Source organism: Ornithorhynchus anatinus, chromosome 5 (assembly GCF_004115215.2).
Source record: "Ornithorhynchus anatinus isolate Pmale09 chromosome 5, mOrnAna1.pri.v4, whole genome shotgun sequence".
Classification (NCBI taxonomy): domain Eukaryota; kingdom Metazoa; phylum Chordata; class Mammalia; order Monotremata; family Ornithorhynchidae; genus Ornithorhynchus; species Ornithorhynchus anatinus.
The window spans coordinates 56,915,339-56,983,662 of record NC_041732.1 but is presented as its reverse complement, the minus strand read 5'-3'; the positions used below and the strand labels follow the sequence as shown (position 1 = coordinate 56,983,662).

Genomic DNA, 68,324 nt, shown 5'->3' with positions numbered 1-68,324 from the left:
AAGCAGCGTGGCTCAGTGGAGAGAGCTCGGGCTTGGGAGTTGGAGGTCTTGGGTTCTAATTCTGCCTCCACCACTTATCAGCTGTGTGACTTTGGGCAGGTCACTTAACTTCTCTGTGCCTCAGTTACCTCATCTGTAAAATGGGGATTAAGACTGTGAGCCCCACGAGGAACAACCTAATTACCTTGTATCTACTCAGTCCTTAGAACAGTGCTTGGCACATAGTAAGCGCTTAACAAATACCAAATTGTTATTATTAATGCCCATTTTACAGATGAGGGAACTGAGGCACAGAGAAGTTAAGTGACTTGCCCAAAGTCACACAGCTGACAAGCGGCTGAGCCGGCATTTGAACCCATGATCTCTGACTCCCCAGCCCATTTTCTTTCCACTGAGCCATGCTGCTTATCTGCTTACTGGGTGCAAAGCACTGTCCTAAGCACTTGGAAAGTACAATTCATCAACAGATAGAGACAATCCCTATCCAACCACGGGCTCACAATCTAGAAGGGGGGAAAAAAGGCAACAAAACCAAACAAACAGGCCAACATAATAATTGTGATTAATAAATCATATTTATTAAGAAGCATGGCTTAGTGGAAAGAGTACGGGCTTGGGAGTCAGAGGTCATGGGTTCTAATCCCGGCCTTGTCACTTATCAGCTGTGTGACAGGGCAAGTCACTTCACTTCTCTGTGCCTCACTGACCTCATCTGTAAAATGGGGATTAAGACCGTGAGCCCCACGTAGGACAACCTGATTACCTTGTATCTATCCCTGCACTTACAGCAGTGTTGGGCACATAATAAGCATTTAACAAAAACCAATATTATTATCAAACCCTTAGTACAGTGTTCTGCACGCAGTAACGTCTCATTAAATATGATTGAATGAATGAATTAAGCACTTAATGAATGAGTTAAGAATGAATGTTGTATTAAGCGCTTGGGAAAATACAGTATAACAATGAAGAGTGACAATCCCTGCCCACAGAAAACTCCGTCTAGAAAGGGGAGACAGACATCAATACAAATAAATAAAATGATAGGTACATAAGTGCTGTGGGGCCAGGTGAAGAGGAAAGAGTAAAGGGAGTGAGTCAGGGTGGCACGGAAAGGAGTGGGAGTTAAGGAAAAGTAGGGTTTAGTCTGGGAAGGCCTCTTGGAGGAGACGTGCCTTCAATAAGGCTTTGAAAGTGGGGAGAGTCATTGTCTGTCATAGGCCCGGGGTCGGCAGTGAGATAGGGAAGATGGAGGCACTGTGAGAAGGTTAGCACCAGAGGAGCCAAGTTGTGTGGACTGGGATGGAGAAGGAGAGAAGGGAGGTGAGGTAGATGGAGAGATTTAAAGCCAATGATGAGGAGCTCTGTTTGATATGGAGGTGGATAGGCAACCACTGGAGATTTTTGAGGAGGATGACATGCCCTGAATGTTTCTGTAGAAAGATAATCTGGGCAGCGGAGTGAAGTATGGACTGGAGGGGGAAGAGGCAGGAGGTTGGGAGCTCGGAAAGGATAAAATAATCCAGACAGGATAGAATGAGCAATTGTACTAACATGGTAGCAGTTTGGATGGAGAGGAAAGGTTGGATTTTAGCTATGTTACAAAGGTGGGACCGAGAGGATTTGGTGATAGATTGGATATGTCGGTTGAATGTGGGTTATTATTACAGCAAAGACTCGTGAAAGCTGACAGGTGCATCCCAACAGTCACCGGCTAAGACACTTATCCACCCCCTCTCTCCAACCGGCTTATTTGCCTATAAGAACCCTTTAAAGCCTATAAGAGACCCTATTCGCCTTAAGAACTTTGATACTCACCCCAGCCTCACAGTGCTTGTTTCCGTATCTTTATGCTCTGCCATTTTACTTAATAGTATTTTATCTTAATTCTCTTCTCCCCCTCTAAACCATAAACTCCTTGTGGGCAGGGATTGTATCTACCACTTCCAAACACTTAGTACAGTGGTCTACACACACAGTAAGCACGCAATAAGTACCACTGATTATTACATGCCAAGCTGTATTTCGTGCTTGGGAAACAACATGACCAATTGGAAAGCGACCATGGGAGAGGGAGATCCAGATTCAACATTCATTCATTGAACTGTATTTATTGAGCGCTTACTGTGTGCAGAACACCGTACTAAGCAAGTGGGAGAGTACAATATTCATTCATTCATTCAATAGCATTTATTGAGCGCTTACTATGTGCAGAGCACTGTACTAAGCGCTTGGAATGAACAAGTCGGCAACAGATAAAGACAGTCCCTGCCGTTTGACGGGCTTACAGTCTAATCGGGACACAACACAACAATACAACAATAAACAGTGACAATCCCTGGCCACATTCTATTCTCTGACTTTGGACAGGTCAATGTACCGCTCTGGGTCACAGTTTGCTCATCTGAAAATGGGGAAAAGGTACCTGCTCTCCCTACATTTTAGATTGGGTCTGATCTGATTATCTTGTGTGGGGAAAGCACAGGATTTAGCAATTAATCAGTCAGTGGCATTTATTAAGCACTTATCGTATACTCTCTCCCTCTAGACTGTAAACTTGTTGTGGGTAGAAAATGTGTTTACCAATTGTTATATTGTATTCTCCCAAACTCTTAGTCCAGTGTTCTGCACATAGATAAATAAGAAGCAGCATGGCTTAGTGGCTAGAGCATGGGCCTGGGAGTCAGAAGGAACTGGGTTCTAATTCTGCCTCTGCCAAATGTCTGCTGGGTGACCTTGGGCAATTCATTTGATTTCTCTGTGCCTCAGTTGCCTCATCTGTAAAAAAAGATTAAGAGTGTGAGCCCCATTTGGAACAGGGACCGTATCCAACCTGATTACTTGTATCTATCCCACTGCTTAGAACTGTGCTCGGCACATAATAAGTGCTTAATAAGTATCATTACAGAGTACAGTATAACAAGAGTTGGTAGCGATAGTTGCTGCCCACAGGAAACTTACAGTCTAAAGGGGAAGACAGACATTAATATGATTAAGTAAATTACGGACATTAGCGCGTATGAGATGTTGTGGGCAGGGAGCGTGTCTGTTCATTGTTGTTCTCTCCCAAGCGCTTAGTAGAGTGCCCTGCACCTAGTAAGCATTCAGTAAGTATGATTGAATGACCATGAGAAGCACTATGGCTTAGTGGAAAGAGCACAGGCATGGGAGACAGAAGACTGGGTTCTATTCTGGCCTCCACCACTTCTCAGCTATGTGACCTTGGGCAAGCTACTTAATTTCTCTGGGCCTCAATTACTTCATCTGTAAAATGGGGATTAAGACTGTGAACCCCACGTGGGACAACCTGATTATCTTGTACCTCCGCCAGCGCTTAGAACAGTCCTTGGCACAGAGCAAGTGCTTAACAAATACCATAATCATTATTATTATATGAGTTCCATAATTATAATTAGTATTGCAGCAGAGGCAAAAGGCTGGGTCCTTGCCCTGAGGGAGCTTGCAATCTAATTAGGCTCTGTATTTGTCTTCTTTTGTTACTCCCAACGGCACCTGGCAGGAAGAAGTTGACCTTATACAAAAGGTCTCCTGTGCATTGTCTTCCCCACCGCCTTCAGGTGCCTGAAGAAAAACCCAACGGCCTTGTTTTTCACAGGCAAAAGGAGAGCCTAAAACTCAATAAAATTCCCCCCTAAACCCCAACTTCTATGCTGCCCATTTCAATCAGTCAATTAATGGTATTTATTGAGCGCTTACTGTATGCTGAGTACTGTACTAAAGAGCTTGGGAGAGAACAATAGTTAATAGACACATCCCCGCCCATACGTAGCTCACGGTCTAGTGGGGGAGACAAGCATTAAAACAAATTATTGTTAGGTGTTAGGTCATCTGTAAAATGGGGATTAAGACTGTGAGCCTCACTAGGCACAACCTGATTACACTGTATCGTCCCCAGCGCTTAGAAGAGTGCTTGGCACATAGTAAGCGCTTAACAAATACCAACATTATTATTATTAGGGGAAATGGGAGATTGTAAGGACATGTGAGCTCGTCGCAGGCAGGGAACGTGTCTGCTAACTCTATTACATGGTGCTCTCCCGATGCTTACTACAGTGCTGTGCACATGGAAGCAGCGTGGCTCAGTAATGTTGGTATTTGTTAAGTGCTTACTATGTGCAGAGCACTGTTCTAAGCGCTGGGGGAGATACAGGGTAATCAGGTTGTCCCACATGAGGCTCCCAGTTAATCCCCATTTTACAGATGAGGTAACTGAGGCACGGAGAAGTTAAGTGACATGCCCACAGTCACACAGCTGACAAGTGGCAGAGCCGGGAGTCGAACCCATGACCTCTGACTCCGAAGCCCAGGCTCTTTCCACTGAGCCACGCTGCTTCCCATGCTGCTCAGTGGAAAGAGCACGGGCTATGGAGTCAGAGGTCATGAGTTCGACTCCTGGCTATGCCACTTGTCAGCTGTGTGACTGTGGGCAAGTCACTTAACTTCTCTGTGCCTCAGTTACCTCATCTGTAAAATGGGGATTAAGACTGTGAGCCTCACATGGGTCAACCTGATTACCCTGTATCTACCCCAGCGTTTAGAATAGTGCTATGCACATAGTAAGTGCTTAACAAATACCAACATTATTATTATTATTATTATGGAAGCACTCAATAAGTGTGCTAGTGGTGGGGTGAATATCAAGTGCTTAAGGGACTGAAAAAAAGGCCTCCAAAGCCCTTCTCACTTGAAATGCTATTTATTCACTGAACCTCTTTCTCCTCTCTCCCTGCTCACCTCTTGCTTGCTCATGCCCTCCCTTTTGCACACCCACTCCAGGAGGCCTTCCCCATTTAATCTCTCATCTCCCCTTCTCCTTTCCACACCTACAGCCACTTCAGCATCACCTCATGGCCCCGCCCAATTTATGGACATCTCTTTAAACTCTGCTGCCTCCCTCTACCAATAATTTATTTTACTTTTTGCCCCCTCAGGTAGATTATAAGAACCTCGAGGGCAAAAATTATGTCTACTAACTATCACTGGCCAACTGTACTACCAAGAGCTTAGTACACTAGATAATTATTGATCGATATCCTCCGACTGCCTCCTCAGTCCTTCCTCACCATTAAACACGTTTCCACAACTCCCATAACATTTATGAACATACCTTATATTGCTATCTGTCATTTAGTTAACTGTCCGCCTCCCTCTCTAGACTGGAGCTCTTTGACGGTAGGGATGGTGCTTTCTTTTCGCAGTAATAAAGTAGTATTAGTGATATTAGCAACATATATTGAGGGTCCATTATATGAGGCATTAAAGAAGTGACATGTTCCCTACTCACAAGACTATTACACACTAGAGAGGGAGACAAACATAAAAAAATTACAATTAGCATAATCAAAATCAATGAATTGAGCAGACATATATACGTGAGTGCTAAGGAGGGTGCAAATACGTTCACTAAGTGCTAAATAGAGTTGGCCAAAAGGATGAGAAGCAGCATGGCACAATGGATAGCGCACGGGCCTGGGAGTCAGAAGGCCATGGGTTCTAATCCTGGCTCTGCCACTTATCTGCTGTGTGACCTGGGGTAAGTCACTTCACTTCTCTGTGCCCAGTTACCTCATCTGTAAAATGGGATTGAGACTCTGAGTCCCAAGTGAGACAGGGGCTCACCCAAATTTTTTGTATCCACCCCAGCGTTTAGAACAGTGCCTGGTACACAGTAAGCGCTCAACAAATACCATAATTATTATTATGATGATATAGTTCAAGGTGATGAGAAATTAATTCTGGAAAGCTTTTTGGAGGAGGGACTTCAGGAAGGATTAGAAGGCAGTGAAAGAGGATAGTGTTCTGCAAACAATAGGTGTCCAAAAATGCTCTTTTGACCACAGAGCCCTTCTTCGCCCTTTGGCCTTGCTTGTTTTTGTTTTCTGAAACCTATCTAGCACATGAACGGCATCTTGCCTGTTGACTTTCCATTTTAGTTTCCCTTCCGACTTTCTTCCCTAACCATAATAATGTAATTGCTGGTGCTTGGGACCCCCGAAGAGGGTTGTCTTGATTCCAAACAAAGGGATCTACATGTTTATATAGGCAAACAAAAATGTTTTTATTTATCCTAAGTTGCACAGACCATTTGGAGCCTGACATTGACATAAAGGAAGGGCAGAAGAGACCCCAGAAAACTGGCCAAATGTGAATGTAAGGTGATGAATGTGGGCCACCCCACCAAAGCGGAGGAGAAGAGCAATGGGAGTCCAGAAACCAAGGTTCTGATTGTAGCTCTGCCATTCATCTGCTGGGGGACTTTGAGCAAATCACTTAACCACTCTCTGCCTTACTGTTATCATCTCTTAAATGGGGTTTAGACACTTACTCTCCCTTCCTCTGAGAATTCGTGAATTTGTGAGAATTCTGAAAACCCTTCATGAAGGAGTAACAGTCTTCAACTTGACTATTTTGTTATCTACCCCAAGCTCAGCACTGAATGTGTCACAGAACAAGTGTTTAATAAACTCCATTATTCATTCATTCATTCATTGTGTCACAGAACAAGCGTGGCTCAGTGGAAAGAGCCCGGGCTTTGGAGTCAGAGGTCATGAGTTCAAATTCCGGCTCTGCCACTTGCCAGCTGTGTGACTGTGGGCTAGTCGCTTCACTTCTCTGTGCCTCAGTTACCTCATCTGTAAAATGGGGATGAAGACTGTGAGCCCCACATGGGACAACCTGATTCCCCTGTGTCTACCCCAGCGCTTAGAACGGTGCTCTGCACATAGTAAGCGCTTAACAAATACCATCATTATTATTATTATTAAGTGCTTAATAAACTCCATTATTCATTCATTCATTCGATCGTATTTATTGAGCGCATACTATGTGCAGAGCACTGTCCTAAGCACTTGGACTGTACAATTTGGCAACATATAGAAACAATCCCTGCCCAACAACGGGCTCAAGGTCTAAATGGGGGAGACTAAAACAAAACAACAAAACGAAACAAAACAAGTAGTCTGGCGTCAATATCATCAAGATAAATAGAATCATAGATATATACACATCATTAACAAAATAAATACAGTAATGAATAATATTTACACATATGCACAAGTGCTGTGGGGAAAGGAAGAGGAGAGGGAGGGAGTAGGGGGAATGAGGAGGGGAGGAGGAGCAGAGGGAAAGGGAGGGCTCGGTTTGGGAAGGTCTCCTGGAGGAGGTGAGCTCTCAATAGGGCTTTGAAGAGGGGAAGAGAGTTGGTTTGGCAGAGGTGAGGAGGGAGGGCATTCCAGGATCGTGGGAGGACGTGGGCCAGGGGTCGACGGCGGGACAGGCGAGAACGGGGGACGGTGAGGAGGTGGGCGGCAGAGGAGCGGAGCGTGTGGGGTGGGCTGGAGAAAGAGAGAAGGGAGGAGAGGTAGGAGGGGGCAAGGTGATGGAGAGCCTTGAAGCCTAGAGTGAGGAGTTTTTGTTTCGTGCGAAGGTTGATGGGCAACCACTGAAGGTTTTGAGGAGGGGAGTGACATGCCCAGAGCCTTTCTGTAGAAAGATGATGCGGGCAGCTGAATGAAGAATAAACTGGAGTGGGGAGAGACAGGAAGAAGAGAGATCCGAGAGGAGGCTGATGCAATAATCAGACATTATGACAATGTCTCTATAAAATTGCTTTTTCCCCCGGATGCAGGTTGGTTTTGGTTTCTCTAGACTGAAAGCTTCTTATAGGCAGGGAACGTGTCTGCTAATTCTGTTGCATTGTACTCTCCCTAGCACTTAGTATAGTCCTCTGCACGTAGTAAGTGCTCAATAAATACCATTAATAATAGTGATATTTGTTAATATTGTACTAAGCTCCGGGGTGGATTCAAGCAATGAGTCTGTTTATTGTATTCATTCATATTTACTGACCACTAACTGTGCGTAGAGAACTGTACTAAACGCTTGGGAGAGTAGGATATAACAACGGACACATTCCTGCCCAAATTGAGTTTACAGTCTAGAAGGGGAAACAGGCATTAATATAAATAAATAGATAAATAACAGATATACCCAGATAGGTACATATGTGCTGTGGGGATGGGAGAGAGGATGAATGAAGGAGCAAGTAAGAGTGGCGCAGAAGGGAGTGGGAGAAGAAGAGAGGAGGGCTTAGTCAGAGATGGCTTCTTGGAGGAATTAATTAATGAATTAATGAATTAATTAATGAAAGCAATACCAGTGATTGAATGATTGATTCTCTTTCAACTCACCCCTCGCTGGAAGCGAGGCAGATCACAGAGCACAAGCCTGAACACCTGGACTTACAAGTAAAGGGGAAGGGGCAGGGCATAGTGGATAGAGAGTGGAGTCAGAAGGTCATGAGTTCTAATCCCCACTCCACCACTTGTCTGTTGTGTGACCTTGTGCAAATTAGAGAAGCAGCATGGCTCAGTGGAAAGAACCCGGGCTTGGGAGTCAGATCGTGGGTTCTAATCCCGGCTCTGCCACTTATCAGCTGTGTGACTTTGGGCAAGTCACTTAGCTTTGCTGTGCCTCAGTCACCTCATCTCTAAAATGGGGATTAAGACTGTGAGCTGTATGTGGGACAGCCTGATTACCTTGTATCTCCCTCAGTGCTTAGAACAGTGCTTGGCACATAATGCTTAACAAATACCATCATTATTATTATTCTTACTTCACCTCTCTGGGCCTCAGTTACCCCATCTGTAAAATGGTGATTAAGACTATGAGCTTCAAGAGGGACCGGGACTGTGTCCAACCCAATTTGCTTGTGTCTACTTGCTTGGCACATAATAAGCACTTAACAAAATACCACAATTATAGAGAAGCAGTGTGGCTCAGTAGAAAGAGCCCAGATTTGGTAGTCAGAGGTCATGGGTTCTAATCCCAGCTCCGCCACTTGTCAGCTATGTGACTTTGGGCAAGTCACTTAACTTCTCTGAGCCTCAGTTACCTCATCTGTAAAATGGGGATGAAAACTGTGAGCCCCACGTGGGACAACCTGATTACCCTATATCTACCCCAGCGCTTAGAACAGTGCTCAGCACTTAGTAAGCGCTTAACAAATGCCATCATTATTACTGAGAAGCAGCGTGGCTCAGGGGAAAGAGCACAGGCTCGGGAGTCAGGGGTCATGGGTTCTAATCCTGACTCCACTGCTCGTCTGCTGTGTGACTTTGAGCAAGTCACTTAACTTCTCTGTGCCTCAGTTCCCTCATCTGGAAAGTGGGGATGAAGACTGTGAGCCCCACGTGGTACAGGCTGATGACTTTGTACCTCCTCCTGTGCTTAGAACAGTGCTTGGCACATAGTAAGTGCTCAACAAATACCATCATTGTTATTATTACTTCACTTCTCTGGGCCTCAGTTACCCCATCTGTAAAATGGGGATGAAGACTGTGAGCTTCAAGAGGGACGGGGACTGTGTCCAACCTGATTTAATAATAATATTATAAAAATGTTGGTATTTGTTAAGCACTTACTATGTGCCAAGCACTGTTCTAAGCGCTGGGGGATACAAGGTGATCAGGTTGTCCCTCATGGGGCTCACAGTCTTCATTCCCATTTTACAGATGAGGGAACTGAGGCCCAGGGAAGGGAAGTGACCCAGCTGACAAGTGGCAGAGTGGGGATTCGAACCCAGGACCTCTGACTCCCAAGCCCGGGCTCTTTCCACTGAGCCACGCTGCTCCAGCGCTTAGTACAGTGTTCGGCACTTAGTAAGCGCGTCCCAAAACACCACAATTATGATGAGTAAGTCCCCCGTTCCACCGTTTCCCCGCCCCCTCACGGCCCCGTGACGTCATCCGGAAGAGCGTGAGGCGGCGGCCGCCATTTTTTCTCCTGGCGGCCGAGACCGCGCCAGCCCCCGCCACTGACGTCATCCTTCATCCGCCCCGCCCCCCGACGAGCCGCCCCCTCTATGGCCGCGGGGCAACCCATGATAAGGGGCGGGGCTGACGTCAGAGCGGGGCGGGCCAATGGGGAGGGAGCTCAATGCCGAGTGGGCGGGGCCAGGAGAGGCTGGAGGCCGAGTGGGCGGGGCCAAGCGTTGACCACGCGGCTGAGCACGCGCCAAGCTCGGGGTGGCGCGGGCTCCGAGGCCCACGGCGCATGCGGCAGCCCCTTCCCTGCGAGGGAGAGCTCGTTGCCATGGAGATAAAGGTCCCGGGTACCAAGGCCCCGGCCGGGCCACGGGATGGGCGCCCCATCCCGGATCTCGTCTAACCCCTGCTGGGGCTCCACGCGGTAAAAAATAAAAGTAATAAAAGTGCACGGATAAAGACAGCGAGTGAATAACAAGTCTCTTCCCGCTGGCTCCTCGTTTGACCCTCACCCCTAAACTATGGTTATCCCCTAAGGCTCTTGGCCGAGACCATCTTCTCACTTCCATGACCATGCTGATCCGAGCATATATCCTGCCTCGAACGTGTCAGCTAATTCTATTGTACTGTGTTCTCGCAAGCACTTAGCACAGTGCTCTGCATATGGTAAGCACTCAATAAATAGCATTGATTGATTAATTGACTGTGTCAGCCTCCTTGCTGCCCTCCCTGCCTCCTGTATCTCTCGTCTCCAATCCATACTTCACTCTGTAGCCTGGATAATTTTTCTAAAAAAAAAGCTCAGGTTATGTCTCCCCATTCAAAAACTTCCAATAATTATCCATATAATAATAATGATGATAATTGTGGAATTTGTGAACTGTTTACCATGTGCCAAGGACTGTACTAAGCGTTGGGGTAGATACAAGATCATCCTCATCATTTGGGATTAACAGTCTAAAGAGGTGGGAGAACAAATATTAAATCCACATTTTGCAGATGAGGGAACTGAGGCACATAGAAGATGTGATTTGCCCAAGGTCACACAGCAGTTAAGTGCAGAGCCAGAATTAGAACTCAGGTCCTCTGACTCCCAGGCCCATGCTTTTCCCTTAGGCCATATTTCTGGGAACCCAACAGCTATTCTGTCTGTTGAGTGGATAGTTCCCCTTCCCCACCTCCCTTCCCCAGTATATTATATTGTTAATACAAATTAAATCTATACATTCAACTCTGCTCTCTCAACTGAACTCAATTCCCTTGCTCCTCTGTCCCTTCACCGATCTTGTACCAACAACCCACATTCCTGGATCACCTCAACAGTAAGCATCCTTCATTTCTGAGCATGAGCCGCAGACTGCTGCTGGCAGAAATCTAGATACCAGGCTGACCTCATCCATCCTAAAATCATCCTCACCTGCTTTGATTCTGCCCTCTCATTTGCCAGCAACAATACTTCCCTACCCCACTACCCCTCCATCTCTTGCCCCTAAATACTTGGCACATACTTCATCAATAAAATTGAAACTATTATGTGTGGTCTCCCTAAAATGTTCCCTGCTTTTTTACAGTCACCTTCCTCCTCTAGCCCCTCTTCGACTCTCCCATTCTTCCCAGCAGTAACTCAAGAGGAGATCTCCTACGTTCTCTCAAATTCTATCTCTTCCACCTGTGCTTCTGACCCCATCCTTTCTCACCTCATCAAAGCAATTGCCCCCTCCCTTCTTCCCTCCCTGACCATCATCTTCAACCTCTCACTTTCCAATGGCTCCTTCCCCCCTGCTTTCAACCATGCTCATTTAGCCCCTATCCTAACAAGAAAAAAACCTCCCTTGTCCCCATGGTACTCCATTTTTCACCACATCTCCCTCCACCATTCCTCTCCAAACTCCTTGAGCAAGTTGTCTACACTCACTGTCTCCACTTCTTCTCCAGCTCTCTCATCTACCCCCTGCAATCTGCCTTATGCTCCCTCTGCTCCGTGGAAATGGCCTTCTTCAAAGTCATTAATGACCTTCTTTTTACCAAACCTAATTCTACTCCATCCTCCTCCCTCTCGGCTTTTCTGCTGCCTTTGTCACCGTGGACCACTCTCTTCTCCTGGAAATATTGTCTAACCTTGGCATCACTGACTATGTCCTCTCCTGCTTCTCCTCCTATCGCTCTGGCCACTTCCCCTCAGTCTCTTGCTCAGACTCCTGCCTCTCACCTGCTAACTGTGGGGGTCCCTCAAGGTTCGATTCTGGGTCCTCTTCTGTTTTCTATCTACACCCACTCCCTTAGAGAACTCATTCGCTCCCAGTGCTGCAATTACCACCCCTAAATGGATGATTTCCAAATCTACATCTCCAGCCCTGACCAATCTCCTTCTCTGCAGCTTTGAATTTCCCCTTGCTTCCAAGGCATCTCTACTTGAATGTCACGCCGACACCTCAGACTTAACATGTCCAAAACAGAATTCCTCATCTTCCTACCCAAACCCTGTCCTCCCCCTCACTTTCCTATCACTGTAGACAGTACCACCATCCTCCCTGTCTCACAAGTCCGTAACCTTGGTGTTATCCTCAACTCATCGCCTTCATTCATCCCACACATTCAATCTGTCACAAAATCCTGTCAGTTCTTCCTTTACAACATTGCAAAATTCCCCTCTTTCCTCTCCATCCAAACTGCTACTACACTGATCCAAGCACTTACCCTTTCTTGCCTTGGATACTGCATCAACCTCCTCATTGACCTCCCTGCCTCCTGTCTTTCCCCTCTTCAGCCCATACTATATGTGAGCAGGAAATGTGTTTGTTCACTATTTACTTTTACTGTATATGTTTTACTTTTATATATACTGTACTAAGTGCTTAGTATAGTGCTCTGCACACTGTAAGCGCTCAATAAATATGATTGAACATATCAATCCCCTCCTCAAAAAACCCCAGTTGTTGCCCATCCACCACTGCATCAAACAGAAACTCCTTACCATCGGCTTTAAGGCTTTCAATCAGCTCTCCCCCTTCTACCTCTCTTCTCTGATTTCCTACTACAACCCAGCCCGCACATTCCACTCTTAATTCCAACCTACTCGATTCATTCAATCATATTTATTAAGCGCCTACTTTGAGCAGAGCACTGTACTAAGCACTTGGAAAGTACAATTCGGCAACAGAGACAATCCCTACCCAACAAAGGGCTCACAGTCTAGAAGGGGGAGACAGACAACAAAACATGTACCTTGATGTCATCTATCCCGACACTGACCCCTTACCCGTGTTCTCCCTCAGGGCTGGGACTCCCCCTTCATATCCAACAGACCACCACTCTCCCCATCTTAAAAACTCTCCTAAAATCGTATTTCTTCCAAGAGGGTTTATCAGACTAAGCCCTTTATTTTTCCTATCCGCCCTCCCCTCTGCATTGCCTACAAACCTGTCTGTGTACTCTTTCAGCATTTTAATACTCACTTCAGCCCCACAAAACCTATGTAAATATTCTTATACCCGAATATTTCCCCTATCTAGGATCTATTTTAATGTCTGTCTCCCTCTGTAGAATGTAAGCTCTTTGTGGACAGGGATCACACCAACCCACTCAGTTTCAGTGTCCTGAACACAGTAAATACTCAATATATATTATTATTATTATTATTGTTATTATTATTATTATTTGAGGCTCCAGTGATCCATGGGAGCTGGGGATTGGACAGGAGGGTGAGCTCTTTTGAAAGAACTCCAACTGGTCCTGTTTTCATGCCCTTCCTCCAGCCCTAGGATGTGTGATAACCATCCTTGGCTCTGTCCATTTGCCTGTTTTGGGAGCCTGTGTGCCCCCTGGGACCTTGCTTTAGTGTGAGTATGGGGTCCAGTCAAGCTAAAGGGATGAGGTGTCCGGGGCAAAAGCCTTCCGCAAGGCTGGAGATTCAAACCAAATAGCATGAAACACTTCTTCTTTTACCACCTGAACACCCTGGGATCAGCTGCCAGAGGCATCAGCCACTAATAATAATAATTTTGGTATTTGTTAAGTGCTTACCATGTGTGAGGCACTGTATTAAGTGCTGGGTTAGGTACAAGATAATTGGGTTGGACACAGTCCCTGCCCCACACTGCGCTCACAGACTTTATCCCCATTTTACAGATGAGGGAACTGAGGCCCAGGGAAGTGAAGTGACTTGCCCAAGGTCACACAGCAGACAAGTGGCAGAGGTGGAATTGGAACCCAGGTCTTTCTGACTCCCAGGCCTGTGCTCTATCCACTAAGCCACCCCCATCTGGGTGAGAAGCTGGCATTGTTGAAGAGGAGAGGGTTGGGCTGGGGGCTGGGGGCTGCCTGAGGAGGGGGCAGGCTGGAGTGGGAGTTGGACACTGAGAAAGTATTGCAGCCAAGGGCAGGTAGGGCGAGGAAGGGGCCAGAGTCCCTGAGGTCTGCTGAGGCCAGGGCAGGCAGTCCCTGCCTCAACCCCCTCTGGCACAAGGCCATCTGGACTCTGTCATATGGGTTTTCCAGCCCCCTCTCAGCAAGACCTCAGAGCCCCTACTCTTCTCTCATCCTCCCCCTCCTCTCCTCCCTTCCCGTCCTGGCTGGGTGTGAATCACCAGACAGCAGTGGGCGGGCGGGTGGGCCAGCAGGCAGGGGGAGGGGGACGGCAAGGGACAGAGGGAGAAAGCAAAACTGAACTGGCGTCCGTCTGTCTGCCTGCCCCGGGAGCTAATCAGCTCTCAAACTCACAAACTTCCCCCAGGCTGGCATACGTGAGGGAGGTTAGAGTGCGGTGACCACACGGCTGACAGGCTGACGACCAGACTAGAAGTCTAGGCAAGGAGAAGAGCATAAAATCATCATCATCATCATCGATAGTATTTACTGAGCATTTGCTCTATACAGAGCACTGTCCTAAGCACTTAAGAGAGTACAACACAACAGAATTAGTGGACATGCTCTGTGCCCATAATGAGCTTACAGTCTAGAAGGGAGATTGAGTCCGTGCTGGAGACTGAAGAGCCTAGAACTGCAGGGTTCCAGCAAAGGTTGGAGAAGGGGCCACAGGCAACAGGCCTCCCAGGAGCCTGGACAGCCTGCCCACAAGCCCAGGTTAGACAGGGGCTGGGATCCCACAAGAAAATATCCCTGACATCTGGGTGCCCTCAATTCGGCTCTTCTTGAAACTCCACTTCCACCCCCACTCAAAACCACCCCTGCGTCTTACATGAAGTCTTCCCAGAGTGGCAGCAAGCCCTCCAATTCTGCCCTCCCATCCCAAGTAACCCCTGAGCCGTTAAGCCCTTGATCTCTGTGACTGCTGTCTTGAGTCACTGAAGCTTTCAGATCGAATACATGTGTCGGTATGCCCTGTCTGCCCCTTCTGATGGACTGTCTGCCGGCCCTGTCTCTTTTCTCAGATTCTACCTGCCCCATCTGGTCATGTGAGTCAGTGCGTGGGTGTGGGTGTGTGCCTGGGTCTTGCAATCAATCAATAGATGGTATTTACTGAGTGTTTACTGTATGCAAAGCACTGTACTAACTACTTGGGAAACTACTATAGAGGGTAGGTCTGTGTGTCTGTCTGTCTGTCCTGTTTCTCGCATGGGACTGGCAGCTCTTGCTGATGCCCCAGTCCAGGGTTCTGCCCACAGTGGCCAGGGAACAGGGCTCCATTTGGGGAATTCCCTCAGGAAGGGGTCTGCAGACTCACTTGGATCCTGGAGAGTGCCTCAGCTGCGACCACATCAACAGTGCCCTCTCCCACCCTCCTTCACTTCTCTCTCTCTCTCTCTCTCTCTCTCTCTCTCTCTCTCTCACACACACACACACACACACAAGCACAAGTTGGGCTCTATTCCTTTTCTTTTCCCAAATGCCCAAACAACGGGCTATTAGGGGAAAAACAGATGGGCCTGGGTTCAGCTCCTCCTTGCCCTACCCTCTCCTGCTTTTCCCTCTCCTTCTCCCAGCCCCGTCTCCCAGGCCTCCACCCCACCAGTGCCCTGCTCTGGGCACGCCCCCCTCTTCCTTTCCTGGAAAAAGGGAAATAAACTTTTGTGGGAGTCCATTTCCTGTTGAAAAAGAATTTCTCAGCACTGCACGGACCCAACCCTGACGGGGAGCTCACTCCAGGCATCTGGCCCGAGGGGGAGGGGACAGAGCCACTCAACTGGGTAAGGGAGGTGGCTGACCCTGTAGTCCATTACTGCCTTCCAGAATCTGCCCTGGTCATCCCAGCATTCTCTTGCTAGGACTTGGGGCCTAGAGACTCTCTTGCCCTAGTACCCATGGGACGATGGGCAGGCGGGTGGGAGAATAATAACAATAATAATAGTAATAGTGATATTTGTTAAATGTTTACTATGTGCCAGAAACTGTACTAAGTGCTGGGGTGGATGCAAGCAAATGGGGTTGGACACAGTCCCTGTCCCACATGGGGGTCACAGTCTTGATCCCCATTTTACCAATGAGGTAACTGAGGCGCAGAGAAGTGAAGTGACTTGCCCAAGGTCACAGAGCAGACAAGTGGTGGAGCTGGGATTAGAACTCAGGTTCTTCTGACTTCTAGGTTGCTTCTCCTCCCCTTCCCCAGTTTCCCAGTGGGAAACATCAGGGAACAGCTGGAGAGGGGTCGAGGGGAGTAGGGGAGAGACAATCCTGGAGGTGGGAAGACAGGGCTGGGCCTCTCAGCTGAGGAATGCTCTCCCTTAGGACTTTCGCAGCAATTGGTTTATTTATTTAATCTGGTTAGAATTTACTTCTTCCTTCACTTACTCATGCTTTTCCAGATTTTTGCCGTTACCAATTGGGTCTATGTTTTTCTTTCTGTTTCCACTGCAGAAGTGCACTGTGATCTCTCTGCATTGGTCTGTGAAGGCTATCTATATATTGCCAAGCACCTAATAGAGCACTCTGCACAGAGTAGTTGCTCAATAAATACTGATGAAATACCATTGATTGAAAGAATCAATGAATAAAATCCTCCTAAAAATCCCATCTCCAAGAAGCCTTCCCTGATTAAACCCTCATTTCCCCTACACAGGGCCTCCGGTCTCTCTCCTCCAACACCCTTGACGCCCTTCAATCTGGCTTCACCCCCTCCCCTCCACTGGTGTTTATACTCCAAATTATATCTGTTAGCAGCTTACTTACTGTCAAGCACTGTTCTAAGTGTTGGGGTAGATACTTGTTAATTAATTAACTCATTCAATCATATTTACTGAGCGCTTACTGTGTGTAAAGCACTGTACTAAGAGCAACTGTAAGCTTGTTGTAGGCAGGTAACCATACTACATTTTAGTGTCTTGTCCCTGTTCTTAGATTTGCACCCTTTTGCACCCTTTGAGAAGCTGTATGGCTTGACAGATAGAGCCCGGGCCTGGGAGTCAGAAGGTCCTGGATTCTAATCCAGGCTCCACCACTTGTCTGCTGTGTGACCTTGGGCAAGTCACTTCACTTCCTCTGCGCCTCAGTTACCTCATCTGTAAAATGGGGATTGAGACTGGGAGTCCAGGGACTCCCACGCCTGTGCTCCTTTCGGCTAAACTGGAAGCACCTCGAGAGCAGAGAGCGGGTTCTACTTACTCTCTCGGATGGGGCCAGGTGGGGAAGAGGATTTTTAGATAGCATGTTGTTGAGAAGCAGAGACAAAATGAGGACAGGGTAGTAAAGTGGTGGGAGAAGGAGATAGGGAGATTCTGGGGAGTTCATGCCGATGGTTTCCATTTTTCCAACAAAAAAGTTGGTGAAGTCATCAGGTCAGGTCAAGTAGAAAGGAGGTGAGGACACCAGATGCTTTAAGAGAGAGTCCATCACTGTGGCCAACATCATCCTGTCTCACAAGCCTGTAACTTTGGCATTATCCTCAACTCATCTCTCTCATTCAACCCACGTATTCAGTCTGTCACAAAATCCTCTCAGTTCTGCCTTCGCAACAGCTCTAGATTCTGCCCTTTCCTCTCCATCCAAAATGCTCCCAAGCTTAACCAAGCACTCATTTCCCACCTTGACTGCTGCATCAGCCTGCTCCTCACTGACCTTCCTGCCTCCTCTCTCCCTCCTCTCCAGTCCATTCTTCACTCTGGCACCTAGAGCATTTTGCTAAAAAAAGTTCAGTCCATATCTTCCCACTCTTCAGAAACCTCCAGTGGTTGCCCATCCACCTTTGCATCAGACAGAAACTCCTTACCTTCAGCTTTAAAGCACTCAAACAGCTCTCTCCCTCCTACCTAACTTCACTGATGTACTACACCCAATCCACAAACTCTGCTCCTTAACACCATCCTACTCTCCATACCTCCATTTCGTCTACCCTGCTGCCAATTCCTTGCCCACATCCTCCCCTGGGCCTGGAACTGCCTTCCCCTTCATAACTGCCTTCCCCCAAAATCAATCAAAACTGATTTCATATCTGACAGTCAAAACCCTCCTAAAATTATATCTCATCCAAGGGGCCTTCCCAGACTAAGCCCCCTATTTCTCCATCTACCCTCCCCTCTGTATTAACTATGCACTTATCTGTGTACCCCTTAAATACTTTGATACTCACCCCAGACCCAGAGCACTAACATGTACATGCTTATACTTTATTTTCCCTAGTCCTAATCTTTAGTCTTGGACATTAGTCTTTCTCCCCTTGTAGACTCCAAGTTACTTGTGCCGACGTCTCATATCATCTGCCAACTCTACTGTACTTTCCCAAGTGCTTAATACAGTCCTCTGCACACCGTAACTGCTCAATAAATAACACTGATTGATTGTGGATTGAGACTGATGGAGAGGGCAGAGTGAAGATTGTGTACTTTTCTAACAAGGGAAGGAAGGGTTGGCAGAAAGGCCAGTTGGATGGTCTTAGCCTGGAGGAGATGGAGGGGGCTCTGAATGGGGAGGTCAGGGTGAGGGGGTGAGGATCGACATTTTAGGAGAGAGGGTGAAGGTGAGGAGGCAGGTTAGAAGTTTGTTGTCAGATGGAGGTAAATTGGAATTGATGAGGCTAGAGGTGGAGCTGTGTTTTATTAACAATAATAGTAATAAGAAGAATGGTATTTGTTAATGTGAGCAGGGAATGTGTCTGTTTATTGTTGTATTGTACTCTCCCAATTGCTTAGTACAAGGGGTCTGCACACAGCAAGCGCTCAATAAATATGACTGAATGAATGAATGTTAAGTGCTCTGTGCAAAACACTTAAGCACTGAAGTAGATAGAAGATCATCAGGTCCCATATGGGGCTCACAGACAAAGTAGGAGGAGAACAGATATTGAATCCCTATTTTGCAGATGAGGAAACTGAGGCACAGAGAAGTTAAGTGACTTGCCCAACTGACAGCAAGCAAAGCTGCATGGTGTAGTGGCTAGAGCATGGGCCTGGGAGTCAGAAGGTGATGGGTTCTAGTCCCGGATGACACTTGTCTGCCATGTGACCATAGGCAAGTCACTTCACTTCTCTGTGCCTCAGTTACCTCATCTGTAAAATGAGGGTTGAGACTGTGAGTCCCACATGGGACAGGGCAGGACTATATTCAACTCTATTTGCTTGTATCCACCCCAGCGCTTAGTATAGTATCTGGCACATAGTAAGCATTTAACAAATACCACAATTATTATTATTATGTGGTGGAGCCAGGACTCGAATCTAGGGCTTCTGATCCCCAGGTCTGTGCTCTTTCCACTAGGCCATGCTGCTTCTCTAAAATGAGTAGCTGACTGCCCCTCCAAATTACAACCTCCAACTCTGGCCACTTCAGTCTCTCCTCCCTTGCCCAGAACCTCTCCCTGCTGAGCTGGTCCTGGGAGAATGCCTTGTTCAAAAACGAAAAAGGAAATTTGGAATGTGCTGGCTCAGCAGAAAGGAAGCCAAGAGCCCCAGCGTTAGGGTTGGGGGCCTCCTCAGCTCTGACCCTGCTCACATCGAGGTGGGCCTTGGAGAGGGGGAGGGGGCATCCTGAATCCTCTGGACTTACACACTTCTCAGGGATCCCCTCTTCCTTCTTAACTCCCCCAGTCTCTTCCAGATCCTGGAAGCCATGAAGGGGACAACAGGTATGGGGGGGGCGGGGGAGGCAGAGAGAGAATGCTTTGGTATTAGGGTTCAGGGTGGGCTAGTCAAGCAGAAGAGAGCACAGGCCCTGATCCCAGGGACACAGTTGGAGTGTCCTGGGAGGTTGTTAGAGGAAGATGAGGCCCCCCAAGTCTGGTAGGCCCCGGGGCAGGGCCTCTCTCCCCATCACTCCCATAGGATCTGGGTGGGGGGGACCTAGGAGGCTGACTTGCCTGGAGCTAAATCAATCAATCGTATTTATTGAGCACTTACGGTGTGTCAAGCACTGTACTAAGCACTTGGGAGAGTACAATAGAGTCATAGAGTCGACAGTCAGGTTTCCTGCCCATAGGGAGCTTATAGAGGGGGAGGCAGACATTAACATAAGTAAATTACAGATAAGTATGTAAGTACTGCAGGGTTGAGGGAGAGGGTGAATAATAATAATAATAATTGTGGTATTTGTTCAGCACTTACAATGTGCTAGGCACTGTACTAAACTCTGGGATTGATACAGCAAATCGGGTTGGACACAGGTGTGTCTCCCATGGGGTTCACAATCTCGATCCCTATTTTATAGATGAGGTAACTGAGACACAGAGAACTGAATAATAATAATAATAATTATGGTACTTGTTAGGTGCTTACTATGTGCCAAGCCATGTTCTAAGGACTGGGATAAATACAAGTTAGGTTGGACACAGTCCCTGTCTCATATAGGGCACACAGTCGTAATCCCCATTTTACAGATGAGGGAACTGAGGCCCAGAGAAGTGAATCAACTTGCCCAAGGTCACACAGCAGACATGTGGTCGAGCCGGGATTAGAACCCATGACTTTCTGACTCCCAGGCCCGTGCTCTATCCACTATATCATGCTGCTTCCATAATGGGAGCAAATCCAAGTGCTCCAGAAGCTACATCCCATCTCCCCCATGGTCAGCTCTGAATCAGAAAACGAAAACCTTGGGAGGCCAAACCGGGATCCTTCCATCCGCCCTCCCTCCTTCCTTCCACCGCAAGATGCAGCTGAGGATGGGAAGGACCTGCTGGAGGGGGGGAGCTCTGCCCTCCCCCTTCTCTCTCTTCCCTCCTCCCGGCAACTATTGCATGGATTAATAATAGTCTATTCACATTATTGCTTCTGGGCTTCTCGGGGGACTCCATTCTGAGCCCTGGACGAAGTCTGACTTCCCCACCTGCCCCCCACAACACCTCCGGAAAGCCCTCTTGGATAATACAGCGTGGAGGCCTGTAGTCATTCTGCCACCGCGGGCTTCCCCAGAGGCTATGGAGGCTCTAATAATAATGGTATTTGTTATGCCAAGCACCATTCTAAGAGCTGAGGTAGATACAAGGTAGTCAGGTGGGGCTCACGGTCTTAACCCCCATTTTACAGATGAAGTTAAGTGATTTACCCATGGTCGCCAAGCAGAGAAGTGGTGGAGCGGGGATTAGAACCCATGACCTTCTGACTCCCAGACCCCGGGCCCTCTCCACTAGGCTGTGAATGTAGACCTTTCTAATTAGTTTTGGGAGGGGGTGTGCCTGTCACATTCTGGATGTTGCGGGGAGGGGGTGCGTGTGTGTTTTTCCCTGCAGGTCAAGCCGATGAGCCCAGTCCTGGGTCCCCGGCTGGGTCCAGGGGGCTGGGAAGTCGGGGGGTCGCCGTGGGGAGGGGAACGGGAAGCGGTCAGTGAGGATGCCCGTGGGCAAAATCATGCACTCGAGTAATAACGATAGCCTTTGTTAAGTGCTTACTATGTGCCAAGCCCCGTTCTAAGCGCTGAGGTGGATAGAAGGTTAATCAGGTTGCCCCCGTGAGGCTCCCAGTCTTCACCCCCATTTTATTCATTCACTCCATCGTATTTATTAATAATAATAATAATGTTGGTATTTGTTAAGCGCTTACTATGTGCACAGAACTGTACTAAGCGCTGGGGTAGATACAGGGTGATCAGGTTGTCCCACGTGGGGCTCACAGTCTTCATCCCCATTTTACAGATGAAGTAACTGAGGCACAGAGAAGTTAAGTGACTTGCCCACAGTCACACACCCGACACGTGGCAGAGTCTGGATTAGAACCCATGACCTCTGACTCCCAAACCCGGGCTCTTTCCACTGAGCCACGCTGCTTCACTAATTTATTCAGTCATTCATTGAGCTCTTACTTTACAGATGAGGCCCAGAGCAGGGGAATGACTTGCCCCAAGTCACCCAGCTGATGAGTGGCGGAGGGGCAGTTGGAACCCACGACTTCGCCTCCCAAAGCCGGCTCTTTTCACTCAGCCAGGCTGCTCCTCGGGAGGGTGCAGGGATGCGCAGGTGGGCGAGCACCAACGGGGCCGGGAGTGTAAGGGTGTGTGCCGGGTGGGGGGCTGGTCTCCTCCCCCTTCCCCGCCCCCTCCTCTGGCTCCATCTCCGGGCCTCGGCCCGGGGCGGGCGGAGGCCGGACCCAGGCAAACAGACAGAGGACCCGGGCGTCCGGGGGATGCGCGTCGGGGCCCGTTGAGGCGGGGGTCGCGGGTGGGGGTCCGGGGGCGATGGGGGCGGGCGGCTGGCCCCGGCGCCAGAAGGGTCTGCTGCAGAGCGGATTCCTCTTGTCGGCTGCGCTGGGTCTGGTGGGCGCGGGGCTGCTGTACGACCACCTGCAGCGGAGGGCCAGGGCGGCCGAGGGCCAAGCCGCCCTGGCCCGGGGGCAGCAGGAGGCCATGTCGGCGCAGCTGCAAGGTGAGGGGCCGGGGGGACCCCCCTCCCGGGGGGCCGGGACCCCCCGCGGGGCGAGGGCTGTCTGAGGTTTGGGGGAGCACTGGGGATTCCGAGGGGAGGTGGCCGGTCCTCTGATGCCCCTTCCCCAACTTCCCACCTTGAAGCCCCCGGGAGTTCCTGCAACCGGTGTGTGACCTCTCGGGGCTGGAGGGAGGGGGTCCCCTTTGACCCGACCCCCTTATCCACCGGTTCAGGCCTCCCCCCACTCCCCTCTGCGTCCCCCGTCTCACTCCGATTTCCGTGCCCAGTTCTGCTAGGATCTGGGGACCCCCGGAGGCCCAATATCTCGGGATGTTGGTGACCAGGAGGGGAAGGGGTCACCTCCCCTTCCAGTTTGGGTGGCCGACCCCTGAGAGCCCCTCCCCCCGGTCGGGGGCCTGGGTCCCCGCTGGTCACAGGTGAAGGACGAGCAGCTGGACCCGATGGTGATTCGGTTTTCAACTTTCATTTCCTGTCCTCTGTCCTCCCGGTTCCAGAGATTGGGGGAGGGAGGACCGAGTTTGGGGGACGGGAAAGAAGGGGTGCCCGTGGCCAGCGGGGGGCTGCGATTATGCCCATGTGTACCATCTCCCTCCCGCCCCCCATCTGCCCCTAGCCCGGGGAGGGAGGGGGCACTAGGCAGCTCTAGGCACCCCAGCCCCCCAGGAGGCAGCAGCACGAGGTTTTTCCTTTCCACCTATTTCACAGTGGGAGAAACTGAGGCTGGGGGGCTGGAGAGGGACAGCTACCCCAGGAGGACCCAGGTGTCCCAGCTCCTTACCCTTCCCCCCAACCTCTGAATGGGTACACCAGATCCCCCCATCCCCAACCTTCTCCTCAACTCAGAGGAGTAGGTGGGCTCAAGAGCTGTGGGAAGGGGCCCTGAGGGTCTTTGGGTGATCAGTGAATTTCCCTTCCACCAAACAGTTGGGATTCTGGCTTGTCTTCACCCTAGTCCCTGTCCATATATCTGGGCGTGTGGGAGAAGCAACCCCCCCAGTTCTCTTGTCCTGCACCCCCATCCCTAGGATAGCAAATCCTTCTGAGCCCAGCCTGGACAAATTCTGTTTCTTAGAGAAGGGAGACTGTTTGTGGGGCTAGAAAGAGCGCTGCTTCACCCCCCATTCTGCATATGACTGATAGTGGCTCTGTTGTGTGTGTGTGTGTGTGTGTACGCACACACATGCATATGTGGGTGCTCACTAACACACCCATGTCTTGTTGGGCTTTGGGCTGGAGGGAGCAGGTGGGGTTTGGCTGGAGGCTGGGGGTCTTGGGTCCCACGTTGCGTCGCTGGGCCATCTGGGACTCTAGGCTGGGCTCCAGGCAAGGAGACACCGGGGCTGGTCTACAGACCCAGTCTGTGTGCAGGGAAAAGCCGCAGTCTCGTCCCAGATTCTTGGCAGGCCCTTCCTCGGACCGGACGTGTTGTTCTGCTTTCTGAAAAGGAACTTGTCTGGGGGACCAGCTGGCCCCCCGCCCTGGAAACCCACCAGCTTCCCCGATCCTCAGCCAGTTTCATTTGGGGGGCCCTGAGGGGTTCTGCTACCTGTTAGGCAAACTTTCTCTCCCTCACCCCCAGTTTGTCTTCCTTCTCCAACCAGCTTTCCCCCACTTATAGGCTCCAGCTAGACCCATAGAAGGGGGCAGGGGAGAGGGGATCACGGACCTCTTTTTTTGGTCAACTCTGTGTTGCCATCCTCTCAAACCACTGATCCCTTCCCTGGGTAGGAGGGAGGGACTAGGAAGGGACTAGCCCATTTCCTAGCCTGCTGCAGGCAAATGCAGACTACAAACTTAGGTTTTGGCCAGACTGATTGTTCTCTTGGCCCTCTATGGGATGGATGGGGCAGGTCATTTGGGGACTGTGGGTGTGGCCCCCCCACCCATGAACCTGCGCCTAAATAAGGGCCACCCTATTCAGTCCCTCCTCCCTATTCATTCATTCATTGTCCTATTTGTTGAGTGCTTTTTGTGTGCAGAGCACTGTATTAAGTGCTTGGGTGAGTAAGTACAGTATAACAGAGTAGATAGACCTATTCCCTGCCTACTTGGAGCTTGTCTGGGGAAGCGCCCAGATCCTCCATCTGCTCTGTGGCCCGGAGGGCTCCGGGCTCCCAGCTGGGACATAGACCAAGTTGGAAGTCAGTGAAGTCTGTTTCCTCTCTGCCACCCTCCTCTTCCTGCCTTTCCCCTGACCCCATCCTTCCCAGGCTCAGCTCCCAGAGCTGGGACCCCCCCAGCCTAGAAAACTGTCTGGTCAGTGGACCCTGGGGCTGATAGGCCCGCAGGGCTCAGAGACAGAGGTGCAGAGGTAGGGATGCACCTACCAGAAACATTCCAGATGTGGAGCAAGTGAAGCTGGCTTGGAGCTGGAGTGGAGATGGGTTTGGGTCCTAGGTGGATGATCTCTGTCCTGGGCAGGAGGAAGCCCTGGAGGGGGGATAGCATGTTTTGTGGCCTCCTTCCCTGGCCAGCCAGCGGTGGGCGGTAGGACCAGGTTTGGTGAGGTGCGTGGCTCCCCTTCCCTCCCTATCCCGCCCACTCCCGCTCCTTTGCTCCTCCTCCTCCTCCCCTGTTGCAGGCCCAGATTCCAGGAAGCAGAAGGCCCCTGTGAGCAGGCTGCCCCAGTGATCCCTGCGGTCGGGATTGGCTGGAACTTCAATAGTTAAATTCTGCTCTCCCGCCCAGGGAGAGGGTCCTAACCATCCTCCAAGTGATGCCAGTTGGGGTCGGGGGGCAGGACATGGGTGACCGGGCATGGAATGTGTATGTTTGTGTTGGCAGGAGAGCGTGCAGATCCTATTCAGCGGCAGCCCCTCCTTCCCCCGACTAAGTTCCCAAATGCATCGTCCTCATTTTTCCAGCCCAGAAGGGCTTTTCCCAAGTCCTGCCCTGGGGGTCTGGCACAGGGAGGGTGCTCTGAGGTTCTGCCCTCTCTGCTCCCGGGGTGAGATGGCGGCGGAGTCCCCTCAGCTCAACCCTTCTGGGTTCCCTGTCCGGCTCTCGGCCAGAAGGGCAGGGGCCTGGGGTTGGCCAGGAAGAGAAAGTTCCTTCCCTGCACTTTAGTTTCTCCATCTGGGAAATGGGTTTGCTTGTCCACACCCACCCCTCATTCCCTCCAGTTTAAGGCTCGGCTCCTTCAACCCAGTCCCTGCCCCTCCTTCAGGGGTCTCGGCGGCCTGTCTCCCCCGACCCCCACCCCAACCCACATCCCCAGCCAACACTGACAGTCTGTCCCCCGGAGTCCACAGTGGTGTACGAGCACCGGTCCCGGCTGGAACGCTCCCTGCAAAAAGAGCGTGGGGACCACAAGAAGACCAAGGAAGGTCAGTGGGGCAATGGGTGGGGTCGGAATGGGGGCTCCGGAAATAAGCCCCCAAACTCTACACTCCAGAGCCCCTGGGTGTGAGAGATGGGCTCCTGAGTAGTGGAGGTGGCGCCCTGAGCTGGAACCCCCAGGAGATACCAAGTCTGAGCCCCTTGAGCACAGATCAGCCGATCTGCAGTCAGAAAAGTGCCAGCAGATCCAGAGGGCTTGGGTAGATCCACAAACGAGCTAACATGCTGGGTCACTGGAGGGGGAGTTGGGGGATGGAGGTGGGGGAATCAGGGGTGTTGGATGGTCTGTGCTGGGGTGCTGTGGGGAGTCGGGGTGTAAGGTGGTCTATGCTTGGTCCCTGCAGAGAGAGTCAGGGGTAGTCAAGCTGCATCACTGGAGGGAGAGTTAGGGGTGTTGAATGGTCTGGGCTGGGTTCACTGCAGGGAGAGTCAGGGATGGAGTGGGAAGAGTCACAGGTGTTGGATGGTCCATGCTGGGTCACTGCAAGGGGAATCAGGGTTGGAGTAAGAGGGGGGAGTCAGGGATGAAGAAGGGGGGAGAGTGAAGAGTGGAGAAAGAGGAGAGTCGAGAATGTTGGATGGTCCATCCATAACCACGAGGGTGGGTGTCCAGGTACACAAGCACACGGTTCCTTTAAACATCTCCAGTATTCCTCTCAGAGATAAGAAGGCTGAGCTGAATGGGGCTTGGGACTGAGCCCAGGGTGGCGGGGTGGCACTGTTCATCGATTTATGCCCTACCTGGCAGGAAGGCTGGGTGGGTTAGGGGTGGTGAGGGAGGGTGCTGGGCTGAGGGAACTAAGGGTAGTGGAAACTTTGTAACTAACTGGCTCATCCTGACACCAGATTTCCTGGTGTACAAGCTGGAGGCCCAGGAAGCTCTCAACAAGGAGAAGGTGGGTGGGGCCTGGGATTAAGTAGGGGGGGTCCAGGGGTGGGGGTGTGGGAGGAGACAGAGCCTGTGGGGGGTGGAGAGGGGACCTAAGGTATCTGGGGAACCAGGGGATGGGGAGGAAAATTTAAATGTGGCAAGTGGAGAAGGGACTTCTAACCACTGGAGGCCTAATATGGAGAGTCCTGTCCAGGCTAAGAAGTCAAGACCCATCTTCCAGCCCTGACCAGTGCAGCCTCACTCCCCAAGGGGATTGGAAGAATCGGGGATGGAGCCCTGGTGCTGTGGGCTTTCCCCTGGGGCCGCTGGGATTTGTCTCTTATGTGAGGATGGACACGTGTGTCATGGGCTGGCGTGGGTCGTGGGGAGTAACTGATGGAGGGGGGAAAGTTGAAGTTGTTAGGTGGTCCCACGCTGGATCAGTCAGTTGAACTGATTGAGCACCTGCTATGTGCAGAGTACTGCTCTTTGAAGAGTACAATACAATGAAGACATGACCCCCGTTCTCAGGGAGTTTTTGATCTAGTTGGGGGAGACAGGCGCAAAATAAATTACAAATAGCAGGAAGATGTATTCAATGGTTTTTTGTTTGGGTTTTTTTTTGAGCACTTACTGTGTGCAGGGCACTGTACTAAGTACTTGGGAAAGTACAGTACAATAGAGATGGTAGATGTGATCCCTGCTCACAAGGCGTTTACCATCTACAGGGGAAGGCTAAGATGTCGCATCCATGAGGACAGGGATAAGGAAGGCAGCAGCTTTCCCACTGTTCTTCCAGGCCTCTTATGGTGCTACTTTCAGAGTCAGAACCCTGAGTTGGACAGAGCCCATGTCTACCCCAGGATGGCATTTCTGATGGCTTTAACATAATGTGGAGCAGTGCCAGGTAGCATATTACAAGGTGAATAATTCAGGCAAACTGGAGATCTGGGGATTGATGAAGAAGACAGTGGATGTGAGGATGAGTAATTGCTGAAATAGTAGAGAAAGGAAGTCCATTAGGTTCAGGAGTGACCCTGGGTAGCTTTGAGCCCATCAGCATAGAGATGGTGCAGAACAAGTGCTTAGTACAGTAAGTGCTCAATAAATACAATTGAATGAACTGTGACCTGCAGTGAAGAAAAATGAATCCGGAAAAGCCTCAGGGAGGAGGTGGGTTTTCTGAAGGGCTGTGAAGATAGGAAGGGCTGTTGTCTGGAGGGGTTTCGTTGTGTGTTTTTTAAATGGTATTTAAGTGCTTACTATGTTCCAGGCATTCTACTAAATGCTGAGGTAGATACAACATAATCAGGTTGAACACAGTCCATGTCCCTCGTGGGGTTCATAATCTTAATCCCTATTTTACAGATGGGGTAACTGAGGCACAGAGAAGTTAAATGACTTGCCTATGGTCACCCAGCAGACTAGTGGTGGAGCCGGGATTAGAATCCAGGTCCTTTGACTTCCAGTCCTGTGCCCTTTCCACTAGGCTTTGTGCTCCTCTTGAAGAGGTTTAAAAATGTCTGCCTCCCCGTCTAGACTGCAAGCTCATTGTGGACAGGGAATGTATTTGTTTATTGTTATATTGTACTCTCCCAAGTGCTTAGTACAGTGCTCTGCACACAGTAAACAGTCAATAAATACAACTGAATGAATGAATGAAAGGGAAAGAGGTTCCAATAAGAGGGGCGTGAGCAAGGGGTCAGAGGTCGGAGGTAAAAGGAGGTGGCACAATGAGTAGGTGAGCTTGCCAAAGAAGTTGGCAAGAGAGAGCTGGTGGGAGAGTCAGGGATGAAGCTCGTTGTGGGTAGGAAATGTGTCTGTTTATTGTTATATTGGACTGTCCCAAGCACTTACTACGTGCTGTGCACACAGTAAGTCCTCAATACATTTGATTGGATGAATGAAAAAGGGAAGAGTTAGGGGGTATAGCCTGGTTCAATCAATAGAATTAATTGATGGTCTAACTGTGTACAGAGCACTTTACTAAGAGCTTGGGAGAGTACTTTTGAAGAAGATAACACAAACCTCTGCCCACAAGGGAAGTGAATGGAATAGAACAGAATAATAACAACTATGATATTTATTAAGCACTTACTACAGTGCTGTGCACACAGTAAGTCCGCAATAAATTCAATTGAATGAATGAATGACAAAGGGGAGAGTTAGGGGGTACAGCCTGGTTCAGTCAATAGAATTAATTGATGGTCTGTGTACAGAGCACTTTACTAAGAGCTTGGGAGAGTAGTTTTGAGGAAGACAACTCAAACCTCTCCCCACAAGGGGAGTGAATGGAATAGAACAGAATAATAACAATTATGATATTTATTAAGCAATTACTGAATGCTTTAGCTTACTTTGTGCTGAATACCGTGCTAAGCCCTTAAATACAGGATGGTGAGATCAGATACAGCCCCCATCTCACACAGGGCTCACAATTCAAGAGATTGTGGGAGATTGAGGGAGAACAAGGATTTTATCTCCATTTTACAGACGAGGATTTAGAGATCCAGAGAGGTAAAATCCCTTGTTCAAGGTCACCCAGCAGTCCAGAAATGGGATTAGAACCCAGATCAATCAATGGTATTTATTAGGCACTTACTATGTACATGGAACGTGTCTGCTAATTCGGTTGTACTCTACCAGTTGCTTAGTGCAGTGCTCTGCACATAGTAAGGGCTCAAGAAATATGATTGATTATAGAACACCATACTAAGCTCTTACCACAGGTTTGGCAGACACGTTCCCTGCCCACAGTGAGCTTTCAGTCAAGAGGGGAGAGACAGACATTGATATAAATAAGTAATTTATACTGTAATTTACAGATAAGTATATAAGTGCTGTGAGGCTGAGTGTGGGGTGAATACCAAATGCCCAAAGGTCAGAGCCGGGGAAAAGGGCTTAATTGGGGAAGGCCTCTTGGAGGAGATGTGACCCTAAATCTTAGATTTCTTGATTTTGTCACTTTCTCTTTCCACCTGGCCCCGCTGTCCTCCAACAGACAGAGTTGGTCCCCTAGCTGCAAGGGAGAGGTGCACCCCTAATTCTGGGCTGTCCAGGAATCTAGCTTAGCACCTGATCTCTCTGAGCCCTCCAGAGCTGTCACTGGTGCCGGACTGGGGGCCGTGGGGATTGAGGCTGGGGAACCTGAGTTGTGGGGAGGGCCTGGGGGTTGATGGCCTGTCTGATGGGTGTTGGTGCGTCATGCCTCATCGACTCATGTACAGTGTCTGATATATCTACCCTCTCTTTCTTCTGCCCTTCCCCTCTTCACCATGGGGGCTGCAGCAAGATTCCATGAACCGTTACGGAGCCCTCAGCTCCCAGCACAAGATCCTCAAGGTGAGGGGTCTCTGGGGCACATCAGCCAGGGTGGAACTCCTGGGTTCCCTCCCTGCCATCCACTGCTGTGAAAGGGACCTGGGGCAGAGGGAGAGGGACTGCCCTGCCTTACTTGTGCCTAGCAAACCAACCGCTGATTATAGAAAAGTTTTTTTGCCTCTATGGGATCTGGGACTGTTTCTTCCCCTGTTCCTGACTCCTTCCTCCAGCCCCTGCAGAGAGCAGGAAGGGATTGGGGGCCAGAGGGAGCAGTCGGGGGAGGGCAGGGGCTCTGGGTCTGTGTGGGTCTGGTTCCCCAGGGAAGGGGTAGAGGGGAGTCAGTCCTGATCCCTTTGGGGCATCCTGAGGGTTGGGGTCCAGCTGGGGCAGGGGGGTTCATGATGGAAAGGCGGGACGGGCACAGTGCCCATCTGGCCCTCTGCCTCCTTGGCCCTGCCAGCAGCCCGCTGAATAGAAGACCAAGTGGGCAGTCGCCATGACAACATGGAGGGCCCTGTCTGGGTCACTGACTCAACTCAAAGGGGCATTGGCAGCTGGGGGTGGGGGGGGTCTGGCCAGAGCCCCAGCTGACCAAGCCAGGAGGCCCTGGGAGAGGGGAGGAGGGGGTGGGGGGCTCTGTCCTCTCCCTGACCTCAGCTGGTTTGGGGGAGGGCAGGAACCAGGGTTTCCTTCCTTGAGGGGGCCGGGCAGGCTGGGAGAGCCGAGGCAGTGCCCTCCCCCCGCTCCCCACCCTTCTGCCTCCCTCCCCCTGTGTCCCCACCCCAGAACCAGCATGAGGACGTGAAGAAGCAGCTGCGGGAGCTGCAAGGGCAGCACAACGGGCTGAAGCTGGAGCAGCGCCGGATGTTGGAGAGCCACGGCCAGCAGCTGGCCCAGCTGCAGCGGGACCGGGACAGCGAGGTTGCCGGCCTGCAGGGTCAGATTCTTCCCGTCCCCCCTCTGGCCCGGTCAGCCTTCCTGACCCCACAGGCTGAGCTGCCTCTGCCTCCTCCATCCGTCCGCCCAGAGTGCCAGACCCTTTCCCCTGGACAGCCCTGCCTTCAGTCAGTCAATCAGTCATTGATTGAGTGCTTACTGTGTGCAGACCACTTCACTAAGCACTTGGGAGAATGCAGTATAACGGAGTTGGTAGATAAAGTTCCTGTCTACAGTGAGTTTACAGTCTAGAGAGGGAGGTGGTCATTAATATAAATAAATAAATGACCGTTACGTTTATAAGTGCTGTGGGCTTGAGGGAGGGGTGAATAAAGGGTGCAAATTCTAGTGCGAGGCTGTTACCGAAGGGAGTGGGAGAAGAGGAAAGGTGGGCTTAGTTGGGGAAGGCCTCTTGTAGGAGATGTACTTTCAATAAAGCTTTGAAGAGGGGGAAAGTGATTGTCAGATATGTAGAGGGAGGGAGTTCCAAACCAGAGGCAGGTTGCGGGTGAGGGGTCGGTGGCAAGATAGATGAGATCGGGGTACAGTAAGTAGATTGGCATTAGAGGAGTGAAGTGTGTGGAGAGTGGTGAGGTGTGGTAGGAGCAGGCAAGGCGATTGAGGGCTTTAAAGCCGATGGTAAGGAGTTTCTGTTTGATTCGGAAGTGGATGGGCAACCACTGGAGGTTGCTGAGGATTAGGGAAATGTGGACCGAACGGTTTTGTAGAAAAATGATCCGGGCAGCAGAGTGAAGTAGAGACTAGAGTGGGGAGAGACAGGAGGGAGGGAGGTCAGCAAGGAAGCTGATGCAGGAATCGAAGTGGGATAGGATAAGTGCTTGGATTAACAGATAGCAATTTGGATGGAGAGGAAAGGATGGGATTTGGTAATGGATCGATTATGTGGGATGAATGAGAGGTGAATCGAGGATAATGCCAAGGTTGGGAGTCAGAGGTCATGGGTTCTAATCCTGGCTCTGCCTCTTGCCAGCTGTGTGACTTTGGGCAAGTCACTTCACTTCCCTGGGCCTCAGTTACCTCATCTGTAAAATGAGGATTAAAAACTGTGAGCCCTTCGTGGGACATCCTGATCACCTTGTATCCTCCCCCTAGCGCTTAGAACAGTGCATTGCACATAGTAAGCACTTAACAAATACCACCATTATTATTACGGGCTTGTGGGACAGGGAGCAATAAAATTGATTCAGTGCCTACTTCATTCAATCGTATTTACTGAGCAACTTCTGTATGCAGAGCACTGTACCAAGCGCTTGGAAAGTACAATTCAGCAATAAAGAGAGACAATCCCTGCCCACATCGGGCTTACAATCTAGAAGGGAGAAGACAGACATCAATACAGAACACTACTCGGCCCTTGGGATATTACAGTACGATAGCATTAGAAGACACAGTCCCTCCTCTCAAGGAGCTTACAGTCTGCCAGTAGAGACAGACAATAAAATAAATTACATGTAGGAGGAAGAACTAGAGTATGAAGATATGGATAAAAGTGTTACAAGGAGTTTTGAGTACTTAAGTGCTTAGGTGGCCCAAAAGGGCCAAATGTCAGTTGGGTCACAAGGCAGGGAGATTAGTGGTTATCGGGGAAGGCCCTTTGGGAGAGATGTGATTTTTAGAAAACATTTGAAGATGATGAGAGCATGGTCTGTTGGATGTGAAGGGGGAAGGAGTTCCAGGCAGTGGGGAAGATGGAAGCAAGAGATAGGTAGCAAGACAAGACTGAGGCGTGAGAGTAGTTTGCCTGGAGAGGGACAAGTATGAGCTGGGGACTATTGGGACAAAAGAGTGGATAAATAGGAAGGAGAGAGGTGACTGACTTAAAGCCAATGGTCAGGAGCTTCTCTCTCATGCTGAGACGGGTGGACAACCACTGGAGGTTTCAAGAAGTGAGGAAATGTGGGCAGAATGATGTCATTAGAAAAATGATCCAGGCAGTAGGCCTGTAGTCAGAGAAAGAGCTTGGCCTAGTGGAAGGAGCACGGGCCTAGGTCAGAAGACCTAGGTTCTAATCCCAACTCTGCTACTTAATGTTGGTATTTGTTAAGCGCTTACTATGTGGAGAGCACTGTTCTAAGTACTTCTCTTCTGGGTGACCTGGGGTAAGTCACTTTACTTCTCTGTGCCGTAATTCTCTCATCTGCACAATGGGGGTTCAATAGCCGTTCTCTCTCCTACTAAGTGAGGGTCTTGCAGGACCTGATTATCTACCTCACTGCTTAAAACAGTCCTTGGCACATAGTAAGCACTTAATAAAAACCACAATTTACATATGTTTTAATTTTTGAAGTGGAGAGAGAGAGGAGGCCAAGCAACTAGTAAGGAGGCTGAGACAGTAGTCAAACCTAGATGCGAGAAGGACCTGAAGCAGTGTGGTGGCCATTTGGAAGAAGAAGAGAAGAATGAACAGAAATTCATTCATTTATTCAATCGTATTTATTGAGCACTTACTGTGTGCACAGCACTGTACTAAGTTCTTAGGAGAGTACAATACAATAACAAACAGACATATTCCCCGCCCACAGTGAGCTTACAGCCTCGAGGAAGAATAATAGACTAAATATGGGGACTGAAAGAATCAAGGATAATATCAAGCTATAGGCTTGAGAGTTCGGAGGATGGTGGTGGTGTTGACTAGGATGGGAAAGATAGGTGGAAGAGAGGATTTTGGGAGGGAAGATGAGTTCTGTTCTGGACAAATTGAATTTGAGGCACTCTCAGGACAGTGGATAGAGAACGGGCCTGGGAGGCAGAAGGACCTGGATTCTAATCCTGGTTCTACCACTTTGCTGCGTGACTTTAGGCAAGTCACTTCACTTCTCTGGGCCTCAGCTTCCTTACTTGTAAAATGGGGATTAAGACTGTGAACCCCTTGAGGGACAGGGATTGCATCCAACTGTGGGACAGGGATTGTGTCCAACTCAATTGTCTGGTATCTACCCCAGTGCTTAAAACTGGGCCTGACACAGAGTAAGCACTTAATAAATGCCACAGTCCATGTAGAAATGGCCTGGAGGCCAGAAGAAATGCAAGATTGTGGTGAAGGAGAGAGGTCGGGGTTTATGAGGTGGATTTGGGAGTCGTAACGGTAGAGGTGGTAGTTGAAGCTGTGGGAATGAACGAGCTCCCCTAAGGATTGGGTGTAGATGGAGAATAGAAGGGACCCAGTACAGAGCCTTGAGGGTCGTCCCCAGTGAGGGGGTGAAAGGCAGAGGAGGAGCCAGCGAAGGAGACTTCCCTACCACTGTGGGGAGGATTCTGGAAAGCAGGTCCCCCTTGGGGTTTCCTGGGAGCTGAACTGGCCCCCTCGGCCTGTGTCCCCCCTAGACTTGGTGTTGAAGCTGCGGGCAGAGAGCCGACTCTTGCGCCAGGCTCACCAGGAGGTGCACACACAGCTGCTTGGAGCCCAGGTGCGGCCTGCAGGGGCAGCTGGTGGGGGGCACCCAGCCCTCCTCTCTTCCCTCCCTCATCTTCCTCCTTGGGTGACTGAACCCTGTCTGTGGTAGTATGGGGCAGCCCCGGGGTACAGGGCCTGCCATGCTGGACCCCTGGTGGGCTGAGGTTTGGGGGACGAGGCCCTCTGGTGAGAAGTGCCACTGATTCCAGCCTTCGCTCACCAGTTGTCCACCCACAGGGGCCCCTGATTCATTCAATCTTATTTATTGAGCGCTTACTGAGTGCAAAGCAGTGTACTAAGCACTTGGGAGAGTATAATGGAACAGTAAACAGACACATTCCCTGATGGGGCTGGGGGACTGGATCATGGGGCTGAGCGGGGTCTCTACGGCCCCTCAGCCCCACCCCCTGCCAATTTCCCAGGCCCAGGTGGAGGAGTTCAGGCAGCTCAAGGAGGCCCTGCAGAAAATGCCGAGTTTCAAGGACCTGGGGCCGGGTCCCCGAGAGCCCTCCTCCAGAGCGGGGGGCAGCCAAGCCCATCTGGAGCACCCCAAGGTAGCGGTGGGCTGGGCCCTGGGGTCTCTGGTGGGTTGGGGGGACAGAGGACTCGAATGTCTGAGTTAGAAGCCTGAACTCCCAGCTTCACTCCCTAGTTCCCGACTGAGTGAGGCCTAGGTGGCTTCGGGGTGACTGAGGCCCAGGCGGCTCATCGATGAGGGCGGTGGAGGGGGGAGGCAGGGAAGCTGCTCGCTGTACCCCGGCCTCTTCCGCGATCCTTTTCCCCAGGTGATCATCTCCACTGCCAGGATTCCCCGTGAAGCCCAGGCCCCAGTGGCTGACCCTCCTGGTCAACCTCCGGCCAGGGTCCCCAACCGCCTGCAGGAGCCTGGCCAGGGCCGTGTGATCCACCTCGCCAGGGTCGCCAACCCCCGACCCACCAGCCTCCTGGTATCAGCCTGCACCACCCCCTCCCTTCCTTCCTGTTTGCTCTCTTTCCCTGACTCCCAGTCGGCGACTGGATTTGGGATGGGCCAGAAATCCTTTCCCTTGCTATGACCCTCTCCCCCTTTCCTTCCAACCCCTGCCCCCTTCATGACCCATCCCCTAGAGCAACAGTCTGGGGTTTTATTCACACCAATGAGGAGAAGGGATGGGCTGTCAGACTCCAGCATGGCAGCGTAATGGGTTGAGCCTGGGCCTGAGAGTCAGAAGGTCATGGGTCCTAATCCTGGCTCACCACTTGTCTGTTGTGTGACTTTGGCCAAGTCGCTTCAATTCTCTGGGCCTGTTACCTCACCTGTACAATGGGGATTGAGACTGTGAACCCCATGCAGGACAGGGACTGTGCTCAACCCAATTTGCTTGTATCCACCCCAGTGTTTAGTACAGTGCCTGGCATATCGTAAGCATTTAACAAACACCATTATTATTATTGCACACACACACACCCCCACCCAGGGCACACCCCCCCCCGCCCAGGGCACCTCCCCCTCTCCAGCCCGTGGGGTGGGGGGTCAGGGGCCCCTTCCTTCTCTGTGACCCTTCATTCATCTCCCTCTTTCTTTGTTCCCCATTCCCCAGCTTGAAATACGGTAAGGGGATTTTGGGCACCAGTGCTGATCTTCTGTGGGGTCTTGCATCACCCTCCCTCCCTCCCCTTCCCCAACCGCTTCCTTTCCCAGTCGAACCAGCGAGTGCAGAAGGGAGCCGAGGCATGGCTCCAGGAGACTGGGCCCCCCCCGGCGCTGCCTTCTGCTGCTCAGGGCAGGATGCCCCTGGTCCATCCCGCCTCCAGGACCCCACCAGTGCAGATGCAGAGGTGAGTGCTGGGGGTGGGGGGAGTGGTACAGGGGCTTACTGTCCTTATAGAGTCTCCTGACACCCCCAAGAACACTCATACCCACACCCCTCCCCTGGGGACTGGGGGGGATGTCTCCCTGGCCTTTCCTGCTCACCAGGCCCCAGATTCTCCCTCTCCTCCTCACCACAGACAGAAAGTTCTTTCTGGAGTCAAATCTGCATCCCTCCTCCTACAGTTTCTCCCAAATGAGAGTTCCTGGAGCTGCCACCAGGACAACCCAGTAGGGCCTAGTGGGAAGAACAGAGGTCTGGTGTCAGAGGACTTGGGTTCTTATTCTGACTCTGCCCTTTGTCTGCCATGTGACTTTGGGCAAATCACTTAATTTCTCTGGGCTTCAATTTCCTCATTTATAAAATGGGGATTCAATGCCTGTTCTCCCTCACTTTAGACTGTGAGTTCCATGTGGGGCAGAGAGTACATCCAAGCTGATTATCTTGTACCTCCCCCACTCAATCAATGGTATTTATTGAGCATTTGTTGTGTCCAGAGCACCGTACTAAACGCTTGGGAGAGTACAGTATAACTGAGCTGGTAGACATGTTCCCTGCCCACCACAAGCTTACAGTCTAGAGGGAGCTTACAGCACTTCGTACAGTGTTTTGTCCATAGTAAATGCCCAACAACTTCCACGATTATTATTTTTTTATTATCATCACTACAATTCTGGCAACCCAGCCCTCTGTCAGCCCATCATTCGCCAGGCTTTATATGCTGGACTCCCTGACCCACCATGCCATCCCCCCTACCCCCATCACCTCCCCCAAACAAAGCTGGCAGGACATTGTCAACAAAGTGAATGCCCAGATGGGAGAAGAGCAAGGCGGGCAGAATGGCAACCTGCCACCAGCAAATCAGGACAAGGAGGCGGTGCATCCACCAGCCAATCAAGGAGGAGACCCCAAGGAAGGAACAGATGAGGAAGAGTTGGAAATGGGTAGGTGTCTGTTCTGCTTCTGAAACTGGAGAGGGCAGGATGGCTCTCCCTCCCCACTTTCCCCTTACCCCATGTTCAGACTGTCGGGACTTGCTCAGCCCTTCCCTTTATCCATCCTCCCTCCCAATCCTACAGCACTTTCATTCATTTATTCATTCATTCATTCATTCATTCAATCGTATTTACTGAGCGCTTACTGTGTGCAGAGCACTGTTTTAAGCATTTGGAAAGTATAATTCAGCAACAAATAGAAACAGTCCCTCGGCTCACAGTCTAGAAAGTCTATCTGTAATTTTTAAATTTCTATTAATGTCTGTCTCCCCTTTTAGACAGTAAGCTCATTGTGGGCAGGAAAAGTGTCTGTACATTGCTATATTGTACTCACCCAAGTGCTTTGTAAGTGCTTTGCACACAGTAAGTGCTCAATAAATATGACTGACTGACTTAAAAGTAGGAACTAGATGTAATAGGCTAGAATGGGGCACAGGAGAAGAGTAAGCCCCGAATTTCCTGTCTCGGTGTGAATTGAGTAGCAGTGTGGCCTAGTGGATAGAGCACAGGCCTGGGTGTCAGAAGGGCCTGGATTCTAATCCCGGCTCTGCCACTTGTCTGTTGGGTGTTCTTGGGCAAGTCACTTCACTTCTCTGGGCCTAAATTGAGAAGCAGCATGGCGCAGTGGAAAGAGCACGGGCTTTGGAGTCAGGGCTCATGAGTTCGAATCCCAGCTCTGCCACTTGTCAGCTGTGTGACTGTGGGCAAGTCACTTAACTTCTCTGTGCCTCAGTTCCCTCATCTGTAAAATGGGGATTAAGACTGTGAGCCCTACGTGGGACAACCTGATTCCCCTGTGTCTACCCCAGCGCTTAGAACAGTGCTCTGCACATAGTAAGCGCTTAACAAATACCAACATTATTATTATTATTATTAAATTACCTCATCTTTAAAATGGGGATTAAAACTGTGAGCCCCATGTGAGATGGGAGACTCTTGGCTCAACCTGATTTACTGGTATCCCCTACCCCCAGCACTTAGTACAGTGTCTGGCACAAAAAAAGCCCTTAACAAATGCTAATCATTATTATTATTATTATTCTGGGTGACAATTGTTTTTGGTGCCGAGCCAAACACTCGGGGGCTGCAACTCCCCTCAGTGCCGTGATATAAATACCCAGTCCTCCCCTCCCCGTCACCACCCCCATCCTTCTCCGCCCAGTGCCTGGACCCATCTAAGGAGCCACCTGAGGGAAACTCCGTGCCCAGCAGCATTCAATTCCCCAGCACTCGGGTTCGGCGAGCAGTTATGCAGTTGGGGTTCAGGAAGGCCTCTGCCAGCTAGGAAAGGCCACGCTGTTAGGAAAGAAGCAGGCTTACCACGCTCTCACACTGATATCCCAACGGCAGCAAGCAGAGCAGGCAAGAGTGCTGTGATCAATGCAAGCAATCAATCAGTGAGTCCATCAGTAGTATTTATTGAGCTTTGACCTGTGTGCAAAGCACTGAACCAAGTACTTGGGAGAGTACAATAAAGTAGACTCAAACCCTGTCCTCAAGGAATTTACAGTCAAGCACATGTTCTTTCTCTCTCTCTCTCTCTCCCCCGTCCCCCCACCCCTGCCCCCCAACCAACCTGCACTTTGTCATGTCAGGGACCCAAGTTTGGGAAAGTACAATAAAGCAGACCCAATCACTGGCCTCAAGGAGCTTACATTCAAGAATATTCTGTCTCTCTTTTTCTCTCTCCCTCCCCGCCCGACCTCTCTCGGCCCCCCACCAGCCTGTCCTTTGGGTCCAGGGACCCAAGCAGGGCCTCTCTAACCCAGCACCCTGCATTCAGCAACTATTGTCTTCCCACAGAGCAAACACGGTGGTGGGGGGTAGGGGGGTGGCTTTCTCCTGCGGGTTGGGTCTCCGTGGGCCGTCCCCTCCTCTCCTGGCACCATCTCCAAGGAGTTGGCTGGGCCATCGGACCCGTCATGACTCACCACACTCACTGGATCCTGCTTCTCTTCGGGGTTGGGGCACTCTGGGTTGACAGAGGCTGGGTTGGGTGTATTGTGTTAAGGTGAAATCAATCAATCAGTGGTATTTTTTGGGTGCTTACTGTGTGTTCTAGGGTTTATGCGCTTGGAACCCACAAAGAACTTCAGCGTGGCGCAGTGGAAAGAGCACGGGCTTTGGAGTCAGGGCTCATGAGTTCGAATCCCAGCTCTGCCACTTGTCAGCTGTGTGACTGTGGGCAAGTCACTTAACTTCTCTGTGCCTCAGTTCCCTCATCTGTAAAATGGGGAATAAGACTGTGAGCCCCACGTGGGACAGACAACCTGATTCCCCTGTGTTTACCCCAGCGCTTAGAACAGTGCTCTGCACATAGTAAGCGCTTAACAAATACCAACATTAAAGAACTTACAGTGTAGATAGGGAGACAGACATTAAAATAAATTATAGGTAAGGGAAATGGGAGAGCATAGAGGTATGTACTTAAGTGCTCTACTCAGCGTGGCCTAGTGGATAGACAAGGGCCTGGGAGTCAGAAGGACCTGGGTTCTAGTTCCAGTTTTGCCACTTACCTGCTGTGTGACCTTGGACAAATCGCTTCACTTCTCTGGACTTAGTTACCTCATCTGTAGAATGGGGATTAAGACTGTGAGCCCCATGAGGGACAGGAACTGTGTCCAACCCAATTTGCCTGTAACTACTCCAGTGAGGGCAAACAGAGGGAATGAGGGCTTAGTCAGGGAAGGTTTCTTGGAGGAGACGTGATTGAAGTAGGGCTTTGAAGGAGAGGAGAGCATTGATCTGTTGGACATAAAGGGGGAGAGAGAGTTCCCGGGCAGAGGGAGGACATGGGCGGGGGATTGGTGGCGATACTATCCATGGACTTGGACAAAGGGAAAGCCCCTTGAGAAGCAGTATGGTCTAATGGATAGAGCACGGGCCTGGGAGTCAGAAGGATGTAGGTTCTACTCTTGGCTCGACCTTGGGCAAGCCAGTTAACCTCTCTGTGCCTCAGTAATCTCATTTGTAAAATGGGGATTAAGACTGTGAGCCTAGTGTGGGACAGGGATTATGTCCAACCTGATTAACTTGTGTCTACCTCAGTGTTTAGTATAGTGTCTGGCACATAAGTGCTTAACAAATACCATAAAAAGGGGGGCCAGCCTGCTCCCCCAAACACATGTACGCGCAAGCACACACACATCCATCCTGTGCCTGAGAACCTCCTGGACTGCCATAACATTGACTCTTTCAAAATGTAATAATAATGGTGTTTGTTAAGCAGAATCATCTTCCCACCCAATCCCGGTGACTTTCCCATCACTCTAGAGAGCATCACCACCCTCCCCATCTCACAAGTCTGTAACCTTGGCATTATCCTCAATTCCCGTCTCTCATTCAACCCACGTATTCAGTCAACAAATCCTGTCAGTTTAACCTTCGCAATATCACTAAAATCTGTCCTTTCCTCTCCATCCAAACTGCTACCATGTAAATCCAAGCACTTACCCTAATTGCATCAGTCTCCTCGCTGACCTCACTGCCTCCTGTTTCTTCCCACTCCAGTCCATACTTCACTCTGATGACCAGGTCATTTTCTGTAAAGCTGTACAGTCCATGTTTCCCACTCCTCAAGAACCTCCAGTGGTTGCCCATCCACCTCTGTATCAGAAACTCCTTACCATAAACTTTTAAAGCCCTAAATTACTTTGCCCACTCCTTTCTCACCTCACTACTCTCCTACTACAACCTACTCCGCACATTTCGCTCCTCTAATGCCAAACTACTCTCTATATCTCGATCTCATCTATCTCACCACCGATCTCTCGCCCCCATCCTGCCTCCAGCCTGAAAATCCCTCCCTCATCATATCCACCACTCACCCCAAATTCAAAGCCTTACTGAAGGCACATTTTCTCCAAGAGGCCTTCCCTGACTAAACTCCCATTTCCTCTTCTCCCGCTCCTGTCTATGTCACCCTTGCACCCTCCCTGACCCCTCCCACAGCAATTATGTGCATATCTGTAATGTATTCATTTATATTAATGTCTGCATCCCCATCTAGACTGTAAGTTCATTATGGGCAGAGAACGTTCATTCATTCAGTTAATTCAATCGTATTTATTGCACGCTTACTATGTGCAGAGCACTGTGCTAAGGGCTTGAGAAAAGACAATACAGCAAAAGAGACAATCCCTGCCCACAACAAGTTCACAGTGTAGAGGTAGGGAGGCTGACATTAATATAAGTGAACAGACATCAATATGAATAAATAAAATGGCAGATCTATATCTAAGTGCTGTGGAGTGGGGAGGTGGGGGAGAGCAAAGGGAGCAAGTCAGGGTGATGCAGAAAGGAGTGGGAGATGAGGAAAAATGGGGCTTAATCTGGGAAGGCCTCCTGGAAGAGATGTTGTAGGCAGAGAACGTCTACCAATTCTGTTATATGGCTCTCTCCCAAGCCCTAGTACAGTGCTATGGACCTGGTATGCACTCGGTCAATCAGTCCATCCATCGTTTTATATAATATTGATTGATTAAGTGCTTTCTCTGTGTCAGGCACTGTTCTTAGCACTGGGGTAGAAACAGGTTAATCAGGTTGGATACCGATCCTGATCCACATGAGGCTCACAGTCTAAATAGGAGGAAGAATAGGTATTTTACCCCCGTTTTACAGATGAGGAAACTTAGGTAGAGGGAAGTTAAGTAACTTGCCCAAGGTCACACATTAGGCAAATGGCAGAGCCGGGATTTGAACCCACTTTCTCTGACTCCCAGGCTCATTATCTTTCCACTAGGTCACGCCGCTTCTCTAAATCCCAAAGCCCCACCCCTTGTGAGAGCTCATGTCTGTTGGTTTTGACTGTCACCCAGTGAGGAACCTATAATTTTCACTCCAATAATCCCCTTCCCTCCAGTCTGTCTCATCTCTGTTGGAGAGAGGGCTGGGCTGAAGGCGACAGGATGCCTGGGGTGAGATACCAACTTGACCTTTGACCTGCTGAGATCTGTTAGCCAAAATAGCACCCGGCATCTCTGGACCTTCCCGACAACTGCCTTTAACATGGGTCCGGCCAACGCCCGGGCCCGGCTGGCTGGAGGGGGAGCGGTCAGCATCTGGGTGACCGGTGACGGTGGGTGGGGGCGTCTCCACCCCACAGATGCCGGGATGATCGAGAGAGAGGAGGACGTGCGTCCGCAGAAGGATCCTGCCACTCAAGAGCTCTTGGTGAGCGGGACCGAGACTGAGATCCCGGTGCAAAGCTCACGAGAGGCATCCTGGGGCAGGCGTGGGATATGGAGGGGGGAGAAGGGGAGGGAGAAGATGGGGACCTGTCCTAGCAGTGCCGGCAGCTGCTCCGGGGCCCGGGCTGGACTCTTTGGGTGGAGGGTGGGGAAAGGAAGGCCCTTCACCCCACCCCACCAGGGGGCAGCCCGGCAGCCTCCCGCTTCACCGACCTGGGTGCCTGATGAAGCCCCAGGCCCTGCCCAGGACCCCGCCCAGGACCCCAACAACCAGGGGGAAGATGAATTTGAGGAGGCGGAACTGGAGAGGCCTGAGTTCGAGGGAGGGACTGGCAAGGTAACTTGGTGGAGGGAGGCACCAAGGATCCCTGGGGGTCATGGGCAGATTGGAGATGGCAGAAAGATCCTGCCTGATCCAAGTCCCTGTGGAGTGGGGGGTGCTGAGGGTGTACCTTATGACTTTGGGGGCCTTGGTCTGGGATTCTGCACTGAGGCTGCCCCAGTAACTTCTCCCTCTTCCCCTCTCCCCCCGCCCTGGCCTGCAGGCTGGACCCCGACTGGAGAAGGCCAGAGATCTGCTAGACAACTATCAGGACAACCGTGAGCCGGTGAGCCAGTCTAGGGTTGCGGCCGTGTCAGGATCGGGGGCTCGGGCCAGCGGCTTGGCTCTGCAGTGCCCAGTCTGCTCCAGGCCAGCCCCGGGCTGCTTCCCCCCCCCCCCCCCCCGCCAACTTCTGGTCCCATTAGCCCCCACCCCAGGACCACCAGGGACATGCACATCTCAGGAGCCTCTGGAAGTTTCCTGGCCTGGGTTAGTGGGGGGTGGTGGGCCAACGAAAAGGGCATTTCTTTTGGTCACCACCCTGCCCCCACCCTCATCTCCAGGAGGACCATGGTGGTGAAGAGGATGAGAGTGAGCAACCACAGCTGGTGCCCCAGGGCAGGGGCCGAGTGGCTCTCTCCAGGACCCGTATCCGGAAGGACAGTTACTACTGACACATGCTCCTCTCCACCAGGGCCCTGGGGGCAAGGGAGCAAAAGGACTGTGCTCAGCCAGGGTCCTGACCACCTGGTTGCCCAAGGAGGGAGAGCTGAGCTGAGACCTCCCAGACCCCCAGCCTCCTTCCCCCATTCCTGGCCAAGGCCCTCGGCCCCCCACTGAGGGTGTCCATGCTGCTAGCCTAGTCTACTTCTGGGTCGGAGACCCCAGTCCTCTTCCCCGCTCCCTGGCGGGGTCTGTAACCCAAAGGGGCCGCTCCCTCCGCGGTCCCTACCTTCCGCAGGAGCCGGACTGGACAGCCCTCCCCGCCTTCGGAGCTGGCTGAGATAGATGGAAACAGCCCCTCCCCACGTCCCCTTACTAATTTCTCATTAACAATCAGCGGCTTGGGGAGTGACCACCAGCAGCCTGGCGAGCTCCGTCCAGTGGAGCCAGGGACTCGACGGGGGACCCCAGCTCAATCCAGGATGTGCCAGTGGGGACAGGGGAAGGCAGTGAGATTTATTTATTGCAGCTCAAGAGGGGCCATGTCCTGGACTCACTCTAAGGAAGATTCCTTCCTTCCACTCCTCCATTACTGTCAGTGTGAGGCTGAGCCCAGGCCGGCACTCTGCATCCCCAGCCCCCATAGCGATTTCCACAGCCTCTGCTCTCCAATTTACCCCAGATCCAGAATGAGTGGGTGCTCCCACTCCTCCATCTCCCCTCCAGTCTACACAATCTCCCCCAGTGCTCACTTACCCTGTCCTAGCTGAAGGTCCAGGGTGACATCGGACCGAGCGGGACCAGGCGGTCGGCCCTACTCTCCCTGTGGTGGGGGCCGAGTCCGGGCCCGGCTCCCACCTCTGCACAAAGTGTCTAGCCCTAGAGCCAGGCACGCATCTGTTATTACTGATTTTTTTTACACAGAAAATAAAGTTTTAATAATAATAATAATAATAATTATGGTGTTTGTTAAGCGGTTACTATGGGCTGAGCACTGTTCTAAGCGCTGGGGTAGATACAGACTAATCAGGTTGTCCCACGTGGAGCTCACAGTTTTAATCCCATTTTAAAGATAAGGTAACGGAGGCACAGAGAAATTAGGCGGTTTGCCTGAGGTCACTCGGCAGACAAATGGCGGAGCCGGGATTAGAACCCACATCCCCTGATTCCCAAACCCATGCTCTTTCCACTAAGCCATGCTGCTGTTTTCATGTAAAACAGGAAAAAGAGATTGGGGTGGCAGCAGTTCTGTGCAGTCCCTGCTGCTGGGGCGGGCTGGAGGGAGAGCAAGGGAAGAGGCCTTGACTCAAGACAGGGAGTCTGGGGGGAGGGGAAGGGAATACTAATAATAACTCTGGTATTTGTTAAGTGCTTACTATGTGCCAGGCACTGTACTAAGCACAGGGGTAGATACAAGCAAATCAGAGTGGACACAGTTCCTGTCCCACGTGGGGCTCCCAGTCTCAATCCCCATTTTACAGATGAGGTCGCTGAGGTACAGAGAAGTGAAGTGACTTGTCCAAGGTCACACAGGAGACAAGTGGTGGAACAGAGCTAAAAGGGTGGAGGGATATGATTTGGGGTCTTTCTAGCCCATGGTCAGAGACTCGGGATGAGCGGGGCTGGGATTCCAAACCAAATGGTTGGTTGAACCTCCATCAGTATGTGGGCTGAACCCCTCTGGCGGGGAATTAATTGAGTACCACTCCCCATAACTGGGGCACTGGGGAGACATTGGGCCCCCTCACCCCAAAGCCAGATCTGGCAGGGGGACATTGGCCCCCATTATTCTCAGAGTTGGGTTCAGGAGGACACTAGTCCATCCCCCACAGCTGGAAGTGGGGGCACAGACCCCCCACTGCCCCCAGATTACTGGCTCTTCATCCTGTGCTTCCCTTCTCCCCCAAGATCCCAAAGCACCCCCAGGAGAGGAGCTCTTCAAGTCTGATCAGCTGCCACCCTGCACCACTGCTTCAACTTCTTCATCCTCTATGGTGGGGTTGGGGGGTGGGAGGGGACCACCAAGCCACCGAGAGCTCGAAGAGAAAGAGCCAACAGCCCCGGGCTGGAAGGGGACACAACCCCTTGATGATTGGGTGGGAAGGCGGGGGTACCAACAATTCACCCACATCCTTCCTTGGAAGCACAAACACACTGCCGGGGAGGGTAAGGGTTGAGGGAGTGCCAGAGGAGCCATGGCTTGTTATTTTTCAAATGGCATTTGTTAAGCGCTTACTCTGTGCCAGCCACTGTACTAAGCACTGGGGTTGATCCAAGCTAATGAAGTTGGACACAGTCCATGTCCCACACTGACGAATCTGTCAACGGTATTGATTGAGTGCTTTATTATGTGCAAAGTCCACATGGGGCGCACACTCTTAATCCCCATTTTACAGGTGAGGTAACTGAGGCACAGGGAAATGAAGTGACTTGCCCAAGGTCACACAGCAGACATGTGATGGAGCTGGGTTGAGATCCCAGCTCCCAGCTTGTGCTCTACCCACTAGGCCACATGGGCTTCTGGTTGAGTCCTGGCCCGCTGCTAAGTATCCCTCTGGGCCTGTGTGGGTTGAAGGGCTGTGTGAGGGCGTCTGGGAACATCCAAGTAGAGGCACACAGATCCCAGCATCCCCCAGCCTGAGTGAAGATGGGAAGGATGAGTCTGGGGCCCTGGCCCAGGATCCATTCATTCATTTATTCATTCATTCAATCAATCGTATTTATTGAGCACTTACTGTGTCCACAGCACTGTGCTAAGTGCTTGGGAGAGTACAGTACAACAATAAACTGACACATTCCCTCCCCACAATGAGTCTAATGCCTAGGGGGGGGGATAGATATTAACATAAACAAATTACAGATATAATAATTATGGTACTTAAACACGATGAGCCAAGCGCTGCTCGAAGCAATGGGGTAGATACAAGTTAGGTTGGACACAGTCCCTGTCCCACATAGCACTCACAGTCTTAATCCCCATTTTACAGATGAAGTAACTGAGGCCCAGAGAAGCAAAGTAACTTGCCCAAGGTCACACAGCAGATAGGTGGCGGAGTGGGGATTAGAACCCATGACCTTCTGACTCCCAGGACTATGCTGTATCCAGGACTGAGAGGATGGGTCTGGGCCCCTGGCCCAGTATGACCTCAGCCTGGCCCAGTATGACCTCAGTGGCTTAGTGGAAAGAGCAAGGAGCTTGGGAGTCAGAGGTCATGAGTTCTAATCCCGGGTCCTCCACTTGTCAGCCGGGTGACTTTGGGCAAGTCACTTCACTTCTCTGTTCCTCACTTACCTCATCTGTAAAATGGGGATTAAGACTGTGAACGCCATGTGGGACAACATGATTACCTTATATCTCCCCCTGTGCTTAGAACAGTGCTTGGCACATCATAAGTGCTTAACAAATACTATCATCATCATTATTATTATTTGTGGCTACAAGCACAGACTTGAGACTCTGGGCCCAGCCCTCACCCTAGGCCCCAGAGTTCTGGCTTTTCTGCTAACTCTGTCCTTCTCCTTCCCTCACCCAATCCTGGGGTGAAATCCTCAGGGAGGCCCTTCCCTTGGTCACCAGGCTCCCGTCACCTCCCGACTGGATGAGGGATCCTTGCTTTCAGAAGCAGGGATCCGGCGGGCGTTCAAAGAGTGATGCCCGGCCACTTGGGGATGCCAGAGGCTCCTCCTCAGCCAAAACGTGGCGATACCACTCAGGATCCTGCCATCCTGTCCAACCCACTGCTTTTGGGCAGGATGGCCTCTCCTCCAAACCAAAGCGGAGATCCAACAGACTCTTCTACTTTCCGATCAGTCAGAAAGTGCTACCTGGTGTCTGACCTCAGAGAAGCAGTGTGGCTTAATGGATAGACCCCGGGCCTGGGAGTCAGAAGGTCATGGGTTCTATAATCTCCCCCCACCAAATGTCTTGGGGAAGTCACTCTGCTTCTCTGGGCCTCCGTTCCATCCTCTGTAAAATGGGAATTAAGACTGTGAGCCCCATGTGGAACAGGGACTTTGTCCAACCATTCATTCATTCATTCATTCATTCATTCAATAGTATTTATTGAGCGCTTACTATGTGCAGAGCACTGTACTAAGAGCTTGGAATGAACAAGTTGGCAACAGATAGAGACAGTCCCTGCCGTTTGACGGGTTTACAGTCTAATCGGGGGAGATGGACAGAAAAGAACAAAGGCAATAAATAGAGTCAAGCGGAAGAACATCTTGTAAAAACGATGGCGACTAAATAGAATCAAGGCGATGTACATTTCATTAACAAAATAGGGTAAATAGGGTAATGAAAATATATACAGTTGAGCAGACAGAGCACAGTGCTGAGGGGATGGGAAGGGAGAGGGGGAGGAGCAGAGGGAAATGGGGGGAAAAGAGGGTTAAGCTGCGGAGAGGTGAGGGGGGGGCGGTAGAAGGAGTAGAGGGAGAAGGGGAGCTCAGTCTGGGTACCTTGTATCTACCCCACTGCTTGGAACAGTGCTCTGCACCTAGTAAGCACTTAACATGAGCTCGCTGTGGGCAGGGATTGTCTCCCTTTATTGCTATATTGTAATAATAATAATAATGGCATTTGTTAAGCACTTACTATGTGCCAACCACTATTCTAAGCACTGGGGCAGGTAAAAGATAATCAGGTTGTCCTACATGGGGCTCACCATCTTAATCCCCCTTTTACAGATAAGGTAACTGAGGTATAGAGGATTTCAGTGACTTGCCCAAAGTCACAAGGCCGACAAGCGGCAGAGCCGGGATTAGAACCCATGACCTCTGACTCCCAAGCCCCTGCTCTTTCCAGTGAGCCACACTACTTTCCCAGGTGCTGGGTACAGTGCTCTGCACACAGTAAGCGCTCAATAAATACTACTGAATGAAAGTAGCATTAATAAAATAATAACAGAGCAAGTTCCCCAGTGTCTCGTAGGTACCTGTACCCATTTTTTGAGGGCGGCGGTCTAGGGTGACGTCTTGGGCCTGGAGTCCCAAGTCTGCCTGTAGCTAGTACTGAACCAGGGGCCTGGACCCATCTTCAGCCCGGGAGAGAAGCAGCGTGGCTTAGTAGGAAGAGCCCGGGCTTGGGAGTCAGCGGTCGTGGGTTCTAATCCAGGCTCCGCCGCTTGTCGGCTGTGTGACTTTGGGCAAGTCACTAAAGTTCTCTATGCCTCAGTTACCTTATCTGTAAAAGGGGGATTAAGATGGTGAGTCCCACATGGGACAACCTGCTTACCTTTTTCTACCCCAGTGCTTAGAACGGTGCTTGGCACATAGTAAGCGCTTAAGACCGTGAGCCTGTTGTTGGGTAGGGATTGTCTCTATTTCTTGCCGAATTGTACTTTCTAAGTGCTTAGTACAGTAAGCGCTCAATAAATACAATTGAATGAATGAATGAATGAATGAACAAATACCATCATTATCATTATCTTCTAGGTCCTGGATAGAACCCAGGCCTGGGAATCAGAAGGTCATGGGTAATAATCCCCGACTCTGCCACCTGTCTGCTGTGTGACCTTGGGCAAGTCATTTCATTTCTCTGAGCCTCAGTTCCCTCATCCATAAAATGGGGATTAAGAATGTGAGCCCTACGTGGGACAGAGACTGTGTCCAACCTGACTGACTTGTATGTATGTGTGGTATTTGTTAAGCTCTTATTCTGTGCCAGGTGCTGTACTAAGCGCTGGGGTGGAAACAAGCAAATCGGGTTAGACCCCCAGTCCCTGTCCCACGTGAGGCTTGCAGTCTCAATCCCCATTTTCCAGATGAGGGAACTGAGGCCCTGAGAAGTGAAGTGACTTGTCCAAGGTCACACAGCAGACACGTGGAGGAGCCGGGATCGGAACCTACGACCTCGGACTCATTCATTCAACCGGCGCTTACTGTGTGCAGGGCACTGTACTGCAAAGCAGTATGGCTCAGTGGAAAGAGCCTGGGCTTGGGAGTCAGAGGTCATGGGTTTGAAACCCGGCTCTGCCACTTAGCTGTGTGACTGTGGGCAAGTCACTTCACTTCTCTGGGCCTCAGTTACCTCATCTGTAAAATGGGGATTAAAAAACTGTGAGCCCCACACGGGACAACCTGATCTCCTTGTACTCCCCCCAGCGCTTAAAACAGTGCTCTGCACATAGTAAGCACTTAACAAATACCACCATTATTATTATTATTATTAAGCCCTTGGAAAATAATAATAATGACGGTATTTATTAAGCGCTCACTACAGGCCAAGCCCTGTTCTGAATAATAATGATAATAATTCATTCATTCATTCAATCGTATTGATTGAGCGCTTACTATGTGCAAAGCACTGTACTAAGCGCTTGGAATGTACAATTCAGCAACAGATGGAGACAATCCCTGCTCAATAACAGGCTCACAATCTAATAATAATGTTGGCATTGGTTAAGTGCTTGTGCAGAGCGCTGTACTAAGCGCTTGGAATGAACAATTCGGTAACAGATAGAGACAGTCCCTGCCCATTGACGGGCTTACAGTTTAATCGGGGGAGAGAGACGGACAAAAACAAGCCAACATCATCACGATAAATAGAATCAAGGGGATGTACACCTCATTAACAGAATAAATAGGGTAATAAAAATCTATACAAATGAGCAGAGTGCTGAGGGGAGGGGAAGGGAGAGGGGGAGGAGAAGAGGGAAAGCGGGGAAAGAGGGCTATCCCTGCCAATAACGGGCTCCCAATGTAATAATAATGTTGGCATTGGTTAAGCGCTTACTATGTGCCGAGCCCTGTTCTAAGCGCTGGGGTGGTTAGAGAGTAACCAGGCTGTCCCACGTGGGTTTCATCCCCATTTTCCCCATGAGCTCACTGAGGCCCGGAGAAGTGACTCGCCCAGAGTCCCACCCCGCTGCCGGAGCCGGGATTAGAACCCACGACCTTCTGCCTCCTAAGCGCGGGCTCTTTCCGCTGAACCCCGCTGCCTCTCCGGGGCAATCGGGCCACAAACTCGAAGCCCCACGACTTGGGGCGGCGTCTGGTACATAGGGAGCGTTTAGGAGGGGGACAGCGGGGGTTGGGGGGGAGGGAGGGGGACCTCTCTAGCCGCCCCCCGAGCAGGTGGAGTGGTGCAGGCCGGCGAGGGTTAAGTCAGGCGGGGCCTCTCTGTGTCTCTGCGTGTCTCTGCGTGTCTCTGGGTGTCTCCGCCTCCGGTTGGCGTCCGGCCCCGGGGAGGGGAAAGGGGGAGGGGACAGGGGGAGGGGGCTCGGTTCTCCTCTCCCATCCCCCTCCCCACCCAGCCGCGCCCCCTCCCCCCTTTCCCGTCCCCGGCCTTGGGCGGGAGCTCCGGGCCCACCGCCGCCGGCAAGGACCGGCCGCCGCCGACCGGACCCGGGACCGCCCCCAACGGACCCCTCCCCGGCCGGACCCCCCACCCTGGAGCAAGGGGCTCGACCCATCCTCCCCACCTCGTGCCCCGGCGGAAGAGCCGGTCCTGCCTTGGCCTCTGCGGATGACGGTGCGGATGATGCTCTCGGTCATTCATTCGGGAGTATTTGTTGAGCGCTGACCCTGTGCGGAGCACCGGACCGAGCGCTTGGAATGTGACCCGCCCTCGGCCCCAGCCCCCCCAGCCCCCCACCCGGAGGATGCTGCCGGTCCTGGTCCTCCCGCCGCTGCTGCTGGGCCTCTGCGTCCCGGGGGGCTGCGACCCCCCGTCGGGGCCGGGCCCGGGCCCGGGGTCCGACCCCCCTTGGTGCCCCTACAAGGTGCTCCGCGCCGGGCCGGGGGCGGGGGGCGAGCGGCTGTGCTTCCGGACCCCCGAGCGGGATTTTCGCTGCCCACGCCGAGGCTGCAAGGTCTTCCGCTCGGCCGGCCGCTCGCTGGTGGCCAACGTCCTGCGCAACAGCAGCGTCCTGCTGCAGTGGCGACCCCCGCCCGCCGCCACCCCCGCCCGCCTCCGCGGCTTCGCCCTCAACTGCTCCTGGGACGGGGCCTACACGCGCTTCCAGTGCGACCGCGTCCAGCTCGGGGCCGCCTGTCGCGACTACCTCGTCCCCGACGTGCACGACAGCGTGCGCTACCGCTTGTGCCTGCAGCCCCTGCTGCGCCCCCCGCGCGGGGAGCCCGCCCGCCCCGACGACCCGCCGCCCCCCGCCGCCGAGTGCGTGGAGTTCGCCGCCGAGCCGGCCGGCATGCGGGACGTGGTCATCGCCATGACCGCCGTCGGCGGGGCCATCTGCGTCATGCTCGTCGCCATCTGCCTGCTCGTCGCCTACATCACCGAGAACCTGGTCCACCCCGCCGGACGCCGCCCCGCCGCCCCCCGGGGCTCCGGGACCTGACCGGGACCGGCCCCCGGTCGGGAAGGGGGAGAATGGGGCGAGGACCCGGCCCCTCCGACGCGTCACCCTGAACCTCGCGCGCCCCGCCGCACCCCGAGGGCCCGGGTCCCGGCCGGGACCGGCCCTTGGCCGGAGGAGGGGAGGGGGCGAGGACCCGGCCCCCCGACGCATCACCCAGAAACTCGTGCGCCCCGCCTTAGGCTGCCCCGCGGGCACCCTGAAGTCCCGTGCCCTGACCGGGACCGGCCCCTGGCCGGAGGAGGGGGCGGGGGCGAAGACCCAACCCCCCCGATGCATCACCGAGACGTGCGCCCCTCCGTAGGGCGTCCCGCGTCACCCCGAGGGCCCAGGCCCTGACCGGGACCCACCCTGGCCAGAGGAGAGGGAGGTGATGTGGGCCCAGTCTCCCGACACGCCCACCCCACAACCCCGACCTTCTGGGGGCACCCCTCTGCCTCTCTGGGCACCCCCTGACCTGCAGGATTCGGGCTGCAGGATCTAACCCCCTCCCCAGGACCCTCCATCCCGACCCTCCCGGACGGGTGAGGCGCGGAGAGGCTGCCTGGGACGGTCGGGGTCCTCGGAGGCACCCCCTCCATCTCTTCATTCGGTAAAACCCCACAGTTGTCTCTCATCTCTAGCTGACGGCCGGGAGGCGAGGGGACAGAGGAGGCAGGAAAAATGCCCAGTCGGAGCTTCCTATTTAGGAAAGGTCCCAGTACCAAGCGGAGATGCTCCGTGTATCGCGATCGGAGGAGTTGGCCGTCTCGACTTCCTACCAGCGAGGCCCCGTCTCTGTAGGTCTGCCCCTTGTTTGCGGACACCCCAGCCCTCAAACATTCTCACCCCACCCCAAGGTGTTTGTGTGATGTCCTGGTTTTTCCTTAGAGGAGCCCTGAGGCATTGTAGCAGCCCCAGGGGTCCTCGCTGCCTTTCCTGGGAGCTTTTTATTTTTTCGGGGGGGTATTCTGTTCCTGGCAAGATCCATCCTACCTGTGTGTGCCCCATAACCACGGTTCAGATTCAGTCCAGTCCGGGGCAGGGGCTCTGTGGGCGGCAGATCCCGGGCAGCACCTCATGCTCGAGGAGGATCTGCATTTCCTGGAAGAAGAAGCCCAAGGCCACAGCTGGGAGCTCGAAGCGCGTTTGGTCGGCGGTCAGCCCGTCCTGACCTGCAGCTGTTGGCGGAAGTCAGCGTGGGCCGAACTGGGGAGAGGGGCTGGGCTGAAGTATGGTCCCTTCCTCCTTTCAAGAGTGCAGGTAGCTCCCCCTTCTCTGCTTGCCCCTGGAGTCTCAGGTTTTTTTTGGGGGGGTGGGAGGAACGACCATATGGTTTGGAGCCAATCTTCAATGTCGGTGATTCTGTGCCTTAGTGGTGAAGGGTCTCCCAGTCATCCCCACCACTCCCCGCCCCCCCAGGTGGCAGAGGCTGAACCAGCCCTGGTTCGACTGCCACTCTTCATCTCCCACGGGATGGGCGATAAGATTCCAGAAGCTTCTGGCCCGCCCGAATAGAGTCCCAGACCACCCCATTTTTCTGGGGGCCTTGGCTGTGAGTGAGTTGTTTGGGGGGTGGGGCTCCAGAGGGCCTCCCTCCCACCCCTCTCGTTTTTTTGTCCCAGATCAATCCATCGATTAATCAGTGGCATTTATTGAAAGCTCCCACCCCTTTTGGTTTTTTGTCCCAGATCAATCCATCGATTAATCAGTGGCATTTATTGAGAGCTTACTGAGTGCAGAGCACTGTATTCTGTACCTAGCACTTGGAAGAGAACAGTGCAACAGAGTAGGTAGAAACGATCCCAGCCCGCAGAGAGCTCACGAGAAGACATCACCGTGGGGGCCCGTGTCCCAAGCTGTTTTCCGAGTTCACGTGAGCCTGAAAAAGGGGGTCGCCGGGGGCGGGCCTTGGTCAGCAGGAACCAAGAGAGGCATTTCCATGCAGTGGAGTTAGGCGGGTTTGTCTGTCCTGGGAGGTGGCAAGGGGACCGTCATCATTATTGTTGCTATAGTATTTATTAAGTACTTAGACTGTGCCGAGCACCGTGCTAAGCACTGGGTAGGTCCAAATAAACAGTTCAGATCCTGACCGTGTCCCATGGTTTAAGTCGGGGAGGGTGGACCGGTAGAGGAACCGGTAAATAAATGGTACCGATTGGGAGCGACTAGAAACAAGTGAGAGATGACGATGATACGCGGGGAAGCCATCGGGGGAGGAGGGAGAGTTCTCTCCCCGGCACTCTGTCACTGGTTACTGCAGGGGTGGGTGGTGGTGGCGGTGAGAGGGGCTGCTCTGGAGCCCCGGCGGGGGAGTCACCCATCTCTCGCAGCTAGTGTTCTGCTCCTTTTCCTTCACCCATCCTTCCTGGCAGGGACCCTCGCTGCTGGGTTCTTGTGGGTCTGAGCGGTCGCACTCTGCAGTGGGGCCCAGAGCCGGGGTCCCCGAGTTCTCTGGGGAGGGGCCGGTAGCCCGAAGATCCGGGTGAAGCCGGGCGCACAGCTGGCTCCCGCCTCCCCGTGCGAACTACTCTGTGGGCAGGAATACGGAGGGGAGCTGCAGCTCCAGTTCCTCCTCAGCTCCCCCTCTCCACGGCGTTCTCACCCCACGTCCTCTCCGGCTGTCCTCACCCAGCCTGCAGGGACTGCTCCTGGATGAGGGAGGAAGAGTGGATAGAGGAAGAGTGGCTGTTGAGCGGCACCCAAGAGGATCAACACCGCAAGCTGGAAAGGATCTATCACCAACTCCCAAGAGGCCACCCTGACGGGGGGAAGAGATGGGCCGTGGGTAATACAAGATGGCAGATAAATGAGGAATCGGGGAGGCGGCTGAGGCCCTGGCTGTGCCAGGAGAGGCTGTGCCAGGCCTCGGCATTTGGGAGGACTAGGAGGAAGGGAAAGTTGGGACCTTCCCCGTGGATAAACCGTAAAGTGGATAAACAACAGTTGGCTTTGGAGGAATTGGAGGGGGGGCCCGTTCCCCATCTCCCCAAGGTTACGTATTCATCTAGTTTCCCTAAATACTGAGGGAGACAATTTCACTCCTCGGGGGAGAGGGGATGACTGAATATCAATTAATGGTATCTACTGAGTGCTTTCCATGTGCAGAGCCCTGAACTGAGTGCTTGGGAGAGTACAATCCAGTTACTAGACATGATTTCTGCCAGAAATGCAGGGATCGGAATCTCCTCATCAAAGAGGGCTCCTCCTTGGAGATGGCTGGCCAGCTCAGAAGTGCAACTCCTGAGCCAGGATTGAGGGTGACAACTGGGTCATGGGGAGGGTAAGGGGAGCAGGATATCTTCTTAGTTTGGTTGGGGGAGGTGGGGAGATTCCAGTTTGACCCTCTGGGCCTTAGAGCTGTTGGACCTTGGGGGAGCAGTACCCGGGCCCGACAGAGACGGGAGAGGATCCCCAGAGCACCCGCAGAAGCGGCAATTACTTCTCTGGTAATTGCACGGTGCCATCCTGCTGCTCCTGCTCTGCCCGCCCCCTGTCCCACCCGGCTGCTCTAGGGACAGCTACGGAAACCTCACAGACCGCCCATGCGGGGAGGGGAAAAGGTGGGGGCAGCAAGGGAGCCTAGCAGACACCCCCCTGCCCCCATCCCAGATCTGCAGTGCCCAGGGCCCTCCGGAGGTCCCTCTTCCTCTTCAGTCCATGTAGCTGGAGCGAAGGTTTAACTCGGGTCACCAACGTGGGTCCATTTACGTGCCCAAGTAACACTGCTGGAGTGTATACTCAGTCCATCTGGATGTTGGTGGGGAAAAAAAGGGTTGAGTTCCAGCTGTGTGCAGCTGGAGAGTGAACCCCTTCCCCTCCCATATTGGGGGAGGTAGGACGTGCATGCCTTCCCCGCCCCCCATATACGCTTGCTCTCTATATAGAGAACTAAGGAGAGAGATATATGGCAGATGTGTTCCTTTCAGTGGAGACCGTCACACAGACTTGCTGATCCTCTACAGAAGTTAAGGGTCAGTGCTCTTCGGCCCTCATCGAAAGGCCCCAAGCAGCTTGCTGTCCTCCTCAGCCCCAGGCCCTCCTGGCCCCAACTCTGGCCCTGAGCAGTTGAAATAGCCTTGAGCTTGGGAGGGGGAGAAATCTAAGTCCCGATTAGTTCCGGGGCCTCCGTCAGCACCCGCTTGTTCTGGGATCCACTGACAAGAACACCTCTATTTCTCTTGACTGTCGGGAGTGAGAGCCCCCAGCTTGGCCCCAGTCTGCTACCGTCCCTGGACTGGAGGGTCCTGTCCCTCAGCTGGGTCTCTGTCTGGCCCGCCCCATATTCCCAATGCATCCTCCTTTTGACCTGTTTATCCCTCCCACCTAGTAGTGATGATATTTATAAATTGCTTACCGTATGCAGAACATGGCAAAGAATACACAAGTACCTGGCCCTCAAGTGATTCATAATCTGAGAATATAAGTAGAGCAGAGGAGACTGGAGACAGAGGCACCAGGAGTGGTGAAACAATAAAATACTAAAGCAGCATAAAAGTGAAGACCAAATCAGTAGGGTGCTGTGGCTATAATAGCAGAATTACAGGCTCCTCATAGGTCGGATCTTGCCACCGACCTCTCGCCACTGACCTCTCGCCCACGTCCTGCCTCTGGCCTGGAATGCCGTCCCTCCTCATATCAGACAGACAATTACTCTCCCTCCCTTCTAGCCTTATAGAAGGTGCATTTCCTCCAAAACGCCTTTCCTGACGAAAGCCTCCTTTTCTCTTCTCCCACTTCCTTCTGCATCGCCCTGACTTGTTCCCTTTATTCATCCCCCCTCCCAGGCCCTCAGCACTTATGTACCTGTCTGTAATTTATTTATATTAATGTTTGTCTTCCACCTCTAGACTGTAAACTCACTGCGAGCAAGGAATGTGTCTGCTATATTGTTATATTGTACTCTCCCGAGTGCTTAGTACAGTGCTCTGCACACAGTAAACGCTCAGTAAGTACAATCGATTGACTGACAAGACCCATCCTTAGCCACAGGGACCGCTCCCGAGGTTTTGTGGCAGTCTCAGGCTGCGCCCTCTGTCCCGCCGGGATGGTGGAGTCTCTGCGATGGCACGGAGGAGACCCGGTGCCAGGTCCTGGAGAGGCAACATGGCTGGGCGTCCCACAGGGAGGAGTCCAAGAGCACCCGACAGCTGGTTTTATCCCCGGCCCGGTGTGCCCAGTGCCCGTCTGGAGAAGGAGCCCTTGGTGGAGGCAGGGGAGGCGGCGAGTAATAACAATAATAATAATAATAATAATAATGTTGGTATTTGTTACATCTGTACATCTCTGTAATTTCTGTATTTATATTAATGTCTGTCTCCCACTCTAGATTGTAAGCTTGTTGTGGGGAGTGTGCCGGTTTATCATTATATTGTACTCTCCCAAGTGCTTAGTACAGTGCTCTGCACATAGCAAGTGCTCAATAAATATGATTGACTGACTCTTCTCCCTCCCATTTTAATAATAATAATAATGTTGGTACTTGTTAAGCACTTACTATGGGCAGAGCACTGTTCTAAGCTCTGGGGTAGATACAGGATAATCAGATTGTCCCACGTGAGGCTCACAGTCTTAATCCCCAGTTTATGGATGAGATCACTGAAGCACAGAGAAGTGAAGTGACTTCCCCACAGTCACACAGCTGACAAGTAGCAGAGCCAGGATTCAAACCCATGACCTCTGACTCCCAAGCCCATGCTCTTTCCACTGAGCCACGCTGCTGCCCTTACTGGAGCAGTGTGGCTTAGTGGCAAGAACACGGGTTTAGGAGTTGGAGGACCTGGGTTCTCATCCCGGCTTTGCCACTTGTCTGCTGTGTGACCTTGGGTAAGTCACTTTGCTTCCTCTGAGCCTCAGTTACCACATCTGGAAAATGGGGATTAAGAGTATGAGCCCCATGTGGGACATAGACTGTGTCCAACTTGATTACCTCATATCTACCCAAGCGCTTAGAACAGTTAATAAGTGTTAATAATTTGTTAATAAGTGCTTAACAAATACTATCATTATTATTATTATTACTAGATACCAATTGCATCTCTCAACCACCTCCTCCCCTGGCAGCCAGCATCAGCCAGGCAGAGGGGTCAATAAATACACAAATGCTGTGAGGCTGAGGGGAGTGGTGAATAAAGGGTACAGGTCCAAGTGCAAGAGCAAATGCTAGAAGCAGCATGACCTAGAGGAGAGAGCACGGGCCTGGGAGACAGAAGGAGCTGGGTTCTAGTCCTGACTCTGTCACTTGCCTGCCAGGTGACCTTAGGCGAGTCACAACTTCTCTGTGCCTCAGTTACCTCATCTGTAAAATAGGGATTAAGTCTCCAAGCCCCATGTGGGATATGGAGTGTTTCTAACCTGATTACCTTGTATCTACCCCAGTGCTTAGAACAGTGTCTGGCAGGTAGTAAGTGCATAACAAATGCCATTAAAAAAACAAAAACTAAAAACTGTCCTGTTGGATGCACAAAAGAATGGAGGGTGGACTGGCAGTCAGTGGGGCGGGGGAGCAGTGGACCAGCGGAGTGGACGGGGCCGACCCGATTTGGGGGTCTCCTTAGCTTCTCGGAAGCTCTCGGTTCTCAGAGTGAGAATCTATGTGGAAAGAGTGGCTTTGTTCCTTCAGCTGGGGTGAGGGGCGGGCCCCCCCATCACCCTCCCAACTGGGAACCAGGGAGAAGAACCAGCTCTGGTCCTTCTCCCGGTCCTCCCAGCCCCCTCCCTTTGCACTGCCCATCCTGCTGGGAGACCCTCTGCATACTGAATTATTCATGCAGCTGCAACGAGGGGTGGGAGATGCCATGAGCCTCAGTGAGGCTTGGGTGAAAGGATGAGGCAGGAAATCTGGCTGACACTTAGAGTCACACGCACTCGCCTACTGCACAAGCATCCACGGCTCCACTGTGGTCACCTCATCTCTCTCATGTTCTCCTGCAGGCCTCCGCACGCACCGATGAGCCCGTGCACATATACACACACACTATCCCGGATCCAGCTGAGCTATTTATAGTTTGGCTTGCATCTCCTGACAAAAATCCCCACGGATCTCCCTCCTTCCACACTCCCAACTGATGGCCCGGGATCAGGCAGCAGAGCCACTGGGCTTGGGGTGGTGGAGGGGCTGCCTGAGTGGTTTGTGAAGGCTGGAGCCAGAGGGTCAAACAGGGAGAGGACCACCTCTCTCTCTGTGTATATCTGTAATTTATTTATATTAATATCTGTCCCCCCCTAGGCTGTGAGCTCGTCGTGGGCAGGAATGTGTCCGTTTCATGTTATATCGTACTCTCCTGAGCACTTAGAACAGTGCTCTCCACACAGTAAGCACTCAGTAAATATAACTGACTGACTGACTTCCGCTGGCCCTGGCCCAGGCTCCATCACTCCCCTGAAATCTCACCTCATTGTCTCAGGAGGCTGGGTGGTCCCCCCACCCCACACATTCTCTTTCTAAACTCCCAGGGGTCTGTCTCCCTCTCCGACTGTCTGCTGTCTGTTCATCTCTCTGGGGGCTGGAGGGATAGGATGGGAGGGAGTTTGGGAAAAGAGGAGGAGGCAGAGGCATGAGGTAAGGCAGAAAGACAGAGAGTCACAGGGACCGGGGGTTGATGTGGGCTAATATGCCTCCCCTCCACACTCCCTTCCACCAGAGGGGTCTCAGGTTGTCTCAGTGGTCCTCTGCCTGGACCATCAATCAATCATTCAATGCTATTTATTTGGCACTCTCTATATATAGAGCACTGTGCTAAATGTTTGAGAGGGTAATGATATTTGTAGTATTTGTTAAGTGGTAACCATGTGCCAAGCATTATTCTAAGCACTGGGGTAGATATAAGATCCTCAGGTTGGACACAGTCCCTTATTCCACAAAGGGCTTACAGTCTAGATAGGAGGGAGTCGGATTTAATTCCCATTTTACAGGTGAGGTTAAACAAGGCACAGAGAAGTTAAGTGATTTGCCCAAGGTGACAAAGCAGACAAGTAGTAGAGCCAGGATTAGAACGCAGGTCCTCTGACTCCCAGGCCCGAGCTCTTTCCCCTGGGTCATGCTGCTTTTCAAATTCATTCAGTCATATTTATTGAGCGCATACTGTGTGCAGAGCACTGTACTAAGTGCTTGGAAAGTGCAATACGTCAATAAAGAGAGACAAACTCTCCCCACAGTGGGCTTACAGTCTAGACGGGGGCGAGACGGACATCAAAACAAGTAGACAGGCAGCGTGCTGGCTGGGCTGTAGAAGGAGAGAAGGGAGGTGAGGTAAGAAGGGGCAAGGTGATGGAGACCTTTAAAGCCAATAGTGAGCAGTTTCTATTTGATACGGAGGTTGCAAATCATATTACTGAATGCTTACTCTGGGCAAAGAAGGCACTGTACTAAGCACTTGGGAGAATACTTGCCTGAAAGGGACGGATCCACGCGTCAATCAATCAGTGGTATTTATTGAGCACTTACTATGTGCAGAGCACCATGCTAAACACCTGGGAAAGTACCATACAACAGAATTAGCAGACACGTTACCTGCCTGTAATGGGTTTACAATCCAGAAGGGGAGACAGACATTAATTTAAATAAATTATTTATAATTTATAAGTTGAAGATATGGACATTAAGTGCTGTGAGGTGGGGAGGTAGGGTGAACCTGCCCTGGAGTCCCAGAGACCCTGCTGCTGCTGTTGCTTCTATTTCTGTTCACCCACTACTAGGCCTGCGGGCCGCTTCCCTCCCCCCGAACCTGAGGTCTCCCTGCTGATATTCCTGCTTCATCCTCCCTCTGCCCTGATCCCTGCCCAGGGCCCAGACCCATCCCTACTGCCCCCGCCCCCCCAACAGTCTCCGACTAAGCCCTCACCTCCTCTTCTCCCATTCCCTTCTGCGTCACCCTTGCACTTCGATCTGCTCCCTCTGTTCACCCCTCAGCCCCACAGCTCTCACGTACATAGCCGTAATTTACGATTAGTGTCCATCTCCCGCTCTAGACTGGAAGCTCGTTCTGGGTAGGGAACGTGATATTCCAACTCCGTGATACTGTACTCTTGCTCTGCACAGGTAAGCACTGAATGAATATGACTGAGTGATGGATTGATCTGTCCTGATGCCCACTCTGCCGGAGCTGGTTGACCCCACCAGGTGGGCTGGAGCTGGGCACAGAGGGGGGTCATTGGGGGAATATTGAGGAAAGCCTCCTTGGAGCTGGGACCGCAGGTTCAAGTGGAATCTAGTTCCTGCATCCCCTTCCTTTCCCTGCATCTTCCCAGCACAGAGTCCTACTTGGAGGGTCATAAGGGACACAGGGATTTGGAGCTGGGTGGAGACATCCTGTCCACCTGCCACTTACACAGCTATTCACCACCCTGACCAGGGGCTGAAGGGGTCTGATCTCCCCAGCCCTGAGTGCGGGCTGACCGACTGCTGGAAGCGTCTCAGGGGAAGTCCCCGGGAGCTGAGAGGCAGATGCAGCCCCAGGGACTCCAGGTGGACAACTGAATTTCCATCCTGGATGAGGTCAGTGTGGCAGATGGCCCAGCCAGGTCACCATGTCCAGGCCCCCGAGGAAGCAGCATACCTACCGGATAGAGCATGGGTCTGGGAGTCAACCTGGTTTCTAATCCCGTCTCCACCAATCATCTGCTGTGTGATCTTGGGCAAGTCACTTCACTTCTCTGGGACTTGGTTACCTCATCTGTAAAATGGGAATTAAGAGTGTGAGTTCCATGTGGGACAGGGACTTTGTCCAAGCTGATTAGCTCGTATCTATCCCAGTGCTTAAAACAGTGCTCAACACACAGTAAGCACATAACAAATACTATTATATTATTATTATTATGTCTTGGTGCAAGGGGAGGCCTGGGAGGAGGATGGGACAGAGGCTCTGGACTCTTTTCAGTTCACTCAGTCACCTGGATCAACTTTCTAAACCATCATTCTGCACACGTGTCCCCCCTCCTCAAAAACCTACAATGGCTGGAAACCGCCCATTCGTCTCCATGCTGAGCAGAAACTCCGGGCCACCAGCTTGAAATGATCAATCAATCCATCAGTTGTACTTATTGAGCACTGACTGTGCGCAGAGCACTGTAATGACCACTTGGGAGAATACAGTTTAACAAGAGTTGGTAGACACATTCCCTGCCTAAAAGGAGCTTAGGGCCTATAGGAAGAGACAAGCATTTATATAAATAAATTGCAGATCTGTACATAAGTGCGGTGGGGCTGAGGTTGGGTTGGATAAATCCAAGTACAAAACCTTGCAAATCCAAGGGCGAGGCGACACAAAAGGGAGTGGGAGGAGGGGAAATGAGGGCTTAGTCAGGGAAGGCCTCTTGGAGGAGATGTGATTTCAATAAGGCTTTAAAGGTGGGAAGAGTGAGTGCCTTTCAGATAAATCAATAAATCAATCCTTTTCTCCCCACTACTGTGTCTACTCTCTCTTCCCACTACCCCCAGCTCACACATTTCATTCCTTTCAGACTACTCTACTCACTGTGCCTCACTCTTGTCTCTCACACCAACGACCTCTCGTTCACATCCTCCTTTCTTTCTGTATCTCCCTCCTCCTTCACATCCAGCAGGCCTCCTCTCCCTCCACCTTCAAAGCCCCACTGAAATCACATCTCCTCCAAAAAGCCTTCCCTGCTTAGTCTCTCTTCTCCCCAGCTCAACTGCCATTCCAGCACTTCCGCATCACCTAAGCACTTGGGTGATCATTCCACCTCACCCCCAGAAGCGGCACGAACTAGTGTTTAGAGCACTGGCCTGGGAGCCAGAAGGACCTGGGTTCTACTCTCAACTCTGCCACTTGTGCACTGTGTGACCATGGGGAAGTCATTTAACCTCACTGAGCCTCAGTTGGCTCATTTGTAAAATGGGGATTATACCTGTGAGGCTCATGTGGGACATGGACTGTGTCCAACCCAAATACGCTATATCTACCCCAGTGCTTAGAACAGTACCTGTACATAGTAAGAGCTTAACAAATACCATGAGAAAAAAAAAGACTGTTTCTTCCTTCTACTTGTGATGTCTTTTAGTGTTTGTCTCACCTGCTAGACTGTAAGATCTATGAGAGCAGGGACCGTGACTGATGACTACTGTATTCTCCCAAGCACAAAGTAATCATAATTATGGTATTTGTTAAGCGTTGACTATGTATGAGTCAAGCACTGTTCTAAGAGCTGGGGTAGATACAAGGTAATCAGGTTGTCCCATGTGTGGCTCACAGTCTTCATCCCCATTTTACAGATGAGGGAACTGAGGCCCAGAGAAGTGAAGTGGATTGCCCAAGGTCACACAGGGGACAAGTGGCAGAGCCAGGATCAGAACTCACATCCTCTGACTCCCAAGCCCATGCTCTTTCCACTAAGCCACTCTGCTTCTTGTAAGTGCCCAGTCTCCAACACCACCAAGGAGAGGCTGAAGAGGAAGTTGCCAAATTGCAGAAAGAGGGATGGAGGTTAGACTATGGGAAGAACTACCTGACTGTCAGGGGGGTGTGAGACACTGGAACTGTTGGCCAAGGGAGGCCAGTGCATTAGAAGAGCGTTGTGGGGTGGCATGGGAAATCCAAAGCGCTGAAAGAAAGGGATGGGGACCTGACAGATGTGAGCAGCTGGAGGGAGGAAAGAGGCCAGAGAAGCAATGTGGCGTAATAGAGTATGGGCCTGGAAGTCAGAAGATCATGGGTTCTAATGCCGGCTCCACCACTGGTTTGCTTGTGTGACCTTGGGTAAGTCACTTCACTTCTCTGTGCCTCAGTTCCTCATCTGTAAAATGAGTATTAAGACTGTGAGCTCCTCAAGGGACAAGGGTTGGGTCTAACCCCATTTGCTTATATCCACCCCAGCACTTAGGACAATGCCTGGCACACAGTAATAATAATAATGATAGTATGTACATCACAGGTAGGAGGAAGCAACTGAGTCTTTTTATCATGGTATTTGTTAAGCTCTTACTATGTACCGGGTACTGTTCTAAGCGGTAGGGTAGATATAGTGTATTTGGGTTGGACACAGTCCATATCCCACATGAGGCTCACAGTGAAAATCCCCATTTTATAAATGAGCCAACTGAGGCTCAGTGAGTTTGTGACTCCCTCAGGGTCACATAGCGCACAAGTGGCAGTGTTAAGCGCTTACTATGTGCCAAGCACTGTTCTAAGCACTGAGGTAATAATAATAATAATGTTGGTGTTTGTTAAGTGCTTACTAGGTGCAGAGCACTGTTCTAAGCGCTGGGGTAGATACAGGGTAATCAGGTTGTCCCATGTGAGTCTCACAATCTTCATCCCCATTTCACAGATTAGGTAACTGAGGCCCAGAGAAGTTAAGTGACTTGCCCATAGTCACACAGCTGACAAGTGGCATAGTCGGAATTTGAACCCATGACCTCCGACTCCCAAGCCTGGGCTCTTTCCACTGAGCCACGCTGCTTCCCAGAGGTAATTAGGTAGTCCCACGTGGGGCTCACAGTCTTCATTTTCCAGATGAAGTCACTAAGGCCCAGAGCAGTGAAGTGACTTGCCCAAAGTCACCCAGCCGACAAGTGACGGGGCTGGGATTAGGGCCATCGACCTCCGACTCCAAGCCCGGGCGCTTTCCACTGAGCCAAGCTGCTTCTAAGCAGTAAGGGCTTAACAAATGATTATTATTATTGCTATACAGATATAAAAATATACAAATAGAATAATATTTTTATTAATAGGGCCTTTCTTTCTGAACCTGGTACAACCGAATGGGGCGGGAATTGGCAGGGCGCCGGCGCCCTCTGGTGGCCACAATGGCTCAGTGTCTCCAGCCTGTGCCGCCCGCTCGTCGCTCAGCAATGTCTCAGTTGCATTATATTTATTGCATTTATTGAGCGCTTACTACGTGCACAACACTGTACTAAGCGCTTGAATAACGGTATTTGTTAAGCGCTTACTGTGTGCCAAGCTCTCTTCTAAGCGCTGGGGTAGATACAAAGTTAACAGGTTGTCCCATGTAAGCCCCGTGTGGGACAACTCTGCACATAATAAGCGCTCAATAAATACTATTGAATGAATGAATGAACGAATGAATGAATGAATGACAACCTGATTACCTTATATTTACCCCGGCTCTCTGGAACACTGCTTGGCACAGAGTAAGCGCTTAACATGTGGGGCCCACAGTCTTCATCCCCATTTTCCGGATGAGGGCATTGAGGCACGGAGAAGTTAGGTGACATGCTCAAAGTCACACAGCGGACAAGTGACGGAGCTAGGATTAGAACCCACGACCTCTGATTCCCAAGCCCGGGCTCTTTCCACTAAGCCACACTGCTTCTAAGCAGTAAGAGCTTATCAATTGATTATTATTACTAATATATACAATAATAATACTAATAAGTAGGTGACCGCGGGGTCGCTTGCTTCATTTGGGGAAGGGGATAATAATGTTGGTATTTGTTAAGCGCTTACTATGTGCAGAGAACCGTTCTAAGCCCTGGGGGAGTTACAGGGTAAGCAGGTTGTCCCTTGTGAGCCTCACAGTCTTCATCCTCATTTTACAACTGAGGCACAGAGAAGTGAACTGACTTGACCACAGTTACACAGCTGACAAGTGGCAGAGCCGGGATTCAAACCCATGACCTCTGACTCCCAAGCCCGGGCTCTTTCCACTGAGCCACGCTTCTTCTCGGACAGCGGATGCAGGGGGAAGGGAAGGGGACGGACACTGGAGAGGGAGAGTGGGTAGGGGAGAAGCAGTGAAGCGGCGTGGCCTAGTGGAAAGAGCCCGGGCCTGGGAGTCAGAGGACCTGGATTCTAATCCTGGCTCTGCCAATTGTTTGCTGTGTGACCTTGGGGGAGTCGCTTAATTTCCCCATACCTCAGTTTCCTCAACTGTAAAAGGGGGATTCAATGCCTGTTCTCCTTCCTACTTAGACTGTGAGCCCCAGGCGGGATAGGGACTGTGACTGGACTAATTAATTTGAACCTACCCCGGCACTTAGAACAGTGTCTGATACACTGCCGAATCGTACTTTACAAGCACTTAGTAGAGTGCTCTGCACACAGTAAGCGCTCAATAAATACAAATGAATGAATGAATGAATAATAAGTGCTTACAAATACCATAATATTTCAGGGACCACCCCTGAGGTGGAAGCTGCTGAAAGAACTTGTGCTGCACTATATTTGAGGAACTCCCTAGTTCAGAGAAAAGGTGAGGAATGGGGGTCATCACTAGTCCCCCCACTTCCCAACTTCCAGGATTCCTTTGAGCCACGAAAAGCTAGCACTGGGTGACAGGAGACCAGAGTTCTAATCCCAGCTCTGCCACTAGCTTGCTGTGTAACCTGGGTGAGTCACTTAACTTCCCTGGACCTTAGTTACCTCATCTGTAAAATGGGGAGATGATATGAGATATAATACGAGAGAAACAGCAGTGGCCTAGTGGATAGAGCAGGGGCCTGGGAGTCAGAAGGACCTGGATTCTAATCCCGACTCACCATTTAGCTGCTCTATGGCCTCGGGCAAGTCATTTCACTTCTCTGTGCCTTAGTTCCTTCACCTGTAAAATGGGGATTAAGACTGTGAGCCCTATGTGAGACAGGGACTATATGCAACCTGATTATCTGGTTTCTTCCCCAGTGCTTAGAACAGTGCCTGGTCCATAGTAAGCGCTTAACAAATACCACAATTTTTAAAATTATTATTATATTAAATTGTCCTTCAGTTTGAAGGCAACACAGCAGACACTAGGGTGGTCTCCATTACTGTGAGGTTTGCTGAGAGGAAATCTCTTATACGGTTGCCTGCTTTGTCCATGAAAATACAAGGCGGGGGACACGGTGAAAAGAGAAACCAGATCGGGATTCAGCAGACCGGAGTTCTAGTACAGGATTCACCATTTGCCTGTTGTGTGAACTTGGGCAAATCCCTTGGCTTTTCTGAACCTCATTCCCTTACTTGTAAAATGGGAATAAAACACCTGTCCCCCCTCCCATTGAGACTGAGCTCCAGGTGGATCAGGGACTGTGTCCAATCCACTGTCTTGTATTTTTTCCAGTGCTTAGCACAGTAGTTGGCACGGGGTATACGTTTAATAAGTCCCATCGTTATTTTCTGATCCTACCGCCGGTTAGGGTGAGCTCTTTTCCTTTTCCTTTCCTTAGAGAAGCAGCATGGCTCAGTGGAAAGAGCCCGGGCTTGGGAGTCAGAGGTCATGGGTTCAAATCCCGGCTCTGCCACTTGTCAGCTATGTGACTGTGGGCAAGTCCTTAACTTCTCTGTGCCTCTGTTACCTCATCTGTAAAATGGGGATTAAGATTGTGAGCCTCACGTGGGACAACCTGATTACCCTATATCTCCCCCAGTGCTTAGAACAGTGCTCTACATATAGTAAGTGCTTAACAAACACCAACATTATTATTATTAATATTATTATGGTATTTGTTAAGCGCTAACCATGAGCCAGGCTCTGTAATAAGGGCTGGGGTATTTAGAAGCTAACCAGGTTGAACAATGAGTTTATAGACCAGAGGGGGTGACAGATGTTAATATAAATAATTAAATTAAGGCTATGTATGTAAGTGCTGCGCTGTGGGGATGAGGGTGAATAAAGGGAGCAAATCAGGGCAACTTGCAAGGTCACACTGCAGCCAAGTGGCAGAGCCGGGGTTAGAACCCAGATCCGTTTGACTCCCAGGCCCATGCTCTATCCATTAGGCCACGCTGCTCCCCTCATATCATATCTCATATCACCTCCCCATTTTACAGATGAAGAAACTAAGGTCCAGAGAAGTTAAGTGACCTGCCCTAGATTACACAGCAGGGAGAGGGAGAAGAGGAAATGAGGGCTTAGTCAGGGAAGACTCTTGGAGGAGATGTGCCTTCAATAAGGCTTTGAAGCTGGGGACAGTCATTGTCCATCAGATAGCAGCATGGCCTAGTGGACAGAGCACGGGCCTGGGAGTCAGAAGGATCTGGGTTCTAATCCCAGCTCTGCTACTTCTCTGCTGTGACCTTGGATAAGTGACTGAACTTCTCTGTGCCTCAGTTCCCTTAACTGTAAAATGGAGATTCAATAGCTGTTCTCCCTCCTACTTGATCTGTGATCCCCACGTGGGACCTGATTATCTTGCATCTATCACAGTGCTTAGTACAGGGTTTGGCTACATAGTAAGCGCTTAACAAATAGCACAATTTTATCATTATCACTAATATTACTCCATCTCCTCCCAGGGATGTTGAGGGGTAAAATGAGTAAATGGATGTAATTGGGCCCAGGAGAAATAAAAGTGCTCTGCAAAATCCAAAGAAGGCTTTTTTAAAAAAATGGTATTTGTTAAGCACTTATTTTGTGCCATGTACTGGACTAAGCACTGGGGTAGACACATGCTCATCAGGTTGGACACAATCCCTGTCCCACACAGACTCACAATTTTAATCCCCATTTTACAGTTGAGTTAACTGAGGCACCAAGAAGTGAAGTGACTTGCTCAAGGTCAAGCTCGATGTGGGCAGGGAATGTATTTGTCATATTGTCCTCTCCTAAGCGCTTAGTACAGTGCTGTGCACACACTAAGCACTCAGTACATACGATTGACTGACGGCATACAAGTGGTGGAAC

At 51.3% G+C, this 68,324-nt stretch overlaps 2 protein-coding genes across 4 annotated transcripts; both read left to right on the top strand.

Moving 5' to 3' along the window:
• Window positions 1-22,322: 22,322 nt before the first annotated feature.
• On the top strand, window positions 22,323-44,403 carry LOC103165183 (Golgi integral membrane protein 4-like). 3 transcript variants are annotated; one of them, XM_029066027.2, is made up of 14 exons: window positions 22,323-22,524; window positions 25,797-25,871; window positions 26,731-26,780; window positions 30,044-30,097; window positions 30,863-31,013; window positions 34,358-34,440; window positions 34,850-34,981; window positions 35,213-35,374; window positions 36,109-36,245; window positions 37,058-37,221; window positions 42,377-42,444; window positions 42,643-42,798; window positions 43,007-43,069; window positions 43,347-44,403. In XM_029066027.2, exons 1-14 carry the CDS (start codon window positions 22,338-22,340, stop codon window positions 43,455-43,457), a joined length of 1,593 nt encoding a protein of 530 aa, XP_028921860.1. In that variant the 5' UTR covers window positions 22,323-22,337; the 3' UTR covers window positions 43,458-44,403. The 3 variants fall into 3 exon arrangements, with proteins under 3 accessions (XP_028921860.1, XP_028921861.1, XP_028921862.1); XM_029066028.2 differs by having other exon boundaries at window positions 42,692-42,798; window positions 43,347-43,439; XM_029066029.2 differs by lacking the exon at window positions 37,058-37,221 and having other exon boundaries at window positions 42,692-42,798.
• Window positions 44,404-50,734: 6,331 nt separating this feature from the next.
• On the top strand, window positions 50,735-53,835 carry FNDC10 (fibronectin type III domain containing 10). The gene has a single exon (XM_003428770.3). The coding sequence runs from the start codon at window positions 51,051-51,053 to the stop codon at window positions 51,744-51,746; it is 696 nt and encodes a 231-aa protein (XP_003428818.2). The 5' UTR covers window positions 50,735-51,050; the 3' UTR covers window positions 51,747-53,835.
• The last annotated feature ends 14,489 nt before the right edge of the window (window positions 53,836-68,324 follow it).

Coding starts and splice junctions, on each gene's coding strand:
- LOC103165183 (XM_029066027.2), top strand. CDS start 22,338: ATGGGGGCGGGCGGCTGGCCCCGGCGCCAGAAGGGTCTGCTGCAGAGC. Junction 25,872..26,730: donor CCACAAGAAGACCAAGGAAG/GTCAGTGGGGCA, acceptor TCCTGACACCAG/ATTTCCTGGTGTACAAGCTG. Junction 34,982..35,212: donor CCCATCTGGAGCACCCCAAG/GTAGCGGTGGGC, acceptor CCTTTTCCCCAG/GTGATCATCTCCACTGCCAG.
- FNDC10 (XM_003428770.3), top strand. CDS start 51,051: ATGCTGCCGGTCCTGGTCCTCCCGCCGCTGCTGCTGGGCCTCTGCGTC.